The sequence below is a fragment of the Camelus dromedarius genome, chromosome 36 (genome assembly GCF_036321535.1).
Source record: "Camelus dromedarius isolate mCamDro1 chromosome 36, mCamDro1.pat, whole genome shotgun sequence".
Taxonomy (NCBI): domain Eukaryota; kingdom Metazoa; phylum Chordata; class Mammalia; order Artiodactyla; family Camelidae; genus Camelus; species Camelus dromedarius.
The window spans coordinates 12,173,618-12,245,706 of record NC_087471.1 but is presented as its reverse complement, the minus strand read 5'-3'; the positions used below and the strand labels follow the sequence as shown (position 1 = coordinate 12,245,706).

Sequence of the window (72,089 nt, the reverse complement as noted above, 5' to 3'; positions counted from 1 at the left end):
GCTCGCTCCGTGACGGGGAAATTCTTCCATGGCACGAGCTATTTTTAACTTGAAAAAAAAATAACTGTTTCTGTGAATTTTGTGCCACTGAACCTGCTTTCTCCTACTTAATCGTGTAAGATTTTTTTGAAAGGATATAATACGCTTTTCGCCTTTTGAAGATCTGCTAGGCAGTCGGAGAGGAAACCACGCCAACGTGCACCCCCAGGTCTCTTGACTCCACTCTCAACCTTGGCGGTGTTACACGAGATTGGACAAAATTAGATGGCTTAAATGGCCTTGAATGCGCGTATGCACCCCAGGGGTTGTACGCTGCGAAGTGCAAGGGAAGGACGTCCAGGTCGCGATGGTTGGGAGTGGAGGCCGAGTCCGCCCTCATCACTGACACACGAAGTGAGGCCCACAGCCTCACCCTCACGGCCCTTGTCGGAGACACCCGCACGACTGCATCATGTGGTCACCCACCCTGTGGACGCGAACCTGCCAGTTGCCATCCAGCTTAATACTTCCATCTTTCCTTATTTTGAATGATTCTTTGGCTTTTGATTTTGATACAAGCAAAGCACTACTAACATTTTTTTGTTGCTAATCCCACCAGGAGCATCAGATAATTAGGTGGAGTTATGTCAGAAGAGTCAGGAGTTCCATTCACTAAACAGAAATGCCACATAAAAGTGCAGTAAATATTAGAGGCTGTCTGTGCAGACGATTGGATTGTTAATTTTACAGGTCACTTGCTAGAGCACGAATAGTTGTAATTGGTCTGTGCTACCGAGATAGATTATTATGAGAGTGGGGGAAAAAAACCCCATTAGATCAACTCTAATAAATTCATACGATCACCTGCTACATGAGCCTTGGTTTTCTGTATTTTCCTAGCATTTCAGAAACTTTTGATCAATTATTTACGTGACCTGTAATGAAATTTTCAATATGCGGCGAAGATTCTAGTTGAGCATGAATTTTCAAATTGCCCTGGGTGTATTTATTACTAAGTTGGAAGGAGATTTTTCGGAAGCCAGGATGGAGCATGGCAGAGCCCTTTATAACCTCATTGTTCAGACATTGGGAGCAGGGTTTCCTGCTGCACAAGTGCTGAACTTTCTATCCACCTTGTTACTGTTGCTGGAATCTATTTGCATGTGCTGATGGTCCAGGCACTTCTTTGGAAAAGCCATGTGTTCTGTTCGCAGCTGTAGCATAGATACAACAGGTTCACAGGGAGGCAGAGGGGTCAACGGGGTCAAAGATGCGAGGAAACCCGGCACACAGAGGTTGTAGCAAAGGAAAGTAATTTGATGGAATAAGCTGGATATAGTAGAAAGACGCCATCATCTTAGGAGAATGGTGTTTCTGAGTTTGTCCCAGTGGCTGTCACTTACCCCATGCAGTGTAGCCGTCTAGGCGAAAGGAACTGGCTTGGGGAGGGTGTAGCGTCCCCTACAGAAAGGTTTTGGATGTGTCGTCCAAGAGGGTTTGGAACAATTCCAAGACACAGACATTCAGCGCTGTCACAGGTCGGGGCTCGAGCCACCCTACTGTGCACAGACGGAAGTCTCTGCTCGCTTGGCGGAGTTTTCTTGTCGCTGCATTTTGTGAACCTTGGTGGTTGGGCAGTGGTCAGAATCAGGCCTCAGCGAGATCAGTGGTCTGAGTGGATCCCAGAACAAAGATGTTGGGGGCGTGCTGGGGGCAGACGAGACACCCTCTGACATCACCAGGAGTATTTGGAGATGAGGAAAGGTTGGTGTCCTGCTTGAGCAGATGGGGGACGCCACGCAGAGCATCCTGGCATTGGGGGTGTTTGTAGATATCCAGTTTCTTACCTGAGCACAGGGGAGCATGTCGGGTGACCAGTCCAAGGAGGCCAGCGTGGATGGATGAGACCAGTTCCCTTGGTCTTCGCTTGAGATGCTCCGGTGCAGGTCGTGTTGTTGACATTCATAAAGATGAAGTTGTATCTTCTCCAGCTGATCCATCTGTGAAACTGTTTAATCTTTAAAATGTAGTGGGGACGCAAAGCAGCTGGAGTATTAGAATATTTTCCCCCTTTACTGGGAGTTGAATTTAAAAGACAGCTTTCTGATGGAAAGAAACATGGAGGCCCGTGAAAGATCTTTCTTAGTATTTAATTTCAAATGTTCTCTATGAATCACTCACAATGTCTCCGTTTTTTTTTTTTTAAATTGGGACATATGTCAGGTGAATTATTATATATTTGAAAAAGCAAATGAAAGATGGGGAAGGGTTGTGGCGAGCTATTGAAATGGCTTAGAGAAAATCTGCTAGGCTTGCCGATCTCCGAGCCAGAGCCCCAGGGTGCTTTCAGCTACTTGTTGACTTGCTTCTGTTCAGTAATTTTCTGGTCTTGATTATAAATGCCAGGCTTTTCCCCTGAACCTCCTGAGTTATTCCAAAACTTCTTTGCTAATTAACGTCAGACTCTGTGTTAACAGGAACAGTGCGAGGTGTGTTTCTTTTATCTAAAAAAAGGACAGATTGCAATTATAAAGCAGTTTCAGACTTCTGTTTTACCAGTTTATAGAACAAGTTTTAATAATTTAAGAATATATACAAATGTACACATATATTAATATGTTGGGATCAATTAATGTTTTCTGAAATCCACTTCAAAGTATCTAGTTGAATGTAAACATTGAGGATAAAACAAAAAACCGCATACAGCAAAAATGAGAAGAGGAACTTGAGAAGGTAGGATTGCCTGACCTATAGGAATTTAATAAGATTACACCAAATTTATCTAAAAAATAACTCAGGGATGAACTCAGGAATGACTCAATGAGTAAAGATAAAAAAGAACAGTAACCAAGCTTTTGAAAATCATCTTGTAAAATGCATCTACTTTAAATATAAATACATTTTTTAAAAAGGCAAAGTGTTTCCTCTTTACCAGACAGGAAATAAGAATCAGGTGGATGCCAATGTATTTGGTGCATTAAAATGTCTACGTGTAAGACAGATTTTAGCAATGAGAGGTGTTAGGGACATTAGGGACATAGGGTGATAAGAGGAACGAGGGAAAATCTAAGTGGACAGAATGAGAAAAATCTGAGATTGCTGCTGGGATTTCACGCTTGCCTTCCAGCTTTGAAATTGGATCCTGGAAGAGCTCAGTGTATTGGGACTCAGCTCAGTCACTGATGGGTCAGTGGTTTACCCGTTAACACATTTCGCAGGTGTCCGTCACGCAGCGCCCTCAGATTTGGTCCATCGTAGATGCGTGTAGAGAATCAGAAGCACTTTTGACTGAGCATCCTTGTGAGGCTGAAACCTGCTGCCTCACAGGACCGACCTTTCCTCCGCGTTCTACTCTGGGTATAGGCAGTTGTTTTAATTATCCTGTGTTTTATTTCCTACGTGAAAACATTCGATAGCATGAGTCAAGCTGCTTTGATTAATACGCTCATGGTGCCCAAGTAAACGACGGGGGTTTCCAGGGTGAGAGGCAGCCCTTCCAGCCTTGCTGATGCTATGATGACTTCAGTAAGAACCGCATTCACTGAGCTTGCGCCCTGGGCCTGGTGTCGTGGTGGGACGAACCAGGTCCTCAGGAAACCTGGGGACGGAAGGGTTAGCGGGACTAGCCCGACATCACTTCGCCAGTGACGGTGGGGAGCCAGGCTTTGCTCCTGGGCAGCATGGATCCAAAGTCCATCCTCCATCCACCGGTGCCTCATTTCTGTAGCCACCCGTGCGGTGGCCTGTAGGCACGCAAAACAGCTGTTTTCTGTGTGTGTGTGTGTGTGTGTCTTTCGTGGATTATGGGTTAGATTACTTAAGGAAAACAAAAAGAACCTCCCATCACGAGAGAAATATACCCTGCACGTGGCCCACAGCCAGCCAGTAATAAGCGTACGCTCCCTATTTTCCCCCTTCCTTTCAGTCTCTGTCTTTTGCTGGTCAGCTTAAAGAAGGGATCACATCTGATGCTGACTCCACCCCCCTAATTTGTGGCCTGGTTTGTGGGCACCTTCCAGGTCCATAACCACTGCACTGCTGCAGTCTTTGTGGCTGGACCCTGGCTCTTTGGAGAAGCAGTCCTGCCTGTTTGGTTTGTTTGTTTTAGTTGAAATATAGTTGACTAACAATGTTGTGCCAGTTCCTGGTGCACAGCGTGGTGATTCAGGCAGACACATATATGTGTATTTCTTTTCATATTCTCTATCCTTACAGGGTATTACAAGCTATTGAATACACGTCCTTGTGCTGCACCGCAAATCCCTGTTGCTTGCCTCTTTTGTACGCAGCAGCGTGTCTCTGCAAGTCCCAGGCTCCTAATTTGTTGCTCCTCCCCGGCCCCCTTTCCCCTTTGGTAACGGTAAGTTTCTTTTCTGTGTCTGTGAGTCTGTTTCTGATCTGAAAACAATGTGACAATGAATATATGCATGTTCATGTTTAATTGAAAAATTGTGCTCTACACTGGAATTTGACACATTGTAAAATGACTATAACTCAATAAAATGATAAAAAAAAAAAGAACTTCACGTGGAACAGTGTGTACTAAATATATAAATGTAGCAATGCATTTTGCCATTATGAATAATAAATTCTGTTTTCAACCTGAAAACAAAAAAGAAGTTTATTTGTATCTTTTTTTTTTAGATTCCACATGTAAGTGATTCCCTTTGTGGCTCACTTCACTGACTCTGATCCCCTCCAGGTCCACCCAAGCTGCCGCAGATGGCGTTACTTCATTCTTTTCAGTCCTACCTGTTTAACTGCAGGGGCACAACAGGTGCTAGATACGTCTTCCTGACACCCCCGTTTTCATGGATCCTGGCTCGTGGGGACCTTGCTCCCAGGCTGTTCCCGCGGGGCCAGTGCTCCGTTTCCTGGCGGTGGCTCTCACAGACTGGTGGGGAGCGAGCCCCCGGCCTCAGTGCTGACAGAAGCAGTTCCTGGAGGGGACAGTCCTTGTTTGTTTCTTGCTATTTGTCTGAAGGGTCCCTCCTCATTTGCTGCCACCATCATGACCCTCGTCTGCTCGACCACGTCCCAGGCCACCCGGGTGCTCAGGGCTGCTGTTTGCCGGTGGCTGCTCCCCGGTCCTCACTCACCGTCTGGGATGCTCTCATCAGGTTCTGTCTCCTCGTGACGTCGCCTCCGCGTACGCGCCTCTCGGGCTGCTTTTGTGCGTCCACTTCAAAGGTGTATCTTTTCAAGCCCCCTTGTCCTCAGGCTTCCTTTGTGTTTGATTCTTCCCTGGTCTCCCCTTCCTCTTAGCCACACCCCACTCTCCCTCCTCACTGGCCGCCGCCCTGCTGACAGGCAGGGCTAACATACCCGCGGGCTTCCGGGAAAACCAATGAAATAACAAAAGACAAGTCATTGAAGTTTTCTTTCTTGTATTAAAACAAAAATGTGTGCAAGCACATTTTTAAACCTGAGCCCCAGGAAGTTAGCAAATAGGACAAAACTGAGCACAGCGTGGAGAACTCGACTGGTGAGCAAGCTTCCGGAACTTCTGAAAGGCAGGATTCAGGGCTACACATGTCAGTTTTGATTTCTAGTCCAGAAGTGAATTAGCATTTCTATAGCCCGCTTTCACATTTCCTATCTGATTAAACGTAATCTGGCATCATATACATGTATACATGTATTTATAACCATGCGTGACAATTCAGGATAAATTATGTGACTTTAAAATTGTCAGAAGTTATTGCTGTCTGTGTCCTAGTGTCTCTAAAAGGATGATTTGGGGAGGCTGGAAGGTAAGCTGCAGGGGGTAAATTTTAGGGAAGAAAGACTATTTATTTCACAGCGATGAAATAAATCTAGCCACATGACACTTGGTGTTTAGGAATGGGAGGGGAGTTTGAGGACGGCGAACATGAGGGCCACAGGGCTTTGCAGACAGCACTGTGAAACAAACGGAGAGAAACACACTTTCTGCGCCTTGAGTCACCGGCTGTATTCTGCCGGGAACGCAGCACGGTTGACAGGCAGTTGCATGTGGATGGGGCTTGGGTGCCAGGGCAGAGCTGTGGCCACTCTGCAGGGCCGCATCACCGAGCGTCACTGGGAAATACTGACTAGGTGCCCGGTGCTCCGGGCATTCTAGGTGCCGCCGTGGACCTAGACATGCGGTGGGGTGATGGTGGGGAGCATGGGCGTGGGAGTCGAATTCAGGCTTCAGGTTCTCTGTCATTTCCTTAAGCTCTGTGATCGTGAACAACTGGCTTTGCCTCTCTGAGCCTTGTGTTGAAAATCTCTTCTTTGGATGGTCTCTTCTCCCTCACGCCCCAGGAGCCTACCTGCCCCCGCGCCCGCCTCTGGCTGCCTGGAGCCCTGTCTGGCAGGGGCTCCTTCCTCGAGCACAGCGCCTTCGCTCCAGCACCGGCAGGTGGGCAAGTGCCCCCCACCGTCCTCGTCACCACTCTGAGAGCATTCGCCCATCCTTCTCCCGAAAATCCCGCTGGCTTGAATTTGTTGCCAGATGACCAGAACGACCATCGCCCTGCTCAGCGCACCATCCAGATCACCCTCCTCCGTTCCTTGAAGTTGCTGCTCCGGACTCACCCTCTCAGGACACCGCCCGCACACGTTAAAACCGGTGATTTCAGCGGCTGCAGTGATGACCCTTTCAGTGCTCCGGCTTCAGTTTCCGGGTCCATCTCGTTTACTGTCTGGCCCCATCTGCTCACTTACGTAGTCACACCCTAGCTTCTGCTGCCTGTTACAGCACCCATCCCACCAACCACCTCTGACTATTAAAATTTAAAAAAATTAGGAATTCAGTCCCTCAGTTGCACTGGCCACGTTTCAGATGGTTCATAGGCACAGGTGGCCCGTGGGCTGCTGTCTTCGACAGCTCAGAACATCTCCATCATGGCAGAAAGTTGTACCAGAACCTGGTGTCTCCTGGACCCCTTCAGTACCTGAAACTGAAGGCCCTCCTTCATCCTGGGTGTGTGCCTCCCACTGTCTGACAGTTAACCTTCCACCTTTCCAACTGGATCTTCAACACCTCATGGACGACGGCTTGACAATTCTTAATCCCTGAATCCCTTGCTTCTTAATCCCTTCCATGCTCTTACTGGTCTCCAACCAGCTTGAATGTTAGGACCAAATTTCATAATCCCTGTCTTGCCTCCCCACTCCACTCCCTGGCCCTCCCTCATTTCTTTATATTCTCTTGGCTAAAATCCAGTCTTGGCTCAGTCAGACTACCCGCCCAGTTGTCTGTACGCCGGGAGCTGAAGCCTGTTCCAGCACGCAGCCTGACCCATTGCGCACCCATGACCTCTCATTTCAAGGCGGAAGTAGACCTGGTTTTGAGATTTGATATCTATTCATTGATCTTCTAGTTCACTTATACCTTCTTCTGCACTTTTCAAATTGCTGTTAAGCTCAGTCAATAAAATTTCACTTAAATATTGTACCTTTCTATTTTTAAATTTCCATTTGGTTCAGAGTAGGTGTGCTGTTTCTCCGCGGTGCTGTCGCACCTGCTCCTCCCTCACGCCCATGTTTCCCCCAGGCCCGCGGTTTATTTGTGATCGCTCCTTTAAAGCCGTCATCGTCCAATCTCAATATCCAAGCCGTCGCGGAGCCTGTTTGAATTGTATCCCTTTGTCCCCTTGAATGCACTGAGTTTTCTGGGTTGTTTGCACTCAGAGTAGTTGTAACTCTGTGCTAGATGTGGCGAATGGTACATTGCAGAGAATCTACATTATCTCCTATATTTGCTACGTTTATAGGTTGTTGATTTTTGTTCTGGGTGGCAGTGGAGTTCCTTGCAACCTTTTTTGAACCTGACAGACTTGCTTTGTTTGTGCTGGTTCTGCTTTCTGTTGTTTTTAACCCCATTTACCTTCTCAATATCGGTGAGGCTGCCGTGTTGTTTTGGGGCTTAGCCTCCAATAAAGGAAACCAAGGAAACCCCTTGTCTTAAGACTTGCGATACTTTGCAGCTCTCTACCCAATGCCTGATGTAGATTTGTACGGTTTGTGTTAATTTTTCTCCAGTGTTAAAATTGTTTAGAACAGGGGGCCAAGTCTAGTATCAGTAACTCTGTCACGGATAAAAGCAGAATTCTGTCCCACCTTGTTTTCCATTTTATAGTGCCTTATTTTGAAAATACAAAAACAAAACACACACACACACACACACACACACACACAGACGTGAACATGAAATGTAGTGTACAACTTACTGTTTAATAAAAAAGAAACTCCAATGAAACTTCTACATGGATCAAGAAATAGAACATTTCACTGCTGCAGAAACGTGTCCCCAAAGCTGACATTCACAGTGTAAACCCCACTCCTCCTCCCTGAACGTAACCGCTCTCTGATGGTAGCGCCATCACTCCGTTTGCTTTCTTTACATTTCCACTGCCTCCGTGGACGTGGCTGAAGGCTGAGGTCCAGGTTGCCTGTTGGTGCGTTGTATAAAGGGAATAACCCACGTGGTAAGTGAAGGTGCTTCTGTGACTGGCTTCCTTATGTTTAAGGAGATTTATCCAAGTCCCTGGATGTAACTGTTCTACATTCACGTTTATCTGTTTCTCTCTTTACCTCACTCCAGCCAGTCTTTTCCACACCATTTCACCTAAACTTTTCTTAGGTCACCTCTGACCTTCATCAAGGTTGGACCACTTCTTAATTTTTTTTAACATTTTTTTTTATTGAGTAATAGTCATTTTACAATGTTGTGTCAAATGGACCACTTCTTAATTTGAGGCACTAGATCCTCAACATCCCATCCCTCCTCCTCCTTTCCTCCACCTGCAGCTTATCCATCCCACTCACAGACGGGTCCTCAGGCCTGGAGCATCGCAGCAACTAAGGGAGTATGTGTACAGGTCATTACTTTTTGTGGGAACGATGGCATAAATATGTATATGTACACGTATGAGGGTAGTGTATGTATTTATACAGATATTCTGGGACACGTAGGAGCTTCCATTGAACCACTTAAAATGCATGTCAAAGAAACTAAATAAAGGTTTAGCTGTTGTCTTTAAAGTGGATTCTGGGGGAAAAAGGATGTTAAAAGTATCCGTCTCTCCTCTACAGAAGTTAACCAGAAAGGCAATCTCTGGTCATCCGCTCAGCAAAAATTCACTTTAGACATGAAAGGATGAAAGACTTCAGGGATGTGGGTATTTTTAAACATGTTCACAATTCTGGAACTTCTTATATCTTTTATTGTCGTAGGAAATTGATCATCTGGGAGAGTCGTTAAATGAAATAAAATTCTTTTCTTTTATTGCTAGGAAAGATCTACTTCTTTAATTTCCTCGAATGTTAAACTATCTTTGAAGTCTTACATACTAAAACATATTTTTTGAATTATCCAGAAGGGCCCTGTTCTTACTCTCACTTTAGCTATTAGTCCGGAAATTGCCACCATTCTGGGATCCCGGTGACATTTCTGTATTACAGCCAAACCCAAGAGCCAACTTACTTATTAGTGGCAAGTGCATGAAGAGATCATAAAGTGAGAGACTTTTACAGGAGGCTTGGGATCGGTGCTCAGAGTTACCACTTAGACGCAGGAGCTACATTCTAAATCTCAAAGCTACTCTCATCTCTGAATGTTAGGTAGAATGACCACTTTTTCTTGAATCACCTAGATAAATTTTCTTTTCTAAAAAGTACACTGACTACATTAACTATCCTGGTAACTGTTTTAAAAACCCTTAATTTTGTTAGATGAATCAAGAGGAAACCTTCCCTACTTCGGGCAGTTTGGCCCTGTGCAGTTATAGACTGCAGAGTGTGTATCAAATTTTTTAAAAAGTCACTAGGATTTCCTCTTCTCTGACCCATTAATTAAGATGAGTATGTTTTCCAAGGCTGACAAACGCTGTAAATGTGAAGGGAGGCAGACTCCACATGGGGTACCTGTGATGGCTCTGCTTGTGCTGTGTGAAGTGTGCTGTGGAACCATGCGTTCCCAGCCCGTGTCAGCATTCAGTGCCTTCTAGACAATATAATGCTCTAGTTCTGTTAATGTATCAGGGTGTGCTTTGCAGTCATTGGGCAGACAAAAAATACGGAGTGAGATGGTGTGTTTCCATTGCCCACTTCACATGCCTCTATTTTTATCAGCTCAAATCAACTTGAAGGCATGACAACCCAGCATCCATCTCAGAGGGGACATAGGAACTACTGACCGATGCAGCCAGTGCATAGGAAGGCAGACTTGAACAACTTGCCAGTCTAAGAGCACTGCTGAAAAGACAGGTGCTTCCTTAAGAATGAGCTGATAAGGGGGGAAGGTATAGCTCGGTGGTAGTGCATGTGCTTAGCATGCATGAGGTCCTGTGTTCAATCTCCAGTGCTTCCATTAAAATAAATACATAAACCTAATTACCTATCCCCCCCAGCAAAAAAAAAAAAAAAAAAAGACAGGAAAAAAAAAAAAACAAAAAAGAAAGCATTAAAAATATTTTAAAATAAGCTGATATTCCAAGGGCAGAAAAAGTCATTCAATTATAAAGGGTGACCAAAGCCTGAATGCATGTTAAGTAGGAAGAAACTTAAAACCCCTTTGCTTTCAACAGTCCCTTGTGCCAGTCTTGCACTCTGGCAATTCTCCGTGTGTGTGTGTGTGTGTGTGTGTGCATCAGGAATTAAGGTAACTGTGGACTTTCAGTCTGTGCTCAGAGACGTGCTCGTCACGCGTAAGGAGGGTGACTGGGCAGATGAAGCAGTCAGTTTCATCGTTTCCCATGGCTTTACGAGGGGTCTTGTCTTCCAAGAGGCTTCATGAAGCTGAGGATTAAAAAGTTTCAAAAGTTAAGGATGAGAGTGACAGATGGTTACTTGCCTGAAATCTACTCTCTGCCTCTTCATTAGTTAAGGAATCCTCACTTCCCTCCCAGGGGTCATGTTCCCATCCTTGCATCAAGGTGTGGCCCCTGACTTTTGATCAATAAGACGTCAACAGATTTAATCAACATGGAGAGTCGTATTGGAGTCTAGGCACACTCTTCAGAGTCAGATGGCGTATTCAGGGTTTTCCTCCTTGGTGATCTCATCCCTTTCCCCTTTCTTATTGCCTGCAGTACGGATGTGATGTCCGGAGCCCCAGCAGCCATTGTGAAAACAGAAGCATGGAAACCACCTGCAGAGAGATGTGGGAGGTGTGTGGGAGGAGCCCAAGACCTGCTCAGAACTGTCAGTAAATCTCTGTACTTTTTTAAAAATGTGAGGCAGTAACATAACTCATTGATTTGGGGAGGTTTCTTCTTTCTGTGTTGCAACAGAGAAAACCTTAATGACAAATGCAGGGAGAACTGGTCAGAGTGGGTGATGTGGCATTCATGACCCATGTTTATATGGTAATTTTGACACTCCTTTCAGTATTACGACAGAGTTCAGCAGTCCTGATGTCATAGTTTCTCAAGTGATGATTCAGAACATACGTACTCTCACACGAGCCCGCGTGCTGGCCTAGCACTGTGGCTTTAGGCTGTGTGTGCGCACGGGCTGGGGGCGGGAGCGGGAGTGAGAGCAGGGGGATGTGTGCTGTTCTCATTATTCCGTAGATCTGTCACTGTTCATCGTCAAACTGCATTTTTGGGAAATATTTTATTCTAAAATTAAAAACCTACAGTATTTTTTCCCAGCGTCAGTGAAGAAACTATAGTTGGATTTGCAGGGTTTAGACACTGGCTTTCTCTTAGACACGTTCAAGAATCATTCCTCTCACTTGAAAGAGAGTCTGAGCTACAAAATGAAATTGGCTTCATACTTTTCTCTTGCCGTTCGTGATTCACTCTGCACTTTACCCGGATGGGTGCACGTGCAGAGGTTTGGGGAACTTCTCCATAACTGCTTTTGTCATGGGGGCCACGCCTATCTGTAACGTCTATATTATGTACACGTGTGTATATGCATATATGCATGTATGCAGATATGTACCTGTATTATGACATAGTGATGCTTAAAACATGGCCAGATTGCACAAATATGTATATATAAATATATATAAATCCGCCGTATCCAGTGGCATGTTCCTGCCTCTCCAGACATTTTCTGTCTTCTTACCAACCCTCACCTTCACCTTAGTGATGCTCTGTTGTCTCTCAAAGGAAGCTTGACTTCATGGTGTTGGCTGTAACTGAAGAGAAGGAAACCAGGCTATTTCATTTCCCCATGCTGGATTTTTTTATTGGGAAGTATTTGAGTACTGATTTAATCTCCTTACTTTAAATTGGATTTGTTTAGAGATTTTTGTCTTCCCGATTCAACCTGGTAAATTATACATTTCTAGGAATTTATCCATTTCTTCTCAGTTGTCCAGTTTATTAGCTTATAATTGTTCATAGTGGTCTTTTATGAAGGATTACAAAGGTATTCCTGTGGCATCAGTTAATGTCTCCTCATTTATTTCTGATTTTATTTGAGTCCTTTTTTTCTCAGTGAGTCTGGCTGAAGTTTTGTCTGTTGTGTTTACCATTTTAAAAAAGCAGCTCTTAGTTTTATTCCTTTTTAAAATCATCTTTCTAGTCTATGTTTCATTTATCTCCACTCCGATCTGCTATTTCCTTCCTTCTGCTAACTTTGGCCTTCGTTTGTTTTCTTTCATTGTTGCTGTTTGGTTTTTTCTAGTACCTCCAGATACAAAGTTAGGCTGTTTATTTGAGCTCCTTCTTGTTTCTTGAGGCAGGCATTGCTCACTGTGCACTTCATCGTAGGCCTGCTTTTTTGCATCCCATGTTTTGGTAATTTTGTATGTTGTATCTTTATTTTTACTTGTCTCAATATATTTTTTGATTTCTTTTTTGGTTTCATCTTTGGCTCTTTGATTGTTCAGGTCCATGTTGTTCAATCTCTACATGTTTGTGGAACTTCCCAGTGTTCCCTTTGTAGGAGTCTTGTCTAATTTTAATAGATGCAGAATGTTTTATGATGTGGATGTACTGTCTTTATGAACCACTTACAAGTAGAAATTCTCTTTGTTGCTATTAAGAATGACTTAGTAAACATCCTAGTTAATATATTATTTCATAATAATTACTTTTTAAGGAGTAAGTCCCTAGGAATATGGGAGAGCATCTTTCTATATCTATCTGTCTATCTATCTATCATCTATTTATTTAAGATATGTTGCCAGAGTTCTTTTCAAGAAGTCTTTGACATTCCCGGGCATAAAATGATATTTTATTATTATTTTTTTAAGGAATTTTAAATTGACGTATAGTTAGTTTACAATATTGTGTTAGTTTCCGGTGTACTGCAAAATGATTCAGGAATATAGAATATACATTATTTTTCAGATTTTTTCCATTATAGGATATTACAAGATACTGAATGTAGTTCCCCATGCTCTACAGTAGGACCTTGTTGTTTATTTAATATATATAGTAGTGTGTATCTGTTAATCCCAATCTTCTAATTTATTCCTCCCTCTTCTTCCCCTTTGGTAACTATAAGTTTGTTTTCTGTCTGTGACTCTGTTTTGTAAATTAGTTCATTTGTGTCATTTATTAGATTGCACATATAAGTGATATCGTATGATATTTGTCTTTCTTTGATTTACTTCAATTAGTATGATCATCTCTAGGTCCATCCATGTTGCTGCAAATGGCATTATTTCATTCTTTTTTATGGCCAAGTAATATTCCATTGTATATTATTTATACATATTATATATATATTATTTATATATATTATAGATGTGTGTGTATGTAGTGTATGTATATATATATACACATAGATCTTCTTTATCCAGTCATCTGTCAGTGCACATTTAGGCTGTTCCCATGTCTTGGCTGTTGTAAATAGTGCTGCTGTGAACACTGGGGTGCATGTATCTTTTCAAATGATCGTTTTCTCTGGATCTATGCCCAGGAGTGGGATTACTGGGTCATAATGGTAACTCTGTTTCTAGTGGCCTGTGGAAATGTTCAACATTTTACTTTCTGAGACAGATTAACTTAAAAAAAAAAAAGAAAATTAGGTTTTAAAACCTAGAAATCTCTTTCTGTCTTTTATTCAGCGCACTTTCAGCACTCTGCACTCCTAGGCAACGTGAGGTCGCAGCGAAAGCACTGACCCAGGTGACGGGAAATGGGTTTTCTATGCCCACCTCTGTCCCCAGCTTGTTTTCTCGACCCTGGGCGGTCTCTGTTTATCTGTTTCTCACTTTATTCAAAGTTAGGGCATACTGGTTGCCTGAAGGCTTCCCTGCCCTGTCTGGTTCTGACGTCCAGCGTGGAGGCTGAGAAGGGGTGGCATGTGGCGGGGCTCACTCTCTGTGCAGGATACTGCAAATCCAGGGCTCAGTGCTCCGACTGGTAAAACTATGAGACTGTGGTCAGCTCAGCACCCCAACTGCTCTGTGATAAATGGGGAGAAGTGGGTTTTTAGGGAGTGCAGTGGTTTTCAGGGGGTGCAGTGGCACCAAACAGACTCTGGTTGTACATCTTTGAAAATATGCCCCACAAGTAGATTGATAACATCATCTCATTGAACCATGTTTTCAATTACCCCCCAAAAAAATTCTAACTATATTGTCATATAAATTGTTGTGAATAAATTCCTTAGAGAAATCTAACTAGATTGTAGGGTTTTATGGAAAATGATGTTTATCTTTTCTCCAGATTAAACTTTTAATTTAATTGTTCACATTTTCTAATTTTCTTAAAATATATTCATTTTTTAAGTGATAATTGACCTTAAGACTTCAGCTGCTTATTGGATTTTTTTTTTCTTAAGTATTCTTTAATTACTTACGGGGCATTTCTAACACATGGATTCGAGTGTAGAAAAAAATGCTGTCAATAAATTTTTGTGAAATTGACAAACAGTAAACATAGGAATATTTTAATGTTGAAAATTCTCCAAACATCTATAATACAGAGTATTCCTGTTCAGTTCTTTCCTGTGGGTGACTCCATATAATTTTATAACACAGATTATCATGAGAGAGACAAGAAAGCCTATGTCCTGTTCCCTTGACAGGAATTTTTTTTCAAAGTAATTATTTTAAATAAGTGGTTTTTGAAAATAAAAGCAGTTGCACGTTTGCTGTGTCTTGGTGACTGTGCACGCTGAGTGCCCACCTTCTCCCATCTTAGGCTGCACCTGCAGGGGTGACACCACCATCCTTTCCTGTTCAAGATAGAACTGAGCCCTGCATGACAAGCTGGTTAACATTCGATGGGGTGGATCACAGATCTCAGCCGGGAAGGAGAACGGTTGCTTCCTGATCGCGTCTCACCTTCCTTCCCCACAAATCTCACGAATGTGAGTCATGGGTCTGTGTTTCCCATCCTCATAGTTTGACCTTAATTTCAAAGTGGTATATGGAAACGTGTGGTCAATAATTTCACAGAAAATTGCATATTTTAATTTATTGCTACTGGAAAAGTAAAGGACATTGTAAATCACTTACTGTGCAAGCTATTAAGAAGAAAGGAGCTATTTTCTAGGTCAAATATTGGTAATATTACCATGTAAAATATAGCCTAGGTAGTAAATTAAGGTCTTTATAAATCAATAATTTAAGCATATTTTATAGGTTTTCTTGATCAATAGATAATGATTTATGTAAGTATTTGAATTTAATTCAGTGTTCTATATTTGTACTAGCATAAAAGCATTTCAGTAAGTTATGATTTTCTGTAAACAATTATACCCTTACTTGACAACATTACTTATTAAAAAGATAATCCACCATTCTAAATAGTAGTTAATATTTGATACATTGTTTAAAACTTAGTGGCATTTTAATCTTCAGCAATGATTTAGGGTTAACTGTAACTTGCTGAAAATTTAAAATTTAATTGACATCATTACAAAGTATGGAGTTAAGGAAATTTGTAATATTGTTAAAATGCTATATATAGTATTAGTGCTGTGAATAGGACTACCATAAAATTAAGTTAAGCATCTTAAAAAACTTTTAGAATTAAAAAAATCCATCAAATATCAATATCATTTATTAAACTCTTCCTCATTCTCTTAAGACTTAGATTTATATATGTTCAATATACATGTTATGTATTGAATATATATGCAGATATATTTAATAACTAAGCATTAAATAAAATTAAGATGACAAAATTGAAATAAAAGTCTAGAATTATCAATGACATATTTAAGTCAGTGGTCCTATGCATTCCTATCTTTGAAGCATATTTACTTTTAAGCTTCCTGGGCCCAAAGCAAAAAGAAACAGAACCAGGCTAATTTCAATTTTGATAATATATATACAGACATGTTATATATATATTTCATAGGAAAAGTAAAATTCTGACTGCACTTAGTTCCAGAACAGTTTCCTTTGTGGAACATAAGATAGTGGACACTTGAATGATACAACGGTCAGTGCCTTCTAAGCACCCGTAATAAAAAACGTATCAGAATTCATTAAGTTCTTTATTATTGTATCCTTCAGCAAAACATGAGGTTCTTAGAGTTAAGTATAATTCAATAGAAGGCATTTCTGCTGATTCTCAAGACAGTGCTGTCTAGTTAAATTAAACAAATGCAGCTGTGGCTCTGCCCGTCACAGCGCGTTGGCTTCTCCTGACTTTGTAGGTTGCCAGACAAATCAGTTGTGTGCACATTCCACACGTAAGACAGTTTATTGGATGTGAACTTACTCAAGCAATCTTTTTACACAAGCCGGTTTACTTAAAAAGTCCTCCTTTTGCTTCTTTTGGCTGTATTGATTTTTTAAAAATTGATTTCCTATTATTTTCAGTTTCATCAATTTCTGTTCTAATTTGTATTAGTTCTTCTTTTTCTCCTTACTTTTGATTTATTTAATTTGATCCATTTCTCTAATTTCTTCATGTAGAAGCTTAGATTATTGATTTCTAGACCTATTTTCTTTTCTAATATATGTATTCAATGCTATAAATTTCCCTGTAAGCACTGTTTTTGCTGAATCCCATAAAAATCTGATAAGCTATGTTTTCATTTTCATTTAGGTAAATATAACTGTTTAATTTCTATTGAGATTTCTTCTTTGTCCCATAGTGTTTTTTTTTAATTGAAGTATAGGTGATTTATAATACTAGTTTCAGGTGTACAGCATCAGAATTCAAAATTTCAATAGATTATACTCAATTTAAAATTATTATAAGATATTGGCTGTGTTCACTGTGGTGCACAATATATCCTTGCTGCTTATTTTATGCATAGTAGTCTACACCTCGTAATCCCCTACCCCTGTCTTGACCCTTAAATTTTCCTCTCCTTACTGGTAACAACTAGTATGTTTTTCTGTAACTGTGAGTCTGGTTTTCTTTTGTTATGTTCATTGGTTTTATTTTAGATTCTCCATATAAGAGACAATATACAGGATCTCTTTCTCTGTGACCTAGTTCACTTAGCATAATACCCTCCAAGTCCATCCACACTGCTGCAAATGGCAACATTTCACTCTCTTTTATGGCTGAGTAATATTCCATTGTGTGTGTGAGTTTGTGTCTGTGTGTGTGTATCGCGTCTATTTAATACAATCCTCTGTTAATAGACGCTGGGGTTGCTTCCACATCTTGGCTGTTGTGAATAGGCTGCTGTGAACACTGTGGTGCATGTATCTTTTGGGGTTAGTATTTTCATTTTTTTCTGGGTGTGCACCCAGGAGTGGAATTGCTGGGTCATATGGTAGTTCTGTTTTTAGTTTTTTGAGGAACCTCCATAGTTTTCCATACTGGCTGGAGAAGTTTACATTCCCACCAACACTGTATGAGTGTTCCCTGTTCTCCACGTCCTCACCACCATTTATTTGTGGTCTTTTTGATGATGGCCATTCCAACAGGTGTGAGGTGGTATCTCACTGTGGGTTTGATTCACATTTCCCTAAGGACGAGTGATGATGAGAATCTCTTCATGTACCTGTTGACCATCTGTATGTTTTCTTTGGAAAAAATGTCTATTCAGATCTTCTATCCAATTTTTAATTGGATTGTTTTGTTTTTGCTGTTGAGTTATAAGAGTTCTTTATATATTTTAGATATTAACCCCTTATCAGATACATGATTTGCAAATATTTTCTCCCATTCAGTAGGTTAACTTTTAATTTTTTTGATGGTTTCCTTTGCTCTGCATAATGTTTGATGTAGTCCCACTGGTTTTTTATTTTGTTGCCTTTGCTTTTGGTGTCAGGTTCAGAAAATCACTGCCATGACCTATTTCAAGGAGCTTAGGGTGTGTGTCTTCTTCTTGGATTTTTATGGTTTCAGGGCTTATATTCAAGTATTTAATGCATTTTGAATTAATTTCTGTGTAAAGTGTAAATAGGGGTCCAGTTTCATCGTTTTGCATGTGGATGTCCAGTTTCCCCAACATCATCTATTAAGAGACTTTTCTTTCCCTGTTGTGTATTTATTCCTGGCTCTTTTGTTATAGATTAGCTGACCATATATGCATGGATTTATTTCTGGGCTCTGTATTCTTTTCCACTGATCTATGTGACTGTATTTATACCCAAAGCACAGTATTTTGATTACTACAGCTTTGTAATACAGTTTGAAATCAGAAAGCAACATACATTGCTTTTAACTTACAATTTTGTAAAATGACAATTCAAAATTTTAATTATGTTTAAACCAGTTTCTGTTTTCTTATATATTAGAAATAGAAGACACAACAAAATATAAAAGAATGAACTCAGATTCAAATTTGAAATTGTTTTCAAAATATGTATATTACTCAGCGCCTCTGTGGACATTCTTTGTAACCAGTAATTTAAGACATTTGCCAAGGGTTATAGTCATTAAATAACTCACATGTAATTTTAATTTAATTGATAAGAAATGGAAAAATGATAAACCCCATGGTATAATCTTGAAATAATAACAAATATAAAACTTCTTTAAAAGGTTTTTTCTCATATGCCTGAAATAAATTATTCTGTTTCTTAGATTACACTTTAATAACATAATCATTCTGATTATTGAATGTCTACTTAAAACTTTTAACATGTAGATATCTAAAACTACTATAAATGTTAAATAATTTATAGAAGTTTTGCTTGTATCACAAAATAATCAGTTACAGGGTTAAATTTTTCTTTCTTGCAGTGTTTTTAAATAACTAATTTATTGCAATATTTTTAAAGGTCATAATAATTTCTTTCCAACCCAAGTCATTTTGTGGTGTGTATTCATCTCAGCACTTAAGGAATTATACCTGGAACTTCTATTTACATATAAATAAGTATAATAATTCTTTGCAAGATACATTACAACTTTTCAGACTTAAATAGTAATTATTTGACTTTCTTTAAAGTCCTGAAAATAAGGCTGCTCACCATTTTGCAGTAAATAGAAATAATTTTCAAAAAAAATCCTAAAGGCTTCAGAAGTGTTAAGTACTTTACTGTGCTGCATTGCCAGCAAATTCAGGAACTTCCTGCATAACTGTGAACAGATACAAATAGCGTATTCAACATAGTCTATTCACAGAAGGGAAGCTAAGCTAAATGCCACGTATCTATTCTTTTATTCTCATTTGTATTTTCTTACCATTATTCCTTGCGCATTTAATTTTCAAAATCTTTCCTCCAAATGATAATAATAGTGATATCTCCCTGTGGCTGTGATTTGTGCTTTTCTGTGATGTGCTGCGCTGAGCATCATTTCACGTGCCTGTCGGCCACCTGTGTGTCTCCGGGAAAATGTCCATTTAGGTCTTTTGCTTATTTTTTAATCAGGTTTTTTGTTTTTGATGTTGAATTGTATAGCTGTTCATATATTTTTAATATTAACCCTTTGGCAGATACTTGCAAACAGCTTCTCCCACTCAGTAGGTTGTCTGTGCTTTTCGGTGATGGATGTCTTCACTGTACAGAGGCTTCTAAGATTAATTCTGTCCCATTTATTTATTTTTGCTTTTGTTTCCTTTGCCTTAGTAGACATCCAAAAAAAAATCATTGCAGTTTATGTCAAGGAGTGCTTTACCTGTGTTTTCTTGAAGGAATTTTTTGGTTTTCATTCTTATTAAGTCTTTGCTGCATTTTGAGTTTATTTTTGTACGTAGTGTGAGAAAATGTTCTAATTTGACTCCTTAAATGTAGCTGTCCAGCTCTCCCAGCGCCACCTGTTGAAGAGACTGTCTTTTCTCCGTTGTATTCTTGCCTCCTTTGTTGTAGATTAATGGACCATAAGTGTGTGGGTTTATTTCTGGGCTCTCTGTTCTGCCATGATCTCATATGGAACTTGCAGGGTTCTCCTGTGCTGCTCGGAAACCGTACACCTGAGACAGCAGAGCGACTGCACGGTGCTGAGGTGACAGCACGCAGGAGGGACAGGGAGGGGCAGCGTTTCCCCGTCTCTGAAGCACAAGCCTGTTCTTACTCTGCAGTGATAGAAAAAAGTGACTCAATTACCTAAAAAAAAAATTCATTAAGCTGCCATCACATACCAAACTACTCCCAAAACCGAGGGGATTAAAACAATCATTTTAATTGCGTACAGTTCTGTGGGTCAGGAGCGCAGTCAGTGCTCGGCTGGGTGGCGTCTTTCCTCCCCAAGACATCAGCGGACAGGACTCCTGGCCTGGAGGAGCCACTTCCAAGACGGCCCCTCCCCTGACCGGCAGGTGTGTGCTGCCCGCCTGCTGGGGCTTCCCCAGGGCCATCAGCCAAGGGGTCTTTCACGCGCACCCCCTCGCTGTCCCCGACTTACCCCCGGGCGCAGGTCCAAGAAGCTGCGGGTCTTCTGAAGCAGCCTCAGAAGTCTGGAGAAAGTCACTTCGGCCACGTTCTTTGTTTGAAGCAATCGCTGACATCAGCCTAGACTCAAGGGGAGGGAGCATTATCTCTTCAAGTAGTCAGGAATTTGAGCCATCAGTAATCGACTAGAAAAACTTGGGTTCTGTCTATTTTCTAGCTCTGTTCTCCAGCATTTACCTGAAAGTTCTAAAGTACACTTCACCATCTGATATACATTTAGCTCAGAATTAAACTGCCAGTAATATTTCGTGCCTAAATGTGGAAAAAAATCCATTTAGAATAACTTTAATTTTTCAGCAACAAAACATTGGAAAGGCTATGTTTCCTGTTATATTAATAAGGCTCACAATTGGTAAGAAAGTTTCCTATGCTTTTTATGTGTTTTAACTCATCTAGTCAGTCATCCAAACAACTCTGCATGCAAGACAACAGTATCATCTCAGCTTTAAAGAAGACGGAAGTGAGACACAGATTAAATCATTCACTCAAGACCCCACGGAGAATGCAGCAGTCAGGCTTCCGCAATGGGCAGCCTGCTCCAATACACTGAGTACTTAACCTCTCACATTTCTGTTGGAAATATTTAACTAAAATAGCCACAATAAAAAAAAAATTAAGTGCAATTTCAAACCTCACTTCAAAAGATTAACTTTGCATTCAGATAAAGACCTAATTTGTGATTTAATCTAGCTGTCACTGGAGAAGGCATCACTTGTATTAATTCTGTATATTCTAAAACAGTCAACTAGTGATAACAATGCTGTCATCTCTACGAGCTAAAGCAGCTGGTATTTATTTCTTTGGAAAATACAACTTCCAAGTATTTGTCTTCTAGTAGCTTCCTTAGCATCACCAACCTTTTATTTTGGCATTATTACCATTAACTGTCATTAAAAAAATACATGAATTTGAAAAGCCTTACCTCACAGATTGAGAATTATTGACTCTGTTGAGAATATTTTGAAATATTTTCAGTAGCATTAACAACATTTACTGGCACATTTAAGAAACATTTTGTTTTATACATTTGATACAGATGATACTATATGCCAGAATAAGTGTTTATCTATCTATAGTGTATATATTACTCTTATATAATAAGTATAATCTATGTATAAATAGTATATTATTTAATATTATATATCTATATAGTTATATGTATGTATTATAGATTTTAAGTTGTAAACATTCACTTAAGGGTTGTGTGTATATGTGTGTATGTATGTATGTATATATATTACATATATATATGTAATACCTTAAGATGTTTGCAATTTGGAAGAAGTGATCAGACAAGACATAGGTGAAAGATACAAATCACTCTGCATGGGTGGGTCAAGTACACTTTCAACTATTACAACAAGAATATGGGCACAGATTATTTGAAGAAATAAAGATGAAACAAATTACAGAAAACCTTACACCTACTTGTTATTTTATTTTTTATTGTCAGTTACAATGTATCAATTACCATAGAAAGCATGTTTCAGTCATCTATATACATACATACATTCATTTTCATATTTTTTCACCATGTTACTACAAGATGTTGAGTATAGTTCCCTGTGCTGTACAGAAGAAATGTTGTTTATTTGCTATTTTTCTTAAAGTGAGATTTTATTTTCTCCTAATTCCAGGGAAAAATTTTAAAGTAACTATGTTTATGCTGTGGAACACATTTTTTAAAATAAATTTCTTAGCAGGAAATAAAGGCAAAACACCTGTCACAGAATGTAAAGGACAGGATGGCGTGCTAGAGGGTGACATTCTGATAGAAACCTGAGCGGATTTCTCAGCCGTATGTCATAGTAGGTAAACAGGGAGCATGTGTTTGTGGCATTAGTGACTGGAATGTAGGAGGAATATTCTTTTTTGCGGTGTGTGGAGTTAAAAGTATTTTATTCCATGGATGTCAAACCGGCTTTCACGTCTGACCCTTCTAAGACGCTGAGGTTAACGGATGCATCTAGACAGTTGACAGTGTTTTACAAGGACTGAGGCATCCTCAGCCGAGAGCCTGAGATTCATTTTCAGTATTACACCACTTTGCCTGGACAAATAGTTTTTTTAATATTTTTTTTTAAAATTTGTAAGTTCTGAGTTCTAAAAGTAACAGAAATTACAGCATTATTTTTCCTGGAGTGACAAATAACAAAAGATACATTGTTTTGCAGCTGATTAAGTTCTGAGTTTTATCAAACAAAAAAATCGATCAAGTAAGCAACAGGAACTTAGCTGCTTAAGGCGTGATTCAGTTTGCGAATCTGGTGGAGTGCTTACTGCCTACTGCTGTCTTTCACAGTATCCTCTGACGTCTGCAGCTTCTGTTCAGATATTACACAATATTCTATAAAACGGCAGTATTACCTGTTATGATAAGTACATACAAGAGTAAGTAAAACAGGTCATAGAAGGGCGGGGGGGGGATGGGTGACTTAGCCTTGGTATTCTTGGTGATGACCTACAACTCATCCGGGCTGTTCCCGCTTTGTCAAGGGGAGTCACTGAGGCCACATCTCCGATTGTGACAGTCAGACTTCACTGCATCTTTGTTTTCCGGCCTGAGCTCACAGAGCAAACTGCACCACTGATGTGATGTGTAGCTGGGAGATTCACCGGACGAGCTGGGTGGTGACAGGCTACAGCGTGTGGATTGCCGGCCGTGTCCCTCTGTGGAGTTGACAGGTGTATTGGCATCATCTTGTTTAATGTTCACAGAACTCCATAGACAGGCATCTACTTTAAGCTTATACCTATGGGAGCTCACGGTCTCATGTACTTCAGAGGCCGTGGATCTGAATGCTGGACTGATTCCAATACCCTGCTCTTAACTCTAATATCCATTTGTTGATGGAGATGCTGCTTTTCGAGGAAAACGCATCTCGAGTTGGACCCAGTAGCTGGAGTTCTCTGCCGTTTGATTTCTTTGTGGTTTGGGAAAGACAATTTCTGAGGCTGTTTAGAGACCGTCTCTTACCATCATCTTGAGAAATCATATGACAGAGAGATGATAAAAAGTTAGATAAGAGATCAAAAGAGAAAAAGGAAAATGAAAGTATCATATGTGTGTGTCTTGGGTTGAACTATGTGCCCCCCAGTGTATCTGTACCAGGAACCTCAGAATGTGAGCTTTGTTGGAAATGTGGTCTTTGCAGATGTAACTAGTCAAGGGTCTCAAGAGGAAATTATCCTGGGTCCTAGGTCCAGTGACTGGTGGTGCCTACAAGGGAAAGGGCGGGGGGAGTTGCACACTGAGACACAGGGAAGGAAGGGACACAGAGAGGGAGGCAGAGATTGGAGTTATGCTGCCAGAAATGGAAATATGCCAGGAGGCACTATTAAAACTTGTAAGGAAATTAAAAACAGGTACACAGGGAAAAATAAGAGAGGTGTTTTTCACTTTCTGCTGCCTTGCTTTTAACAGGAACATTCCTCTAAGTGCCGGGAAACAGCTTTCCTCTCCACCAAGACAGCTTTTAATCAGAACAGCTATCATTTGGATTTATCTGTTTCTCAATGTCTAAAATGGACAAGTATGAGGTACAATTTTGAGGAAGCATAACCAGGACTTCATGATGGACTGGATGTAGGGGATGAAGGAGAGGGAAGACTTGGAGATTATACGAATACTTTCCGACCTGACCAGCGAGGTGGGTGGTGGTGCCATTTACTCAGCTAAGAAAATTGATAGGAAAACACATTTGAGGTAGGAAATAATGATTATTTTAAAAATATGCTGCTTTTTGTGTGTGTAATAGATACAAATAGCATTTTGGTTATTAACTATAATCTACATGAATGTCCTTTCCTTGGGAAATAAGTCATCTGATTGGTATTTTAAATAACTGAATCACTGGGCCCATCCTGGACAGGTGAAAGGAGAGGAGGAAGGAGCAAAAAGCCTCCAGAACTTAGAGATCAGAAGTAGGAAAATGACTCCTACTGTGCAATTAGTAGGAGAGTAAGGAGTCACAGGGTCTAAGAAGAGGGAGCATTTCAAGGACAAGTGAGTGCACGACTTTGGGGAACAGAGAACAGAGTGTGGAGATCAGGTTTCTCAAGTGCCTGTTAAGAATCAGAGCCCTGGGGACCCTCAGCAACATCCCAGGGGTAGTCCCAGGGGTGTGGTGGGACGGAAAACCACGTACTGGATTTAAGCATAAAAATGTGTTAAACTGGAAGCTATTTGGAAATAATTGTTTTGTTGTTAAAATATAAAAAACCGGAACCTGGAACAACAGGTGTGTCAAGGGAGAGTGTACGTCCCAGCAGAGAACTTGTTTGTAAGCCGATGCCTTAGAGAGTGAGAGAGAGTGACAGTGCAGCGTGGAGATGTGTAACTCGCGGTGTGAAAGTCCCCGAGTCCACGGTGCAGACGGAGAAACTTGCACGTGACAAGGGGAGAACCACACGCCAGCTTCAGTTCTCCTTGTGATTCATTGAAATTTTCCGAAAAGAAGACGGGTGTACTTGCACATATTTTGATGGAACGTAACAGAATTAGGATGTGAAGGTTTTGAATTTCCTAGAAAATGAAAGGCAAGCTCAGAGGCTAGAAGTGGTACACGGAAAGAAGGGTGGTAAGTGAGAGCGTACGAGCGGATGTCCAAGCCTTGCCGGGTAAGGCTGAGTACACGTGGAAACTGGTGGTCGCGAACACAGAGTGAGGCTGTGTGGTCCAGCATGAGATTTCTTCCAGGAGGATTTTCTGCACATGTGCAGACATGGAGGAGTTTGATTGTTAAGATCCACCAGGAATGGAGCATTTCCACATGACTGCGAAAGGAGGTTACTGAATTTGGGGATGAACCTGAGGGTCTCAGTGATGATGACCTGTTAGTATAGTCATGCTTACATAAGTAAGATGTAGGTTATATTTAAAGGTTTTGCGGCTTAACGTTGGTTTTGAAGGGAATGCGACTTCTGCTGGTAAGAGCTATGCTGTAACATGGGAATAGGGTAACCGGAAGGAATGAGGCAAAGGGTCACTAGAGATTTACAGGTCAAGGGTGTTAGAGGTCGGTGGCCTGGATGGGCTGTGATTAACCAATCATATGTAAGTTGAAGTCACCAAGAACAGAAGTGTTATTTATGCTAAATCTTTCCAGGATCATGCAGGAAGAGACCAGATAGCTGTGAATGACTCTCCCTCCTAGCAAAAACAAAACAAAAAAACAGGGTGGAAAAGCAGAATGTCATGAATTTAACTGAATGAAGATCTTTTATAAGTGGAAGGAAACAAGTGGTTTGCATACAGCACTGAATTATGAGAATAACCCCGTATTCCCACCTCGTGGCTCTTTTGTACATGGCGTGAGACTAAATCGACAACCTCAACTTCAGAAAAGACTATTCTCTGTGCCATTAAGGTAGTGGAGATATTGAAATATTCCTGAAGAAGAGGAAGATACAGTAAAGTGATTTATTCAAAGCCAAAAACTCCCTGGGGCGTAGTGATGTAAGTTTGGAAGGAAGTGGAGTCGGGTGGGAATGAGATGAGGTATTTAGAAGGAGAGGCAAGGAGATAATGTGTAACTGTGGAGGCCTAGACTCCTGGTGGAATTGAGAAAAACAGGTGAGAAGTTATTATTCCTTCAGTGAATGTTCATGCAGTAACTTCGATGGGCATTTATCATCATAGAGCAAAGTGGAGCAGCCCTTCCTCTGATGGCACCGGCCTTCTAATGGGCAGAAGCAGAGCGCAAACAAGTTCAGAGGGTAGGCGGTAACAGCTCCGGACAAAAACGAAGCATGATGAGGGATGTGCAGTGCTACCTTACATCAGGGGACACTCGGTAAATCGGTACTTGAACAGGGGACAGTGTGTCAGGTTTGTGTAGGACACGGAGTGGGGGTAGTTGAGAGCTCGAAGGTGGAGGACCTACAAGCTACGGTGAGGACTATAACTCTTACTCGGAGTGAGTGGGAACCCACTGGAGGACTTTGAGCAAAAGGGGCGTTTTATCAGAAAGGCGTTTTAGACGTGGCCTTCTGACTGCCCCGCGGAGAACTGACTTTAATTGGACAGAGGAGACCCAGGAAGATCGATGTACAGGTTATTGGGGTAATTCACACAAAAGTCAATGTTTGGACCAGCATGATGGTGGAATAGGTGGTAAGAAATGGTTGATTTCTTCATGTATTTTGGAGGTAGACCCACTGTCATTTGGTGCTGTACTGCAAGTGAGGCAGAAGAAAGAAAATAATCAAATAACAAGGTTTTCTTGTTAAAAAGCCACAATGATGGAAGTGACAGAGAAGAGCAGGTCTGCGGGTTTTGGACACCCCCCCCCCCCGGAGCTGTCCAGGCGGCTGCCACGTGGACAGGTGCACACTGGAGTTAGGACCTGAAAGCACGTGGCACGTAGTGGTACTTAAATCCATGAGCCGGCGGGGAGCACGTGGAGAGTGAGGAGAGGGGTTCAGAGACTAGAGCCTCGGAGCCTCCCTCTGGCAGAGACGGGAAGTGAGGCGGAAACAACACAGCGGTTGGCAAGGTGGGGTTAAGATGAAAGAACTGAGAGGTACGGAAAGACACGTCAGCGCTCCCGTCCTTCTTGTGTCATCCCTTCCTTTCCCGCCCGCTTCCTTCTTATTCTTAGCCCGTTTCTTTTTGAAAGAACACGACTGGGATTTTGAGATTCTAGTAATCCCTGTCTCATTTAACATGGTTGGTTCTGAAAACCTCTCTCCTTAAACATCTGTCCCGCATGTGTTAATAAAGATCAGACTCTGGCCTTTGCAATTATTTATCCGTACTTCGGTATGGCCTCTCAAAGTAGCTAATGCAGTTGTGTTAAATGGGATTAATTTTTCATGTGGCAGAAACTTGGAATTAGAGGAAAATCCTGAAAAGGATAAATTTAAGATGGCACTATTGCATACTTTTGAATGATTAAAGGTGGATAATAGTTTGCATTTACCAAAGAGAATTGTTCTAACTGGGTATTTTTAGAAGAGAAAAAAATCCACAATCTGCCAAAAATATGAGTTGACTCAGCTTACATAATTCTGAGTTGCTGTTAAAAATTTCTGAAGCTCCATTGAGCTAGAAGCACTGTATTTGAAATAGTGGAGGAATCTAGTTCTAGGCTTTTCCATCTTTATATGTGATCCATTTTTTTTTTTCCTTTTGGGCTAAGGTAACAGAGATTGAAGTTAATTTTGGAAGAAATACTCTGATTTACTCATTATTCTTCCAAGCTCACAAGGGAACATGTGACAAAATTTAGTAAAATATTGCCACCTGAGAGCTAAATACATTCTACATAAATAGGAATGTAACGCTGGAAATCTGTGTATTAGAAATAATAGCGTCTCAGGGAAATTCAGAAGCCCTTGGCTACGTGTTGAGTTAGGATATCTCAGGGCTATGGTGCTGCCTGGCTGCTGAGTGTGAATGACAGATGTGTTTCCGCTCAAATTTTACTTTAAAAAAAAAATCTCAGCTTGTTCCTCTAACTATAGATGCCAATGGTTTGTAAAATAAACAATTTAAATTCAGAGCCTTACAATTTTTTAAATTAACTGTAATATGATTAAAATGTTCATAGATCACTTCACACACACTGACTATAGATTCAGGCTTGCATATGAAACATGCATTGATATACTGTGAATATATACATAACGTAAGTGTGTTGCAGTCTGTACTTAAACTCTTGTGTGCACTGCTGCCTGGGTGCTGTATATGCTGTAAATCGTATCTGTAGAAGAACTTTTAAAATTCGACTTGCTAGCCTACTCCTAGCTTTTTGAATTTGTGTAAATCACTTTATTTTTGGAGGCTCCATTTCCTTATCTGTGAAATATAATTACGACTAAAAGTACTCTTCTGCATATTTAAAACAACTGTTGTAAAGCTGAAACTTGGTTTTTAATGTACTACTGAATATGTTTACATATGAAATTAATTCAGAGTAAAGGTCTAGAATATATTATCAGAATAGTAATTTCTGAATAGCTCCAAGAAGAAAAACTTATTCAATAGCTACTGAATATTGAGCCTACTACTGGGTTTACTAGGTATCGGGGACTCAGTGGAAGAATATTCTGATATCAGGAAATTTACATTCTGATGAATTGGGAAAAGGAGAGTTGAGAGATTATCGATCATCTTCCAATAGACTGTGTATTCCACATTATGTGAAGAAAACATTTTAACAAGGGAATAAAAATGGGGTCCCTGCAGGGTTGTGGTTTTTAAAGTGATCAGCATCACTGGAAAGATAACGTTGGAATAATGACTTAACCTGAAGTAGAAAACGGTAAGGACATTTGGAAGAAGAACGTTCAGAGGAAGCAAACTTCAGTGCCAAAGCGTGAGATCATCGTGCAAGCCTCTGGGAAATTTAAAAACATTTTTTAACTGAACGAAAATTACAATACAGAATATAAAATTTTTGGAAATGCAGCTCAAGAAGTGCTAGGAGGGAGATGTACAGCATTGAATATTTATTTAAAGAGAGTGAAAGTCTCAAGTCACTAATCTAAGCTTCTGCCTTAAGAAACTACAGAAAGAAAAACAAACCCAAAACAAGCAGAATAAAATAATTTAGACAAAAGAAGAAATGAATGAAATGGAAAACCAAAACACATTAGGGAATAATCCGTGAAAGTGAAATCTATTTTGTGAAGTCAGTAAAATGGATCATCTCTAACCAAATCGAAACAATGAGATAATTTAACAGTATCAGTAGTGATTAGAGAACATTATCACTGACTCTTCAGACGTTAAAGGCTAAAGATGAATACCGAGTAAATTCTGTGCCCAGAATTTTGTATCTTTCAAGGAATTCTTTTTCACCTAATTTGCCAAACTATAAAATTCACTCAAAAATAAATAGTACTTACCTGTTACAGATTTAAATTATTCTTCTGTGAAAGAAATTTTAAGTCCAGATGGTTTCATTACTGAAATCTACCAAATATTTTTAAAAGAAATAGACCAGTTATTCAAATATAAATGCTATACCAAATTGGTATATTTCTCTTCAGAAAATAGAAGACAGGGACACTTCCCGAGTGTTTCTGGAGGCCAGAACCATCCTAACACTTCGTGATCAAGTAGGATTTATTCCACGGACATCAGGAAGCTTCAAGGTCCACAAATCAATCAATATGATACATCTTATTAGCAAAATGAAGGATAAAAATCATATGCTCATCTCAGTAAACACAGAAAAGTATTTGACAAAATCACACATTCATTCATAATAAAACCTCTCAGGTACAGAAGAAATGTACCTTGACGTAATAAAGACTACATATGACAAACCCATGGCTAACATCATATTCAACAGGGAACATTTTTTCCTCTAAGATCAGGAACAAGACGAGGATGCCCGTTCTTACCACTCACATTCACCCCGGTCCTGAATGCCCTCGTCATGGCAACTAGCAAGGAAAAGAAATAAAAGGCATCCAAATTGGAAAGAAAAAAGTGACTTTTCTGATTTGCAGATGGCATGATATTATATATAGAAAACCCTAAGAATGCCAACAAAAACTGTTAGTACTAATAACTTATGAAGTTGCATAACACAACATCAATATACACACATATGTTGCAATTCTACGCATGAATAACTGTCAGGGAAATTTAAAAAATGATCCCATTTAATTGCATCGAGAAGAATAAAGTATTGCAGATTAATTTAACCAAGGAGGTAAATGTTTTGTATACTGAAAACTACACACATTAAAGAAATTAAAGAAGACACAAATAAATGGAAAAATATTCTGTGTTCATGGATTGGGGGATTTAATACTGTTAAAATGTCCATACTACTTAAAGCAGTCTGCAGATTTAATGCAACCCATCTTTCAGACGCCAGGAACTCCAAGGGAAAAAAACACAAGGTGTAAGATCCTTGACCTCAGTCTTGGTAGTGATTTTTACACTTCACACCAAAAGCAAAGGCAATAAACAAACAAACAAACAAACAAACAGAGTAAGACCTTGAACTAAAAAGCTTCTGCACAGCAAAGGAAACCAACAAAATTTTAAAAATCCTGTGGGATCAGAAAATACTTGCAAACCATATAGCTGATATGGGGTTAGGAGACTATATATATATATATATATATATATATATATACTAAATCAGTAATACAGGCAAAGAAAGACAGATACTGTATGACCTCACCTATAGATGGAATCTGCAATCACTGAGCTTAGAGAAACAGGACAGAGCGGTAGCTGTCGGAGGAGGGGGTGGAGGAAACAGGTGAAGGTGGTCACTGGTACAGACTTCCAGTTTTAAGATAAATAAGCTTTGGGCATGTAATATACAGTTTGGTGAATCTAATGAATAATATTGTATTGCGTATTTGAAAATTACTATAGAATAGGTCTTAAAAATTCTCATCACACAAAATTTGTAAGCATGTGAGGTGCTGGATGGTAGCTAAGCTTATTCTAGTAATTGTCCCACAGTGTGTGTGTTGATATCAAATCAGTGTGTCGTACACCTGAGGCATATACAACCTTTCACATCACTATCTCAATAAAACTGAGGAAATAAAGAAAAACCAACAAAACAGAAATCAGCATTTTACAGAAAAGGAAAATTGAAAGGCTAATAATGATTTGAATAGTGCTTCAAAATAGACATATTAAAACCACCATGTATATCATTTTATTGGCTGCATGGCCAGGAGCTGTAGTTGGCCTCTCGGCTCTGAGAGCTGTCTCTGCCGAGAAGCTGAAACTTTCGACCTGTAATTAAGAGGAAATACATCCCGCCACTAACCTGGATGATCCTGGAGGCAGACCTTTCCCCACCCGAGTCCCCAGTGCGACTGCAGCCCGGTTCACCCCTGAAGCGGAGGCACCAGCTGGACGGTGTGCCAAGACTTGTGACCCACATGGACTGTGAGCTAATGAATGAGTGCTGGTTTGAGCCACTAAACCTGTGGTCACTTGTTATGCGTGAACAGAAAAGGAATTTAACCTTTGATCTCTGTTTCTTCAAGTGTACAATGGAGACAATAATGATTGAATTCACCCTAGGGTTTTGGAAATTAAATGTATATTCATTTGTATTATATTTTAAAATTGTCATTTTATTTTTTCTAGGTCTGAATTTCTTTTATGAGTCCTCATTCCTTTGGGTGTTTGGGATGTGAATCCATTTACTTCTCCATGTTCCTCTGGGATTCTGGCTTTGTATCATTCCTGGGAGATGGGGGTTGGCAACAGAATTTTTCTGTGATTACTCATTCCACAAAATAATGCTCTTCGGTGCTTTGCCAGACGTAATTCTAACCAGATTTCAGGATTACGTAAAATATATAAACGATACAGATGAAGAATTTTTTTTTTATTCTTCAATACTAAAGAGCACCTCTTTTAGGAGGCAAGTGAATGGTTCTTGCTAAAGCTATTTTAAATTTCTTGTGTAGTGTTTTAATGATGACCATGGACATATTTAATTCAAGGTACACTATGATTTTCAAAGATAACAGACACTCTACATTCAACTAGGCATAAAGATGATTTTAAAAGTTGAGTGTTTACTTTCTACCTAAAATACGTATTGCAGTTTTGACAAATGCAACTTAAATTGATTTTGTGAGCTCATTGTAAAATGCTAATTACATTCTGTTACTTATGAACTGAAAAATTAAAATGAAAGGTGAATTCATATCTGAAAAACATGATTCTTATACTCCAGACAGTTGTGCCCTTTTCTTCCTGACGAAGATGCCTTCGATTCAGAAATTTATATACTGCTAATAATATGCCACGTGTTGGTTGTCTAGAAAAACACACAGAAATGCTGAGAGCAGGAGAAGAAATTCAAACCATCCTGCAAGCTAATCAGATCCTTAAACAAGGACAAGAAAAAAGCACAAAAATAATTCTGATAAAGTACAGTTAACTCATCACCTTTTGTGGAAATATTTTTCCATTTTGAATAGATAAATGGTCCTCCCTCATATTTCAAGTTACAATTTGAGGAGAACTAATTTTTCAGAAATCTTGGGAGTCTTGATTATTCTGGAAGCAAATAAACAAGGATAATTATAATTTGTGCTAAAAACATAAAAGGGACTGGATTTAAATCAGTCAATGAAAAGTTTCTCTAAGAAGCTAAATCAGGACTTAAAATCATGCAGAGTATTCACAGAAGATGCAGGGGGCTTCCCTGCCTAGATAAATGGAATCCATTAATAAACTGCAAACTTACATATAAACGCACCAACAAGAATGAGTAAAACGTAACACCACGTCAAAGGGACAAGAAAAACCACACACTTAGACACATCTGGAATCACAGAAAAATCAAAGAGAAAAATAGAAAAAGATTTAAACAATTACCTTCAAATGACTGACAACGCAGCCAGAAGACAGTAAAACGTCTTCAATCTACTGAAAAAAAAAAAAAAATTTGCCCAGTTAGTACTCGGTAACCAGGGACGCTATTTGTCAAGTTCGGAGGGAAAACGGCGCTGAGATGAATAAACACTAGGCGTTCACTGCAGGAGACCCCCACTAGGGGGAGCCCCTGGGGAGTGCGCCTGCAGCAGGAAGTGACTGCGGGGAGGTGTCCTCACAGGAAGGAAAGAAGAACAAAAAACTGAAATAAAACGAAACTAAAAAAGATAAATGAAAACTCAGTGTGTGTGTGTGAAATAATGATGGTGATTCTTCCCACCCACAGGGATGAGAAAGTGAGAGCAACAAGTTCGTTTGTAGCTGAAGATCCTAAATTCCACGGTGGACAGACATGCCTCCGGAGTAGCTTTTACTTCTTTCTGTCTTTTCTTTGATGAGCTTGTGAAGTTACGCAATTAAATAGTTAGAAATCGGAAAACTATAAAGACTGTCACCACCATTGAGAAGTGAGGGTGGTCCTCGGACTCCGTGAGTGACTGCTGACTGTGGTTCACTGTCCTTTTTTTTTTTATGACTTCAGATAGTTTAGTGCCAACGTGCATCACACATGTCATCAGTGGACAAGGCTGAGTGGTCACCATGAGCTCAGCTCTCATGACCATCCTGGTCACAGGACCACAACCTCGGCTCTCTCACGGCTGTGCTGGTCGCCTGGCCCACGACCTCGGCTCTCTCACAGCTGTGCTGGTCGCCTGGCCCACGACCTCGGCTCTCTCACAGCTGTGCTGGTCGCCTGGCCCACGACCTCGGCTCTCTCACGGCCGTGCTGGTCGCCTGGACCATGACCTCGGCACTCTCATGGCCGTCCTAATCACCTGGAGCACTGATGGCTTCAGCAGAGAGCTCAGCGCCTTTGGCAGATGACAGGTGTGACCCACGGTAAGAAAACATGCCAACCCAACACAGACATTCAATTTGTTCATCTGCATTATGTCATAACGGTTTTAAATTTAGGTGTAATTAGTCTTTTAAGAAACAGACTTCTTCCAGCAAATGTAAGCATTTCTCACAAACCATGTGTGTTTCATATGGGCCAGAGGAGCGCATGGGTCCCAGGAAAGGGATTTCTTTACCACTTCAGTAAAAATAACTCATTTCTGAAGAAGACTGAGCACTTTTTAAAATCTTTGAACATGTTTATATGATTAACAAACTGCTCATGCTTGAATCAGAACTGTTAATATCAGCGACGCGCTCCAAATATCCGCCACGGAATTAAACTAACTAATGTCACTTGATTGGTACTTAAACTGTTTGGCTGAATAGTAATATTACAGGCATATATATACATATAGACAAGCTATCATACACAGCTGAATATATTTCTCTTATATTTTATGATGATTAAAATATTTATTAAAAGAGCACCTATATCACATTCCTCCTCCCCGTTACATTTAACTGATACTAAACTCCCTGACTTTTTTGCTCCCTAGAATCCTATGGAAGGAATTTTATAATTTAGCTTTGGTTTCTGAACATACTATAAACTCATAAACACCATGGTCTGGTGCAGTGATTTTGAGCGGACAGGACAGTGCAATAGAGGCAGGAGGAGGGGGCGATACCCTCAGGGAAGAAAGGTGAGGTGGGCGTGTGGTGCCCAAGGTTCCTCACATCCCCCAGACACCATGTCACGTGACTTCGGCATCAGGGGATTTTTCTGTGGTTTGGTAAGTGACACTGGATGGATGGAAAGAGATACAGAATATGATGAGTTGCGCACTGCGAGCCAGTGAAGTACAGGAAGAGAGAGAGGGGGGTGTGGAGTCTGCTGCCACAGCCCACGGTTGAGGGCGTCACTGTTCCGACCTTGGGTCCAGCTCCCCGTGCTCCAGAGCCAGGGCCCTCCAGAGGCAGCGTCGGCACAAACCTTCATTCTGGAGGTCAGTGACTGGGGGAGAAGGCAGACTTATGTCCAAGGCCAACTCCCCACTGCTGATCTGGGGGCAAGAGCTTTTTAAGGGGGTTCCAGGGGGGTGCAGGCAGAGGGAGGGCTACATGCAGAACAGCAGTCAGCGTGGACAGTTGTCCCGACATCAGTCACCCGGTGGGCTGACCCGCGTTACCTTGATTGCTGTGAGCACAGTTCATCTCTGTGCCAGGGTCTCTGAGGCCAGTTCTGGGAGCTGTGGCAGCTTCTGTCCCGGCTCCAGTCTGCTCATCACATAGTTACCTTCTTCCACCTGGCGGGGGTTTCAGTCCCTGCAACACAGCTCACAGGTCATGGCTCGGGACACTGTCCTCAGTCCTTGAGGAGGAGCTCGAGGTCCTTGGCTTTGCTTGACGCCTAAACTACTACCATCGTCCTGTTTGTCACGTTCCCATTGCTTCTGCATGTTCTCACTTCTCGGCTTAAATGTGTTCTTTGGGTAAAACTCTCCTACAGACAAGAGGACACGGAGGGGGACACAGGGAGGGGTCTGTCCCAGGCAGGTCACATGGCGTCCTGCTCCATTAAATTATCAGCTAAGGGAGTCAATGAGCTATTCTGATTGATAGTCAGAGTAGGAACAAGAAAAAGACATCGCAGGCGTGCTCAGCGTTACCACATGGTTGGTACATGCAGGCACTTTTGAAAAGCAATAGCACTGAGTGGCAATTTCTAATGAGAAGTAAAATAAGCGGATAAATCGATGTTCTCAAAAAGCAGGAGAATGGGAAAATTGAGGATCCCTCAGTGAAGCGAAGGACTTAAATATTCATTCAACAGGTGCTGACTGTCTGCTACACACAAGGACTTGTGCTGCATAATGGGGGTGAAAGGAGGGAGTGCTGGGTGCACCTACTGCCTCAGTGGGGTTTAAATTTCATGGGCAAAATCAGCACGAATTAAACGACCCACACGGAGATGTAAAATTACAACCACAATTAAGTTCACAAAGGAGAGGACCATAACTCGAGGAAGCCCACGGCAGGGGCGACCTGATCTCGTCAGGAAGGCTGAGAACAGGTTTTTGAACATGCAGACACTGAATGCACGTGGACAGATTCCAGCAGGGAAAAGCACCACGGCGCTGCTGGGACCTCGAGCGATGCTCACAGCGGGCACAGCGGTGAGGGACACTGAGGGAAGAGCACAGGAAGGCCACTGGTCACATAAAAGTTATATTAAGTAACCATCTGTCAAAGTCTGGCTTTGTTTCATTAAATACGGCCTCCTGCTCGACACTGAGGACCGATGAGCGAGTTAGTGATGGGCCTTACCCTTCTAGCCTTGTTTGACGGTAACACCTTCCCCGATATAAATTTAACCCTTTCCAAATATCGTCTCTAGAATTTCAGGCTGAATGAGGCAAATAAGGAGAGAATTCCTGCTGTAATTTTGTTGTAAGACAACGCGCTTTCCTTCTGCCGAGCGTCTTATGTAAATGACTGCAGTCTTAGACGTTATTTTAACACTTGTGTTTGGGCTCCAGCAGAGAACCGTATTACTTACTGTATTAGCTCATTTACCACCTCCGATGCTGCGTTATGAGATAGTTCTCTGAACACGAGATGGTGAGGTGACTTCTGGTCGTCATGTAAGCACCCCTTAGCCTCACTGCTTACTGTCTATTTCCATAACTGTTACCTATCTGTCGTCATTATTAAAAATTAGGTGAATTTAATCACTGATTAAGATAACCGTTAGGTTCAGATAAGTACTGAAGTCATATTACCATGAAATTTGTAAATTATCTTATAAAAAAATATTCACCCCACCTCTCAGAGGGCTTACTTATGGTAATACAGGTTTGAAATAATCTTGACAATCACATTGGATAATTTATGGACTTTCCTTTCCTTTTTTTTGATATTTTTATAGCATACTCCGGAATCAGCCCCTTCTGCTCTCGAATATTACGCAGACTTTGTAATTGCGGAGAGAAATGTGAGTCCATGGGCGCCGTGCTTGCAGCAGCGGCTGAGTCTCCTCCACATTCGCCACGTTTACGGAGCATGTGCACACACATGTGTTTAGTTTATATTATAGGTAAGATGATTACATCTGTTTAAACTCTATTAGTAAGGTATTTTTAATGTTAGCTTCTGGATGTCTGTTGAAAGAAAACTTGGACTTCTTGAAATGTACTTAACAATTTATCAGATGGTTATAATACCTTCGTGAGTCTCAGCTCATATCTCAGTGTGTGGGAAGAAGCAAGATACTTTCATTACCTGGGCCAATGTGCTGTCTTAATGTTTCAAAAGCATTCTTATTAGTCAGGTGGGAATGTATGTTTAGTACAAAATATGTAAATACAGCACACCATTGTAATATTTTATATGGGCCATTTGAATTATAGCTTTATAGCTGAGTCATGTGTTGATGCCTGGTTTGTGATTATTCAACGATGCAAGCTCACTGAAAGTCATTTAAAGGAAAAATCGCAAAGTAAAAATAAAAAGCTACCCGCTTTCTGATTATTCAGGGCAAGCTTATTAATTTCTTGTGCCATTTCATTAGACATCTCCCTCCCTATACTAACATATAACGTAGCTGGTGAACCACCTACAGTTTGCAGGTGACCAGACTGAATGGTCTTCACTTGTGGTTGTCCATCTGTCCCTCCTACTCCCACTCACGCCCGCTCACCGGCTCTGTTGTCTGCTCCCTGACCAGCACCTCCCCAGGAGGGGGAGGCAGGAATCAGGAGCACCGGAAGGGGTCTTTCCCCTAAAGTATATGGAAGCCCAAGGAAAAAGACATGTGAAAACTGAGAAAAAATGTTACAATAGGTCACAGAAAAAGAATCCTTAAAATTGAGATAAGAATAGAAAATATGTAATGTATCTTGCTTTTCTGTAATATATATTAAAACAAAATTCAAAAATAAAGGAATACAATGTATCCATTAAACCTATTAAAAGGAAAATGAAGAAGTAAAACTGTCATGATTTCAGAAGACATGATACTATGTATAGAAAACCCTACAGACACTGCCAAAAAACTGTTAGAACTAAAATGAATACAGTACGATTGCAGGATACAAAATCAGCATAAAAAACCTGCTGCATTTTGATACACTAATAACTCTCAGAATGAGAAATTAAAACAATCCCATTTACAATGGCATCAAAAATACTTAAGAGGTGACAGATCCGTCCACTGCAAATGATGACATTGATGAAACAAATGAAGAAGATATAAATTCATGGAAAGATTTCTGTGCTCATGAGTTGGAAGAATGCTGTTAAAACTTAACCCCCATGGCCGGTTCAGTGCAGTCCCTATCAAACTTCCCAGGAAATTCCTTACAGAAGTAGAACAAACAAACCTAAACTTTGTAGAAAACCTAAAAAAGACCCTGAATAGCCAAAGAATTCTGAACAAAAAAAAGCTGGAAGCATCACCCTTTCTGACTTCAAACTACATAACAACATAACATTAATGAAAAGAGCGTGGTATTGGCATCAAAAACAGACAGACAATGAATCAGAATAGAGAGCCCCAGAAATACACTTATACATATATGGTTAATTAATTTACAACACAGCAGCCTAGAGTATACAATGGGGAAAGGACAGTCTCTACAGTAATTCAATTAGCCACCCACATGCCAAAGAATGAAACTGGGTTCCTATCTTGTATTAGACACAAAAATTAACTCAAAGTACATTAAAAATCTGTATGCAAGACCTGAAACCATAAAACTTGTAGAAGAAAACACAGGTGGTAAACTCCTTGACATCATTCTTGGTGGTCATTTTTTGGGTTTGACCAAAAGCAAAGGCAACAAAATAAAAAATAAGCAAGAAGGACTACCTCCAGCTAAAAAGTTTCTACACAGCAAAGGAAACAGTCAACACAGTGGAAAGGCAACCTACTGAATGGGAGAAGATGTTTGCAAATCATATACCTGATAAGGGGTTAATATTCAAAATATATAAAGAACTCACATAACTGGATACAAAAAAAAAATCAATCCAATTAAAAAATGGGCAGAGGATTTGAATATTTTCCCAAAGAAGCCAACAGGCATATGAAAAGATGCTCAGTATCACTAATCACCAGGAAAATGCAAATCAAAACCACAGTGAGGTACCACCTCCCACCTGTTAGAAAGGTTATCATCAGAAAGACAACAAGTAACAAGTGTAGGAGAGGATGTGGAGAAAAGGGTCCCTTGTGCACTACTGGGGGGCATGCACATTGGTGCAGCCACTGTGGGAAAGAGTGTGGGGCTTCCTCAGAAAATTAAAGATTCAGCTACCATCTGGCCCAGCAATCCCGTGTCTGGATACTTATTCAAGGAAATGAAAACACTAACTCAAGATACACGCACCCCCACGCTCACTGCAGCATCACTCACAGTGGCCCAGATGTGGAAGCAATCTAAGTGACGCCTACTGATGGATTAGGGGATACATAAAATGAGATGTGTGTGTACATATATACTTATATATGAAAGAACTCACAAAACTATATACAAAAAAACAATCCAGTTAAAAATGGGCAGAGGATTTGAATAGACATTTTTCCAAAGAAGGTATTTTTTTGGATGTCAACCCCTTATCAGATATACAAAGCAATGCATACATGCACATGTATACACACACACACACGCACATGCACACACAGTGGAATACTATTCAGTCATAAAGAAAAAAATCTTGCCATGTGTGACAACATGGATGGACCTGGAGGGCACTATGCGATGTGAAATCAGACAGAGAAAGACAAATACTGTATGATCTCACTTATATGTGGAATCTAAAAAATATATCAGATACAGAGAACTGACAGGTAGTTGCCAGAGGGTCAAAAGGTACAAACTTGTGGGTATAAAATAAGTAAATCACGGGAATGAAACATACATTGTGGGGAATATGGTTAATGATACTGTACTATTATTGTGTTAATAATACTGTAGTGTACCTTCTATTTTAAAGTTGATGAGGAAGTAAACCTTAAAAATTTTCATCACAAAGGAAAAAAATTGTGACTGTACATGTGGATGTTAACTAGTCTTATCATGATCATTTCACAAGATATACGTTTTACACCTGAAATGAATATACTGTTATACGTCAATTATATCTCAGCCTTTAAAAAAGTAAACACCTCAAGCCGTACATGGTGACGGGGACCATGGATGCAACTTACAAGCTGTCTGCAGGGGAGGAGAAGAACATCACATTTTTCTTTTTGTTTCTTTTTTTGTTTGTTTGTTTAAACACAGACCAGTGGTTTTCAGCCCACTATGGTTTTCTCTTCGTTCGTGCAGAGAAAAAACAAAAACAAAGCAGGAAATGACAATAGGCCCTTTCTCCCGAGAAGTGGTAACACCCAGGCCTTGTCCCGTTAGAAACACATTGAAGCCCGAGTGGGTGTGACTGCCGAGACTGCTCGCAAGCGCACCGCCACCGCCTGCTGATTAAGGTATTAAAACGCAGGAGGAAAAAGAAAAATAATTTTAAAAATAACATTAAATTATACTCGATAATGATTGAGGAGCAAAAAGATGAGAATAATTCATTAAACCTTACTAGAATTGTTTGGTATGTTCTATGAATACAGAATTATCAAATGTTCAAACTGTTATTGCGGAGAAAGAGATTGGGGTCCGAGAAAGAGGAACGGAGAAGTGAGCTGACCCCGGTTCCGTTTCCCACCCCTGCAGGAAGCCGGGCTGTTGTCAGAGCAGGCGGCCCGGCGTCCACGCACCCCCTAGCGGCAGGTCCCTCACATTACAAGAGCAGCGCCTGAGTCAGCAACACCCCACCCGGAGCCCTTGCGAACGCCACCTGCTGAATGGTGGGAGGGGCTGCGTGTTTCCTGCATCTGGCCGTGTCCCTGGATGACAACACCTTAGGGCAGCAGGAGTTTTGAAGTCACCTAGTCCATTCATTTATAGCCAGGCAGAACGTATTAATCATGGTTTTCATTTTCTTTATCTTATGATATTGTAACATCTTAAAAAGCTTGCCGGCCAAGGTGAGATTAACCCCCTTTGGGCTAACCAGTGCTCAGGGGTAGCAGAGGGCCCACTGGGAGCACGCCTTTCATTTGCAAACACGCCGATTGTGAGTCTGTACCCCGAACCACTCACATTAACTCTCACACACCAAACCAAGATTGTCCCTGCCCTGAATCATCCCAAGGGCCAAGTTCCAGGCAACCAGACACCTTCCCTACAGCCCATCCCACCAACTACCAAAACTGGCCAGTCCTAAGCTGGCTGCCCTGCTCTGCCCTGCCCTGCCCTGGGGAACCCCAGGAAAGCTCTGGTCCAGGCTCTCCCCTCACTCCTGATCTGCCCGCTGACCAAAACCCTCTGCTGTCCTTAAGGCCGGGTGTGGTGGTGTGTCCTAGCATGCTCCCTTCTCTTGGGAAATGTAAGTAACGAATTATTCTTTTAATGGTAAAAAGAAACACTAAGCTTCCCTGAGATCCTATGTCTCACGCATCACAGAGGCAAAAGTTTCCAAAGCCTGACAGTGTGCTACAAGGAAATCCGCGGGAAAAGGCAGTGTGATAAACTGCTGATGGACAGGGAGCAGCATCTAAGAGGTACGTATTTACTCACCCTTTGGCCCAACAGTCTCGCATTGAAGAACACGCCATAAATGCAGTTTTTATCTGTAGAGATACCTGGCTGAACAACCACAAAACAAAACAGTGTTAGTCACCCTATCTTTATGTGTAACAGTAATTTGGGAAACAATCCAAACTCCCAGGTCACAGGGGTAGAATAGTATGCAGCTATGAAAAAGGATGCGGGTGAGGCCTGTGGAGCAACATGGGGTGATTCTGAGGTTGCGTTCAGGGTCACAGCACAGTGAGACAGAGTGAGACACGACTAAGCATTTCTCTTTATATTCTTCTTTTAAGCGTTGAAGCATGTTGACGTTTAATATATTCAAAAAATAAAGCTAAACAGTTAAAAACCCAGACTGTACAGTCAGATACAACAGAGGACCCGTAATTGTTTATCAGGTTGATACCACGATGCTGTGTGTTACCAAGCTTTGACTGTATTATTACAGAGCTCGAGCCAAAACCCAGACTAACTCTAGAGCATGTTTACAGTTTACTTATTTGCATTCTGAATTCTAAAAAGATTTATTGGATTATGAACATTAGGAGATACAACATGTTAAATGCACGCAAAATGTTATGGTTAAGTGATTTCTAAAATACGTTCAATTTCAGAATCGGTTCTTCTGAGTAACTTGTTCACTGAGATGCTGTCTCTGTTTTGCACGTATCGCTGCGTTGCTGTTGCCCGCTGACACTGCGGTGAACGGCAACTGAGTCAGTGTCTTCAGCGGGGGGAGTCTTAACTGTTCTAGCCCGAGCTCATGCGGTGCATTGGGAACTAAGACACGGGCTGCGTTACACAGGTTTCTTGGATATCTAGTCAATGTGAATTTTAAGCAGCCTCATTTCTTTTTCATATTCCCTTAGCTCTGAAAAAAGTTGTGCTCTCATATGAAGGAAATCTTGCCCCTTTAATGTTCCTTTGAAAAGTTCTGCCACCCAGGGAAGCAGCTCCCCCGGAGAGCGCAGACGCTTTCTCTCCCGCACACGTGGCTCCCCTGAAGGGGCCGTGACACGCACAGCTGGGGCCGGATCTGTGCGTGAAGGCTTTGTTCCTGTCACTGCCTGGCACACGGCATTTGTTCAAGTAAGAAGGCAAGTAAACAAATATGGATTAAAGTAAACCTGCTTACTTTGGCGGAAAAAAATAATTCTCTCCCAGTTTCACTGGACTTCTGCAGGGAGAACATTCTGTGCTTAGGAAAAGCAGAATGAACGCCAAGAGGCAGGAGGTTAGTGGCCGATCAAAGCTGACAATAGCAGAAATGTGCTGGTAACTATTCTAAAGAACACAGCTTCCAGACGGAGCAGAGGAAATTTATTTAGCACACGATTTTTGCCGGTGGTGAGGTTCTCCAGCTGTCTCGAGGGCTGCGCTGCATCCGGGGGCTGTGCCCCGGGCCCCTGTCCTCCCCGGCGCAGGGGCGAGGTGCGCTGTCACAGCCAGTGCAGCCACCTCCTCTCCCTGTGATGTCCGTTTTTTTCAAATTTGTCTGGAATTTACCGGACATATTCAAAATCGAAGTAGCTAACATCTCTCCCGTCCACTCCGGGTGTCGAGACGGAAATAGTGCAACAGAGATTCCTAAGTTTGGAGAAGCATTTCTTTCCCTCTCTGGACAGCAGGGTGCCACCGCCTCACGATACTCACCACCAGCACGCAGAGAAGATTTAAGCTGATTTTGAAGGCTATGAAATACTAATCTCTGTGTGCATTGTGCCTTTTATTTTTATTTGGAATCTCTATATGCTTTATTATGTCAAGTATAAACCTGACAGGGCAGCACGTAGCAGCACCGGTTACACCAGCAGTGGTTCAGCATCATCTCTCCCTTTAACTGTTTAAACACTGGTCCAAAGTCACGTTAACTCTGCCAGCGCACCGGCAACGGCAGCTGCATTCAGAAAGTGGCAGACACAGTCTATCCTGGCCCTCTTGCCACGTTGCAGTCTTGGTGTGGCTTTGTAGTTTTGAGAATGAGTACGTTCTTTTTCCAGAAGAGCACACATTTAGGAATGCTTAGTGTGTTGTCACAGGTTTAAGGTATGTCTTATGCTCGTGTTTAAAGCAATGACTTGCACGGTGACTGAAAACGTATAAGCTGAAAATTTGCTTTCTAGACCACAATTTTTATACAAAATAAGTTATTTACCAAATGTTACATATATATGTTTTCTTGAGCCATTACTTTTTTGGGGAACTAAAAAATTCTTGGCTTCAAGAGAATCTTCTAATGTGTGTTGCTATGTTTAATTTTAGATCGTAAGACTATTTGTTCATCTTGTATGTGCTGTTCTCTTGGCTACTATTCAGTTCTCAATTTTGAACGGCTTCTACACGCAGGGCCCTGGGACAGGCGTGATGATGTACACAAGTGAATGTAAAGCAGAAGGAGATCTGGCAGGACAGACAGACGCCCCCAAAGACAGTTCACACAGATGGAAAACTACAGTGTGACAGCAAATAAAAAAGTTAGTTTGTACTTGATACAAACACGCACGTGACAGGAAGAGTTCTAAGGTGACCCCCCAGATCCCTGCAGCCTGGCGCACGTGGATGGCATAATGTCCTGGGGCTGAAATATGATGCGCTGTACTCACGCAGTTTTTAGTTTTTATTATATACACAGCTGATTTTAAGAATGGGAGATTTTCTTGAATGAATCTGATTTAACCAGGCTGGCCCTTTGACGGCAGAGAGTCTATTCAGGCCCCGGAGCAGGAGGTCAGAGGGATGGTGCCGAAGGGGCCAAGAAGGAAGTCACATCCACGTCATGCACGTCCCGCGGGCCCTGGGCCAGGAATGGCAGCAGCTGGCAGGAGCTGAGAGGACCGCTAGGCTGACAACCGAGAAGGAAATGGTGGCCTCGGACCTACAGCCACAAAGAACTGACTCCTGCAACAACCACGTGAGCTTGGAAAAGAATCTTGAACTTCTTCTTGCAGTGAAAACTGCAAACCAGCTGGTACCATGATTTTCCCTCCAGAGGCTCTGAACAGAAAAATCCAGACACTTTGTGCCCAGACTTCTGACCTGAAGAACTACGAGATAATAAATGTATTTTTTAAGCATCTATTTTTAATATAAAAAGAATCAGTCTGAACTGAAGTATAAAATAACTGAAATGAAAAATACACCAGAAGGAGTTAGCAGCCCACTAGGTGGTACAAAGCACAGTAAGCTGTGAGACAGAGCACTGGGAATGACCCAATCAGAACAGCAAAAAGAAAAATAAATTAAAAAAAATGAGAACAGTTTATGGAACCTCTGAGACAGTATTAAGGGTTTTAACATTTGCATTGTGGGGCCCCAGAAGGGGAAAAGGGAGGAATGGGTTGAAAATGTATTTGATAAAATTATGGCTAAAAACTTTCCAGAGTTGAGGAAGGAAGGATTTCCGAGTGCAGGAAGCACAGAGAGTCCCAAACAAGATGAACCCAAAGAGGCCTACAGCAAGATGTATCATTATTGAAAAGACAAAATTTAAAGAGAATTTTACAAGCAGCAAGAGAAAAACAAAGAGTGACATACCGGGGAGCCCCAGTAATGCTATCAGCTCATCTTTCGGCAGAAACTTTGCCAGCCAGAAGGAGGTGGCACCATATGTTTAAAGTACTGAAACGGAAAGTCCCACAGCCGGGGTTCTCCTACCCAGTAAGATTGTCATTCAGGACTGAAGGCGAGATAAATAACTTCTCAGACATACATGAACCAGAGGAGATCATTAATACTAAACCTACACTAAAAAATGTTCCAAGGTCTTCTTTAAATGGAAAAAAAAGGCTACAACAAGCAGTGACAATCTGTAGGAAAGGTAAATATTGTAAAGTCTGTGGATCAACCCCTAAAATAAGTTAAAATTTTTAAAAATTATAAAATCAACTGCAATAAACACATAAGGGACAGGCAGATGTAAAATATAACATTTAAAAAAAACTGTGGGTGATGGAAATTTTAAGAATGTAGATCTTTGTAGAATGTGTTTGAACTTAAATGACTACCAGCTTGAAACAAGTGGGTACAGTTATAAGTCAACATACATGAACCACACAGTAACCACAAATCAAAAACCTACAAAAGACACAAAAACTGCAGCAAGAGGAACACAAGCTCACCACTGAACACCATCAAACTATGAGGGAAAAAGGGGAAAAACAGAACTACAGAAACAAGCAGAAAACAAGTAACAGAACAGCAGTAACTGCATGCCTGTCAGTTACCACTTAGATGTCAGCGGACTAAATGCTCCACTCAGAAGACAGGGTGGCTGATTAGGTGAGATAGAGCAATCTATTTGTCCCTACAGAAGACTCACTTCAGAGCTAAAGGCACAGATGGAAAGTGAGAGGATGGAAAAGAGATTTCATGCAGATGTAAATGACAAGCAAGCTTGGGTAGCAATACTCATACCAGACAAAGCAGGCTTTGTAAAACAGAGTCTATAACAAAAGACAAAGAAGGGCATTATATAATGAAAAAGGGATCAATACAAAAGAGTTTATAAGACTTGTTAATATATATGCACCTAGTATAGGAGGACCTAAACACGTAAAGCAAACATTAGTTGACATTAACAGAGAAATTGATAATAATACAGTAAAAGGAGAAGATTTTTAACACCCCACTGACATCAATGGACAGGTCACCCAGAGAAAACCAGTAAGGCAACAGTGGCCTTAAATGACACATGAGACCAGTCGGAGTTAACAGCTACAAGACATTCCATCTAAACCCAGCAGAATACCTGTCCTTTTCAAGTGCACATGAGAAGTTCTCCAGGTTAGCTCACGTGCTAGGCCACAAAACAAATCTCAACAAGTGTAAAAGGATAAAAATTAAAGCAAGCATTTTTCTGACTGCAGTGGTATAAATCTAGGAATCAATTACAGGAAGGAAAATGGGAAAAACACAAATACCTGCAGACGACACAACACGCTGCTATGAAACCCAACTGGCCAGTGAAGAAATCAAAGAGGAACTCAGAAAATTCCTTGAGACAAGTACAAATAAAAATGAAACCCTCTAAAATCGATGGAATCTATGCAGCAGAAACAGTTCTAAGAGGGAAGTTTATGGCAACACAGGCCTACCTGAAGAACTAAGAAAAATATCAAATAAGCTAACCTTCCATCTCAAGGAATTAGAAAAAGAAGAATAATCAAAGTCCAAAGTCAGCACAAGGAAGGAAATAATAAAATCAGAGAGGAAACAGAGACCAAAACAAAAAATAGAAAAGATCTATGAAATCAAGAGTTGTTTTTTTTTTAATCATAACATGTTGTTAAGTCTTCAGCCAGGATCACCAAGAAAAAAAGAGGACCACAATAAACACAATGAGGAATGAAAGAGAGATAACCGATATCACCAAATACAAAAAACAAAAGAGAATTCTATGAACAGTTATCTGCCAATGAACTGGACAACCTAAAAAAAAGATAAATTTCTAGAAACATACAATCTCCAAAGACTAATTCTGAAAGAAATACAATATGAACAAACTGATTAATAATAGTGAAATTGAATTTCTAATTAAAAAAACTTCCAGCAAACAAGAGCCCAGGGCTGGACGGCTTCACAGGCAATTCTAACAAACATGTAAAGAAGCTCTAATGCCTGGGTCCTTCTCAAACTATTCGAAAAAGTTGAAGAGGCGGAAACACTCCCAAAGTCATTCTCTGTGGCTACAATTACCCTGATACCAAAACCAGACAAGACAGGAAAAGAAGAAAATTATAGGCCAATATCGCCAATGAATATAGATGCAAAAGTCCTCAAAAAAAAAAAAAAATAAGGAAACTGAATTCAACAATATACAAAAAAAATTACACCCCACGACTAGGTGGGTTTTATTCCAGGGACACAAAGTATTTCAACATCCACCAATCCATGTGCTGCATTAACAAAATGAAGGATTAAAACCATTGGGTCATATCAATAGATGCAGAAAAATTATTTGACAAGATTCAGCACACATTTATGATAAACATTCTCAATGCAGTGGGAGTGAAAGGAAAACTTCAACATAGTAAAGGCCATTCGTGGCAAACCAGTAGCTAACATCACACTCGGTGGGGAAAAGGCACGAAGATTTTCCTCTAAAATCAGGAACAAGACAAAGATGCCCCCTCTCACCACTTCTATTTAACACAGAATTGCAAGTCCTAGCCATGGTTTTCAGACAAGAAAAAAAAAAAAAAGGCATCCAAATTTGAAGGGCAGAAGTAAGACTGCCACTATTTGCAAATGACATGATACTAAATATAGAAGCCTCTAAAATCTTCACCAAAAAACTATCAAAACTAATAAATGGATTCAGTATAGGTACAGGATACAAAATTAAACTACAGAAGTCTGGTGCTTTTTCATACACTAATAATGAACTATAAAAAAAAAAGGCAAGAAAACAATCCCATTTATAATCATATCAAAAAATCTAGGAATAAACTTTACCAGGAGGTGAAATATGCTGAAAATTACACAATGTTGATGAAGGTAACTGAGGATGATACAAAGAAATGAAAAGATACCCCGTGTTCTTGGACTGGAAGAATTAATATTGTCAAAATGTCCACACTACCCAAACCAATCCAGATTTAATGCAATCCCAATGAAAAGCCCATAACATTTTTCACAGAACTAGAATAATTCTAAAATGTGTATGTAACCACAGAAGACCCCATATGGCCAAAGCAATCTTGAAAAGAAGGTACAGGGCTGGAGGCGTCATGCTCCCTGGCTTCAGACGACACTGCAGAGCTGCCGGAATCAAGGCAGCGTGGTACTGGCACAAAAACAGACACGTAGATCAATGGAACAGGAGAGAGAGCCCAGAAATGAACGTATGCACGTATGGCTAATTAGTCTATGATGCAGGAGGCAAGAACATACAATAGAGAAAAGTCAGTCTATTATATAAACAGTGCTGGGGAAACCGGACAGCTATATGGGAAAAGATGAAATTAGAACATTTTTCTCACACCATATACAAAATCAAACTCAAAATGAATCGAAGACCTAAATTCAAGCCTGAAAACCCTGAGGTTTCTAGAATAAAACCTAGGCTGAACATTTTTGACCTAAATCATAGCAATACTTTTTTGGTTCTGTCTCCTAAGGCAAAGGAAACAAAAGCAAAAAATAACCAAATGGGACAAAATTAAACTTAAAAGCCCTCTATAGTGAAGACATCCATTGACATAAGGTACAGACAACCTACCGAATGGGAGAAAATACTCACACATTCTATGACCAATGAGGGGTTAATATCCAAAATATATAAACAGCTCATACAGTCAGCATCAAAAAACAAACAACCTGATTAAAAGGTGAGTGGAAGATCTAAATAGACATTTCCCCAAAGACATACAGATGGCCAATAGGCACATGAAATGGTGCTCAGCACAGCTAATCACAGAAAAATGCAAATCAAAGCCACAGTGAATTATCACCTCATACCTGTCAGAATGGCCATCATCAAAAAGTCTACAAATAACAAATGCTGGAGAGGATGTGGGAAATGGGGAACATTAGTACACTGTTGGTGGGAATATAAACTTGTAGCCACAATGGAAAACAGTTTCTTCAAAAAACTAAAAATAGAACTGTCATGTGATCCAGCAATTCCACTGCTGGTATATCTGAAGAAGATTGAAACACTAACTTGAAAAGATACATGCACCTCGATGTTCATAGCAGCATATTTACAATTGCCAAGATACGGACACAACCTAAGTGTCCATCCACAGATGAATGAATATTCCTCAGCTATTAAAAAAAGAATGAAAATTTGCCATTCACAACAGCACTGATGGACCTGGAGGGACATTATGCTTAGTGAAATTAGCCAGAGAGAGAAAAACATATTGCATATTATCACTTATTTGTTGAATCTCAAAAATAAAACAGATGAATATAACAAAACAGAAACACACTCACAGATAAAGAGAACAAACTAGTGGTTACCAGTGAGGAGAGGCAAGATGTTGGGGGTTACGTGCCACAAACTATTCTATATAAAATAAGTAAGCTACAAGGCTATACTGTACAGCTCAGGGAATATAGCCAACATTTTATTATGACCTTAAATGGAGTATAATCTATAAAAAATACTGAATCACTATGCTGCACACCTGGAACTAATATGACACTGTAAATCAACTATGCTTCAATAAAGAGCTTCCAGAGATAAATACCTGCTTCCATTATTTTTACATTTTGCATGCAAGTAACACACAGGTGCAGTAACAGGAACCTCACACCCACACACCGACAGCAAAGTGCATGGAAACAAGCTCAGGAGTCTTCCGACGTCAATACCCCACTTCCTACTTTCCTCCATGAAGGCGAGCTCTGCTAACAGACGGAAGTCCATCTGTTTTATAAACTCATACACACATTTGTGTACAGATATACATTAAAAATTGACCAGACTGGAAGTTCCTCTGATGTCCCCCGCCCCTGAGGGTGACAGAGGTCTCCCCCGTCTGTGCAGGGGGACCCAGCTCAGCCACCTGGACGGCGGCGCGCTGCTCTGGAACTTCCTGAGCCCAGCCTGCCGTCTGCTCGCCCCTCCTCGCCCACCTCCCAGCGGACGGACGTCCCCTTTGCACAGACTTCTGTTACTAAACACATCTTGGCGGTGAATATCATATAAAGAGATGCAGGGCACATACCAAGGCTGTTCCTTTTGGGTGGAATTGTAGAAGTACACTTGGCCCAAGCACATGCCCACTTAAAACGTCAACAGGTAACCGCCAGGCCGCCGTACAGAACAGTGCACTTGCTTGCACTTCCCGCGGCAGCCGATGCTGTCGCCTCAGAGGCCTTCACCAGCATTGCAGGTTAGTCCTCTCATCTTGCTAATCTGATCGGTGAAAATATTTTAGTTTAATCTGAATATCTCATAGTAAGGAGTCAGTATTTTTTTTTTTTCAAGTGCCTGTTGGCCCTCGAGACTTCCTTTGGATTTGCCTTCTAGCTTTTGGTATCATGTGACAATCAAATGTGTATAATTGTCACATCAAGTCTATGACTCTTTTTATACTTGGCTCCTGTTTCGTGTGTCTCCAGTTCTTAAATGCCATCCACGACGGCCACAAGAAAAGAAAAGAGTGAAAGAGAACATTATCAAGCACCCATGACTGCTCTGCCCTCACGGAAAGCTGACGGCTTTCCGAAGACGGGGGTCGTGTAAATAGTTTAAAGTGCTAAACATTAAAAAAATGTTAAATTATGCTTTAACACATATAAAATAAAATCTACCATCTTTACCATTTTTAAATGTATAGTTCTCTCTCTCTATATATATATATTCGTTGTGCAGCTAATCTCCAGAACTTTCTCATCTTGCAAAACTGCAACTCTAGACCCATTAGGTATTCACTCCCCATTTCCACCTCCCCGCAGGTCCCGGCAGCCACCATTCTACTGTTTAGTTCTCTGAATTTGACCACGCTAGATACCTCATAAAAGTTGAATCATACAGTATTTGTCCTTTGGTGACTGACTTATTTCACTTAGAATAATTTCCTAAAGTCTCAACCATGCGGCAGCATGTACCACATAACTAATATTCCATGTAATGTGTGTAAACCACATTGTGTTTGTCCACTTCCCCTTCCACAGATGTTTTGGTTGCTTCCACCTTTCGGCTACTTGTAGTAATGCTGCTATGAATACGGGCATTTAAATGATGTTTTAAGCTGCTGAGTTTGTGGTATTTCCTTACGTACTTTAGAAAACTAATAAACCTGGTTTTACTCTATTTAATGGTTTCAGCATTAACATAACTACATTTATTAATCAAGATACAAAACAGAGTGTGGAAGTCACCAACGCATATGGTCAAACATGACTTGACCTTTAATCTAAAGATTGGAGCTACACACGAGCCAAAATAATACGGTATTTTTAAGAGCACTGGCAGACACACTCCACAAACCAATTTTACTATTAAAAAAGAAGCACATATGCTCTGAAACCACTTCAACGGCTGCAGACATGCAATTATATTTTTGATGGTACTGAAATCAAGACAGAACAAAACTCCACCTCTACACAGACTCGCTGCTCATCAGAAGAGAAAGGCAGTAATAGACGAACGGCCCAGGTGACTCAGCGTCTCCATCGTTGCGCGTCTGTTGCTTCCAACAGCAGTGCTGTTCTCGTGTTCACGTGAATGATGGTTCCCACACTTTTGTTTTCATTATTAAAGCCGAAGAACATAATCATACAGTTTTAGTGTGCCACACGAGGCTCCCATTAGCCTTCCACCTGGAGAGTTTTGACACCGGAACAACACACAGCCCAGTGCTTTGGGTATCTTCATTTTAAATAAAATGTTAAATATTTCTGACTCAGTAGACATTAGGAGAACCAATAGGAATTTTTAGTTTTTTGATCGTTTTAAACCATTCCAGAACAGTCCTTAAAACTGAGGACGCGTAAGCACCCGTCTGTGAGGTCACTCGCAGCAGCCCTAGCTTTCCCCTCTGCTGCCGGCACCTCGGGGCTCTGTGTTCTGGCATCCACTTACTTTCCCTCCGTGACCTCTTTTCTTATCTCTAATCTCATCGGCTATAAGGAAAAATCACTGGCGTAGAAACAAGGCAATTTGGAGACTCTAAGGAGGACAAGCCCTTGTCCCCGTTTTAAGTTCTGTACCTGCCCTGGACACTGTCCACCAGCCAAGGAAACACTCAGCTTTAATATCTAACTGCTGGTCTCATCGTACCCTCCAGGCTTTGTTAATTTTCTTTGGTTTAAAACAGCACATGAAGTGCCTCATAGCCTCCGCTATTCATTCTAGGAGAAACTCTGTCCGTTCAGCAGAGACTAGAAGACAACACACTATTTCTCATTCTGTGCTGAGAGTCTTGGCTCCCCCGTCCTCTGGGATCCCGTAACAAGACACTCTTTTAAAACGTTCAGCCCTTTATTCTACAAACACGGCAGGGATCTTGAGTAAATATAGATCCCAAGGAAATTAACCTAAGTACAGGAAAAAATGGGCTCAAGTGAAGAAAACTTAGGAGAAAAAGTATTTTTGTATTTCACACTGACTTCCTTTTGTTCGTTCCGTCTTGTCACAAGCTGACAAGGAATGTTAAGTGTATGTTCTGAAGTTAACACGCAACATAACTTGCAAATATAAAGATATAAGCTAGATATACATGTATCTTAAAAGTGGGTCAAAATTGGCTAATGGTGTACGTGAAATATTTAAGAAAATATTATATACGATCAAGGCTGCTGAGATTAATCAGCAGGTGTCTGCTCTGGGCAGTCATCACTCTTTCTGAAATGCCTTTTAGGCATCAGTATCAGTTAAACAGACTTCGTAGGAACCTGGCTGCTGGGGAGAATTTATGGAAATTTTTGCTATCCCATGGTTTTGGAAAGAATTATATTTTATTTCTTCTCTCTGATGAAAATAAACTGGAAATATTCTGCTGAATGCAGTGCATTTTCAGCGGTTCAAAAACATTCAGTGCAATCATGCTTTTTCTGCTCCACTGAAATCATAGATGCTACTAAATTATTCTAATTTTAATATGTAAATTTTACCTGGAAAAGCTTCCATATTATAGAGACTCTACAAAGCCTGGGAGCATCGCGGGGTGCAGGCGGGAAACATGCCATGTGTCAGGGGGCAGCCAGCAACAAGCAGATAGACAGATAAAGAAATACAGTGTGAGGTGGCGGTGAGTGTACTGAAACCACACAGAAAGGCAGCAGACGTGCAGTCACCGCAAGTGTACAGGCAAGGCTCTTTGAGACCAGACGGTCACAAGAGGTCAATGCAAGGGATGGACTTAAGCAGAGGCTCCCATGAATCAAGAGGTGTGGTCCCCGGGAGAATGTTCTAGAGAGATGAAACTGAAAGGTGTCCCCCTTGATGGCCAGGGAGCTCACCACTGACCAAGACCGAGTGGACAAGGGGAGAGACGTAGGTGAGGGCATCAAGAGATGTCCAGACACACGGGTCCCGGGATGGCATTTGATATCTTTCCTGGGAATATTTTGAATGGTTTTGCACAGGAAAGATGACAACCTCATTAGCATTTTGAGACGATCCCTCTGCCCACTACCTGGAGTACTAACTACAGGAGGGGGGACGTGGAAGCAGGGCGATTTCTTAGGAGGCTTTGCAGTGTTTTGGGTGAGATGCCGGTGGCTTAGGCAGACGTGGTGGCAATGCAGATGACGCCGTGCACAGTGCGCCCTGGAGCAGCCAGCAGCCTTGCTGATTATTTCTTGCGACCCACATCAATACAAGAATTTATGGATGATTGTTTTTTGCCTGAGAACTGGTTGAATTTTTTAATTTAAATGGGGGCGTTTAGGAAGAGCACATTCAGCATCAGGGAGAGAACAGGCAAGACGTTCAGATGTAAAATATCAAGCACTTAAGAAGGTCGTGATTATTCCTCAAAAGACTAAAAATAGACTTATCATACGATCCAGCAATCCCACTCCTGGGCGTGTATCCAGAGGGAACCTTAAATCAAAAAGATACATGCACCCCAATGTTCACAGCAGCACTATTTACAACAGCCAAACATGGAAACAACCTAGTGTCCATCAACAGATGACTGGATAAAGAAGCTGTGGTAAATTTATACAGTGGAATGCTACTCAGCCATGAAAAGGAACGAATTAATGCCATTTGCAGCAACATGGGTGGACCTGGAGATCATCATTCCAAGTGAAGTAAGTCAGAAAGAGAAAGTAATTAGAATAGAAATACTGAAACTTTTATTCAGACTGCATATTTTCCTTAGAAAGCATCTGTTTTAATCAGCTTAAGCTACCATAACAAAATACCACAGTTTGGGTGGCTTCAACAGAGATTTACTTTATTGGGGTTCTCGAGGCTGGAAGTTCATGATGAGGGTGTCAGCCTGGTCGGATTCTGGTGAGAACTCTCTACCAAGCTTCCAGGTGGCCAACTTTCCACCATGTCCTCACACAGCAAAGGGAAAGTGCGAGCTCTCTGGTACCACTTCTTCTAAGGGCACTGATCCCAGCACGAAAGCCTTGTCTCCACGACCTCAGCTAAACGTAGTTATCTCCCAAAGGCCCCATCTCCAAATATCATGGAGGTTAGGGCTTCAGCATATGCACCTGAGGGGACACAATTCAGTCCACAGCATCCGGCAACACTTCTGCAAATGTCGTTGTTAAAACCAAACACGAGGAGAGGCAGGCCTGGTTTGACAAGGCCCACTGTCAGCGAGCATCCTAAATCTCACCTATCCATAGTTTCAATGAAAGCAGTATCTCAGATCCGGTGTGAGACGTAGGTTACTGATGATTTACTGAATGCCATTTTACACTGAGTGGGTAAATTATGCTTACATCAAAAGGCGTCAATCACTGAGATCTTAATTTATCATCCCTTTGGGGTCTTATGCAATCTCAAAATTGCAAATACCTCATAACATGGAATCGATTTAGATACCCATTCAAAAAAGAGCATTTAAATTTTATGTAGCATATTCTGTTTGATATATAAAGGAAATTCTGCCTTAAAAAATAAGGATTTGACAACTATTTTCTAAGATGAGACAGTTGGAGAATATTGCTAACTGCTCAACATTAATCTAGAAATTTTGCAAAAACATTGCACGCAGCTGAGTTCAGTATCTCACTGCCTGATGAAAATGACAACTGTTTTGTGCTTTTCAGTAGACAGGGTACGTCTAGATCTTTGTGATGGACGAATTTTACTTTCTGACTTCAGACATGGCTTGATTTCTTGAGCTTTCTGTATTTCTGTTCTAAGACTGAAATTGTGGTCATCAGATTTTTTTTGGTTCCACTCTAAATTGTTAGAAAGAATCTTAAGGTAAGAGGCAGCCTCAGTGACATATTTTGTCTGCTCAGTAGGAAATGGCCTTTTCTGCTACCCTTGACTTTACAGACTCAAACTTAAATGATTCAGAGCACAGCCCCTGTCTGCAGGCATCCTGCACACTTGCAACTCCCAGTGCCTCTGCTAGGTCTGATTTACAGCAAGTTAACTAACCTGTCTCTCGGTTTCCTTATCCATAAAACAAGGTTAGTAACTGAACCTACAAGGTGGGGTGGCTGGAAAGATTAAATGATTTGATATTTGAAAAGTGCTTAGCATCATACCTAGACGACAGTGAAAAAAAAAAAAAAAGCATTTCTTAAATAAAAACGGACATTTTGCCCCAGTCCAAGTTCTTTCCTCCTGTATTGGGTCTGCCTGGTTCCTCAGAACATTCCAGGACTGCTTTGCACTTGAACAGACCGAAACTATTAAACGCCAGCTAAAATACTTTAAGAAGAAAAGACATGAAGAGGAAAAGAATCTGAAAAACTCGGACATAAGATGACAGAACCAAGAAAGAATTATAAATAAGAGAAAAATACTAACTGAGGTTGAATTAAGGACTGCACAGGTGACAGACATAATGCTCTAAGTAGAAGAAGACAAGGAAATTTTTAAAATTCAAAGGAAGTGATCCAATCAATTTGAGAAAAAGGACTATTATTGGAAACAAGAAGAACCATCGTACAGGTAATAGGAGTCTTAAAACGGAAAAGGATAAATTTTAAACTCTCATTCAAAAATATAAGAATTAAAGAAGAACTATGTCTTCTAAGGACACACCATGTGCTTGGAAATATTAAGCCAGAACGATGAGCATGAGAGCACACTCCAGCGCGTTACTCAGCTTAAAAAATACGTATAAATATAATCCCTTTTCAGGCACGTAGGCAAGTAAGTACATGCCTTAAAAGAAAAGGAAACTGGAATCCCATCGGATTTTTAGACAGTGTCATTTCATGTTAGGGAATTTGAACTTTGAGAAAATGCAGTGTGAACCAAGAAGTCTACGTCTAGGAAAAACTGTCGTCAAGCACAGAGGGCACAGGAAAACCGTCTTTGTCGTGCAAGGACTCAGAGCAACAGTTTCCACGAATCTCCCAGAGAATGAGTTTCACGCAACCAAGACAGTAGAATGACACCAACAGAAAGACTGACAGTGAGCATTAAATACAGAGCTATTCCTAAGATAGGATAAAAAGGGGGCCTAGTGAGGGAGTGCAGGATTGGTTACATTCCCACAATGCAGATCTAGTCCCACCATTAAAGCATGAAGTGAGACTGGAGATCAAAGATACACAAAATTTGCCAGTTTTCAGCAATCATAATTGATTGTGATGGTATAAGTATTAATTCTTTTTTGGGGGGAGTCAAATTATTATATGATACACCTTAAATTTACACAATATTCTATGTCAATAAACTGGAGAAAAGTATCATTATTCTGAAATTAATATGTGGGTAACATGGGTTACAGCAAATGAGTGATCATGAGATAGTCTAAATTCTTCATTCCCTGTGTTAGTGAGAACCCAGGGTTACTGAGGAACGGAGGAGACACAATGTGATACACAGATATGTATAAAGCTATGTTAAAAACTATGTAGTTTTGAACTGGAATTGGAAAAATCAATGTGAATTCACATGATACTGTATCTTCAAAAATGTACAGACTTTCTAGTTCTCTCCACTGCAAAAGCAAACAATCCACTTGCAACAAGCATCCTTAAACCCAAATTAACTGTATGTCTGCTAAGCAAATACGGTGAGAATGATGAATATATGTATGTTCATGTATGACTGAAAAATTGTGCTCTACACTGGATTTGACACAACATTGTAAAATTATTATAAATCAATAAAAAATGTTAAAGAAAAAAACAAATACGGTGAGAATGGACATCTTCTGTAAGTATCCCAGAAAATTAATGATAACGAAGTAACAGAGTGTCATCAGTTTACAGTCCCCGCTGAATTCATGGGTCTAAGCGCTGAGCATCCATGGCTGCAGGCCTGTGCCCCCTGATGGGAGAACTCAGTTCCAACTATATTTTCACCAAAGGCGTCAAAATCCCAGTCAACTCAGCCTGTGACCCAGTGGCAAACACACACACGGGGAAATCCACAGGCCAGAGAGCGTCAATTCTTCAACATGTGAACTAGAAGGGAAGATACAAATGGATGCTTTAAAGATACGACTTTAATGGACAAGATGACTCCTTATTGTCACATCTGTATGATAAAATCATAAATACAAGGAAGCCGACTGTCAGGATGACAACTACATTTGCAAGAAAAGGAGGCACGGTTAGGATGAAGTTTTGGGGGGTGTCTGACAAAGATCTTTCCTTGACCTAAGCTGTAATTAAGAGTGTCCTATAATAATTTACTATATGGGAGAGAGAGTTATGAGACTGAAGGCATTAAAAGTAAACTACCTCTTAAATTGGGCATGTGGAAAAACACCCATTGATGAGGGGATAAAGAACAGTAAGTCTTATCAAACATGACTTTAGAGTAATTCTTAGAGATGTATATGCTTATATCTTTGCTATGTATAATGATGTCATTAAAAATACCTTACACTTAAACAGGATCTGGTTTTTAAATATGTATTTCTTTAAAACAAATAATGTAGATTACACTTTCAAAACACTAGAAGGAATAAAATTTAAGTTCATTTAACTTGCTTATACAAAATGAGAAGTTAAAAAAAAAAGGACTTCTGAGTCACTGACCTCCTTGGCAGTGTACAATAACATTGTTAATAATTTAAGAAACTTTGAAAATGACGCATGTGGCCACAAAGGCAAGCAGAGTATTTTTGTCTGCTAGGACAAATTCAAAGGACGAGAAAGTTTATTAGTTTTTAATTCTAGAGGCTGACAGTGGTATGAATCCAGAACGCTGTCAGGAAGCAGTATCTTAGCAGGAGGAGTTACGCATGGCCTTGTGAACGTCACTGCATGTCATGAAGTGAAATGGATCTACTGTATCAAGATGCTGCTTCTGAGACTTTTCGCTATCATGTCGCAGCATGCAATTAATGAATTGTAATTAAACATCTGTGGGGAAAACGGTTTAAAGGTAAACATGGCACTTCCAAGTCACTTACTGGAGACACTAGGGTCACGTGACATTAGCACGGCCCAGGCAGTTTTGTGGGAACGGCTCTGTCCCCCCCAGAGCTGCACTGCGCCCACTGTAGTGGGAGGTTGTTTCTGCAAGTGACCACATTTCTAGGTCCCTCTGCACAAGGAAGCTGGGTGTGGCCACGTTATACGTTTCATTCATTGGATAAAATTTAAAGACTTGTGGCTGAGTTTCCGGTTAGGACTTTTTAAACGTGGGTTTGACATGACCATTTGTCATCTTCCTTCTGCCACTGCACGGAGGGAATTCCTAAGGGCCTACGGAGATGGCAGACAAGAGTCACGAAATAGATGGGTCAGGCTTCTGAATCAAAGTGCACTAAGATGTCTCTTAACAGTGAATTCAGGAGGGACCTTCAATGAAAGAGAAATAAAGTTGCATTGTATCAAAAACAGAAACTTGGAAGGTTTATTGGTGATGGGGCCAGTGTTAAATTTATTGATAGAAAGCCTCACAGATCTCTGTCAACAACTGGTTATTTTATTTGGGCATAACATTAACATCCCTAAAAATCATATTCTCACCTACTGAACAAAGATAAGAACAGTACTTTCTTAGTAAAATTGTGTGAAATATAGAAATATATGTGCATAAAGCATTGTGAGTTCTCGGTATGTAAGTAGCTCTCAACAAACGACAATATCATTAACATTATCTTATGCAGCAAGCCAACATTCCCATAATTTAATTATTTAAAATTTTTCTCATAATCTATTTATTGAAAAAAATGTAAACTTTCACAGAGAGGAAAGTAATTTAATAGAAAACATTGGATTTAGACGTCGCATGCCTCACCTCCTTTAAGAAACAGCAGACTCACAGGCATGACTTTCTATTGTTCTGTGTCCCCTGGAATGCCTAACACAGTGCCCAACAGAGTTGTGCAACAACATAGGAAGCATATGGTAGAGATGTTATCATGACAGTCATCTGCCCAACACAGCGTGAGTACGTTAGGTCAGATTCCTCCACCAGCCAAACTACCGTGTGCCGAAACTCAAATGGCTTCTGCCGCTACGTATCCCAACCCCTCAACTGGCATGTGATGATTCTCAAAAAGTTTTCTACTGTCACAGTATTTTGTGGACTGTTTCCAATTAGTTTCTCCATTCAGCTTGAAAAAAGATAAAATTCAAATGAAGAGCATAGCATTCTCCTTTCTGACCTTGCTTGACAGAGACATCTTCCTACTGTGGATCTGCAAGACTCTGGTGGCCCAGATCTCCCTGGACGTTGCTGCTTCTCAGAGCACTTTATCGCCAATGTAGGCGTGTACAACCGAGAGTGAAGGTAAGTCATACGCTGCTGTGGCTCTGTTTTTTTCCTTTCCCTTTAGTAAGCATTCAGCTTCCTTCCATGTAAGGGCAAATGTATGACCACACTTAAAACTGACATGGCAAGTCCGGAGAACAAATCACACTGCTTTGACCTTACTTCTAAGTGATTCTCCTTCACTTACCAGAATAGCTCATTTTACAGCACAGATTCCCACTCTTTCTAATTCCAGAGTTCATCTACGCACGTAGTGAGTCATATCAGGGTGTGAACTGAAGAGATAAAGAGGTGAGGAGAAGGCAGAGAGGCCATGATACTATTAGACGTCAAAAAGTGCCATATAACTCTGGAATAATAAAACATTTTATAGCTCTCGTGAAGGCATTTCAGGAACACTTTTCAAAAGGAAATTATTAAAAAGCTTTTGAACAATGTGAGCTGGATTCAAAATACATTTTGGAGAAAACCTTTCGTTTAGCAGTAAAAGATTTAGGGAGTTAAAACTGATTACATTATTTCAACTATGTTGTACATTCAATCCCCCCAATTTTTAAATGATTGCTACTAACTTGGGCTCAGGAAGTTTTGACAGCTGAGTGAGTTCCAAGGCTTCTGATTCTTAACTGTTCAATGTGGAATTACAAAGATAACCAACAAAGCATGTTAACAGAAGTAGGAGAGTCAAATGACCAATCACTAGAATTTGTAAGGAATACACCAAAATTTACAGGCCAGTACTGAGGAATTAAAATGTAACGTCAGAGCCTGCTGATCTCGTAACTTTCAAAAACAAGCTAAATTATGTAATATAAACAGCAATGAGTTTGCCACTGAAACCAGCCTGTCTATCTTCCATGCAGGGCACGCAGGACATGACTCATGGGGTGAGGGTGCAGGGAAGCCTCTGGGAAGCTCAGTGGCGATTGTCCTCAAAGGCCAAGAGGGACGACTGCAGGTGCTCCAAGGAACGGGGCTCCCTAGATTTACTTAAGGCATTTGTCACTGAATATTGTATCGGCAGGAGACCATACTTACAATGGACACAGCAAGTCCGGAGAACAAGTCACATCGCCCTGACCTTCAGAGATCTCTGAAAATGGCAGGGAGGGCGCAGTTCTAAGGTAAACAGTAAGCTAGTGCTGACGGACTGGCAAAATAACATTGACAATTGACAGTCAGAGATGTGAAAAACGCTCACAGGCTGTCACAGATAATCGTGGTCTGGAGAGACGTCATCAGGATGGGGACACAGAATGTCCCCGACTTCAGTCTGCCTCACAAGAAGACCAGCGAGCAACCATTCACAGAGACGTCACCTCTGGGAAGCCTGGAGCTCAGGTGAGGCTGACGCTTTCCCCTGGACGGAAGAGACCACGAGAGCCATGTCACGGCCGAGAGAAGGGGCTGCTCTCTGATGGTGGCCCTGCCCCTCCCCAGACCAGCCCAGTCCACACAGAAGAGAACCCCTGGGTCTGTGGTGCCCCCAGTGGGAAGGAGAAAGCCCACATCCTCACCAACACGGCTTTTTTGATAGCTGCCACCCTGACAGGTCTGAAGTGACACTTTGTTGTGGCTTTGATTTGCATTTCCTTGATAATCATCGACGTTGAACGCCTTTGCATATGCCCTTTGGCCACCTGCCTGTCTTCTTTGGAGAAATGTCTACTCAGATCCTCTGCCCATTTTTTAATCAGGTTCTTTTTTCTGCTGTTGGTGTTGAGTTAGATGAGTTCTTCATATATTTGGATTTTAACCCATGCTCATCATGGCATTATTTACAATTGCCAGGATATGAGAGCAACCTCAGTGTCCATAAACAGATGAATGGATAATAAGGATGTGATACACACGCGCGCGCGCACACACACACACACACAGAATATTACTAAGCCATAAAAAAATGAAATTTTGCCATTTTTGACAGCATGGATGGACCTTGAGAGTATTATGCAAAGTGAAATAAGTCAGACAAAGAAAGATAAATACCATATGATTTCATTCCTATGTGAAATACAAGCAACTAATAAAAACAAAATAAATAAACAAATCAAACCCAACAAAAACACATAGATACAGAGAATAGAGTAGTGGTAACCAGAGGGGAAGGGGCAGGGAAGGGGGGAAAATTGGGAAAGGGGATCAACTGTATGGTGATGTGTGGAAAATACATTCTTGGTGTTGAGCACATTGTAGGGGATACAGACGTAGACATGTGATGCTGTGCACATGAAATTTGTGTTATAAATCAGCGTTACTTCAATGACAAGGAACGGAGAGCCCGAGGTGGACTCCTGCCCTCTCAGCGCGTGTGCTGTGGGCTGCCTCCCGGGAAGCACACCTGGTCTCACCCCATGGGGAGGGCGGGGGAGGCTCTGCGGGGCGTGACTGCTGGAGGTCAGACTGCGACAGGGATGTGGGGTGGGGGTTACAGCAACCAAGCTTGATCTCCGCAGACCGAGTTCCTACTCAGGGTGGCGCCCAAGTGGAAATCTCAGCAGTGAGTTTGCCCACCTGCAGAGGCAGGTGCTGGCTCTTCTGACCAGGGGCCTTCGTGTCCAGTTCTGCCTCATTTTAGACTTCAAACGGAAGTCTTCTGGCCTGGGAGCCTGGCCTGCCGGCCTGCCCGGCAGGGAAGCTCCCTCACAGCCCTGCCCCCGGCTGCCTGAGTCCCCGGCCGCACGCGACCGGGAAGCGTGGCCCCGCGCCCGGCAGCCGCACTGCCCGGCGGCGGTCGGGCCGGGAGCCCGGTCAGGGGCTCTGCCCTGAGCGACAGTGGCCTATCTCGCCGGGCAACTTGGTTCTCAGCGAGACCCCAGACAAGGAGCCTGTTGTGCCGCCTTGCCCGGGAAGGAAAGCTACCCCATGGCCCTGCCCGTGCAGAGGGCCTCCCCCAGCCCCACCTGATGGGGACCCCGCCAGAGCACCGGGAGAGCCCCTGGGGGACCGGCCCACCGGGGGCTCCGCCCATCGGCAGAGGCAGGCCGGTCGCCCTGTCTGGCCGGCGGACTTGGGGTATGATGCTGCCGGATTCGACATTCCTGCACGGGAAGACTTGCCAGTCTCGGAGCACGTTCTGTGGCCCCGCTCAGGCAAGGGAGCGAACTTGCAGCCCTGCCCGTAAACAGGAAAGCTAATCGGAGCCCTCGGGAAGCTGCACAGCACATCCGGCAGCCTGGCGTGCGCGGCACGTGGGCTTGGAGCCAGTCAGAGTTGCTACCCGTTTGCACAGCAAAGCCGGTGGTCCCGTCCGGCCCTGGAGCTCAGCCTGCAGTTCTGCCAGATTCAGATGCCTGAACACTGAGCCCCGCGGGCCCTGGACCCGCTCTGCCACCCCGCCAGGCAGCAAGGCTACCTCCTGGCCCCACCTGCTCTTACATACAGTACCCTGCCCAGCCACTTAGGAAGACTTCTCAGAAAATCTGGGCGATGGTAGACCACATCCTACAGTGCACTTGGGCAAGAGCCCAAGCCAGCAGTTCTCAGTCGGTCGTAACACCCTGTCCCCTACTCAGATCTCAGAGCTTGAGCAGTGGCACTGCCCAAAATACACCCTGAGAGCAACGCCACCTTCCCAAGGAGCCCACCAGCTGATCCATCTGGAGCCACAAGCTGAGCTGAGGGCAAAGTATTCTCCACCAAAGCCAGCTCACAAAGCCTGGGAGCAAACCTATGAAGTCTAGAGGAGACTGCCTGCTCCAATGCGCAGATATCAGGGTGCCGGGTCAAGGAGCACAAACACACGTGGTTACCATGATGCCACCAAAGGAGACTAAAAAAGTGCCAACAGCTGACCCTAAAGAAATATGAATTAATAAACTGGCTAACAAGTAACTCAGAACAATATTTTTAAAGAAGTTTAGTGAACCATAGGCAGACACAGACAACTGAATTTAGGAAAACAAAGCATGAACAATACAAGAAGTTCAAAGAAAGAGGAGCCATCAAAATAAAATAAGAACAGATCTTACATCTGTAGAATGCAACGACTGTCCTGAATAATTCAATAGGAAGCTTCGACATTGGGCTCAAACAAAAGAATAAATGAGCTAGAAGACAGGCTATTGGAAATTATCCAGAGACTCACAGAGGAAAAAAAAGTCTATGAGATTTATGGGACAGCATAATATATATAATTTATTACATAAAATTATATTAAAACATATAATTAAAATTTCAGAAGGAAAAGATAAAGACAAAGGGACATAGAATATATTTAAAACAATAATGCTAGAAACATTTCCAAACCTAGAGAGAAAAATGAACCTCCAGATTCATGAAGCCCAAAGAACCCCCAATAGATTGTTGAACCCAAAAAGACTAGACCAAGATGTATTATAATTAAACTGTCAAAAGACAAAGAGAAAAGTTTGAAAGTAGCATGGGACAAGAGACATAAGGCAGATTTTTCAATAGAAATTTTTCAGGCCAGTAGAGAATGGGATGATAAGTTCAAAATACTGAAAGAATAAAACTCAACCAAGAATTCTATACCTAGAGAGCTGTCCTTCAGAAATAAAAGTGAGAGAAAGATTCTCCAAACAAACCAAAGCTGAGGGAGTTCTTCACCACTAGACCTGTCTTATAAGAAATGCTCAATTGAGTTTTTTTAAGCAGAAATAAAAGGACACTAATAGACTTCATAAAAACATATGAATGTAGGTGTAAAACTCACTGTTAAGAGTAAATATATAGTGAAAATCAGATTCCATTATATTGTAATGGTGATGTGCAACTCACAACTCTAGTTTAAAAGTTAAAAAAAACATATTCCAAAGTAACCATAACTAATTTGTTATTAGATACACAATATACAAATATGTTAATTGTAACACCAACAACCTAAAATATAAAAATATGTAGGTTATAACATCAACAACCTAAAATACAAAGTCGGAAATAAAGCTTATGAATGCTATCAAAGTTAAACGTATTTTTAAGAATCTGCTTTAAGCTGATAACAGATATCTTTCATGACAGCCAGGAATGAAAAACTTGTAGTAGCTACACAAAGATGATGACAAAGGATCTAACCATACCTCTACAAGAAGTCCTCAGATCCCAAAAGAAGACAGTAAGAAAGTGCAAGGAACCAGGGATTATAAAACAGTCCGAACATTAACAACAAGGCAATAGTAAGTTATTTTCTATCAATAATTACTCTAATGTAAGTGGATTAAATTCTCCAATGAAAAGACTAATAGTTGGATGGATATGAAAGCAAAATCCAATGACATGCTGCCTACAAGAGGCTCACTTTAGCTTTAAGAACACACATAGCTGAGTAAAGGGGTGGGAAAAGGTGTGAAGCAAATGGCAACCAAAACAAAGTGGGGGTAGCCAGCCGTAGACAACACAGGCTTTAAAAATGGTCAAAAGTGACAAAGACAACAATTATATAATAAAGGGACAGTCTGCTGAGAAGACACGACAACTGTCAGTGTTTATGCACCACACATTGGAGCACTTATATACGTAAATCAAACACAAATAGAACCAAGAGGAAAGATACACAGAAATGCCATCACAGTCAGGGGCTTCAATACTGAACTCCCAACACGGAGGGATCATCCAGAGTTTCGAATAAGAAAACCACCGACGTGAGCAACATTTCAGACAAAATTAGCAGAAGGAAGGGAATAAGATTAAAGTAGAAACAAATGAAATAAAGAACAGAAAAATAGAAAAAAATATAAAACTAAGAGTTGGTTCTTTTAAAAGATAGAATTGGCAAACATTTAGCTAGACTAATTTAAAAAAGACACAAGTCAATTAAATTTTACTTTTAAAAAGAATTTTTTTTAAATGGAGGTACTGGGGATTGAACCCAGGACCCTGTGCATGCTAAGCACGCGCTCCCACTGAGCTAGTGCCTGCCCTCCAGAGCAATCAAGTTTTAAATGAAAGAGGAGACACTACAATTGATACCATAGGAATATAAATAATCGTAAGAGACTATTATGAAAAGCTACACGGCAACAAACTGAACAACCGAGATGAAATGGGTCCATTTTTAGAAACATGCAACATATAAAGAGAGAATCCCGAAGAAATAGAAAACTTGAACAATTACGAGTAAAGAGATTGAATCAGTAATTAATAACCGCCCAACATAGAGAATCCCAGGACGAGACGGCTTCCCTGGTGAATTCTACCAAACATTTACAGAATTCATACCAATCCTTGTCAAACTCATTCAGAAACTCAAAGCGGAGTCAACACCCCTAAACTCATTTCACAGGGCCTCATTGCCCTAATGCCGTGGCCAGATATGGACACTACAGAAAAAGGAAGCTGCAAGCCCATATCCTTGATGAATGTGGATGTAAAATGCTTCAATGCCAGCAGACCGAATTCAGCAGCACAGCAAGAGAACCGTACACCGTGATTGAATAGAATTTATCTGTGGGGTGCAAGAATGTTTCAACATATGCAAATTAATAAATGTGATAAATCACATTAACAGAATAAAAATACAATTGATACGGTCATCTCAGTAGATGCAGAAAGAAGTGTTTAACAAAACTGAGTATCTATTTATGATAATAACGCTCAACAAATTAGGTATAGAGGGAAAGGGTCTCAGTATAGTAAAGCCCTAAGTGACCAGCCCGCAGCTAACGTCACACTCAGTAATGGGAGACTGAAAGCTTCTCTTCCGTCAGGAACAGGACAAGGGCGCCCAGTCTTGCCACTCCTATTCAACACGGTGTTGTGCTTTGTGCTGCCCTCAGACTATCCACAGTAATGGTATTGGCTAGAAATGCCAGGGTCACTCACCTGTGCCCACAGTGAGGCTCCACACCCATGTCCCCTTTCAGAGCCAATGTTGTGTCTTGGGCTGGCCCTTGTGGTTCTGGTTATGGCTGCAACAAGCATCAGGGAAATTTAAAATGAGACCAGGATTACTACTTATGACTCCTGGAGGGTACGTGACACACCCAGGGCCACAGAGCCTGGTCACAAGTAGACACAGAACAGACTCGAGTTCTGCTCTCATTGGTATTGAGGGTGGGGGGCCTAGGGTTTCACACGTTCACTCTTTGTTGGTGAATTTAAAATGTAGGAGTGGGAATTAAAGCACAGGAAGGAAAAAACTGGCTAAACACTCAGTTATCCAAGTCAATAAGAGATCTGTGGGGAAAAAAAGGAAACTTCAGAGGTGGGGTGGCCTGGATCTTTGATCCAGTCATGTGGCTGGCAATGTGCTTCTTCCAGAGAGCTGTCCTTGAGTGAGTGCCTCAGCCAGTCAAAAGCTTAATGTCAGGCGTTTGCATTATAATAAAAAAAACCAACTGTCAGGTGCTTACACAAAGTACTGGAAGCCATAGTCTGAGCAGTCAGGCAGCAATGACAACAAAAGAGTAACAGTCATCAGAACTAGAAGTAAAATTGTCTCTATTTGCAAGGACATGATTTTTCTAAAGATTCTACCCAAAACTATTACATCAAATCAACAAATTCAGTAAAGTTGCAGGATACAAAATTTGACATTGCAAATGTCAGTGGCATTTTATACACTAACAATGAATTATCCGAAAAACAGGATCTGAAATATCTGGAAAAGATCTAATTTACAATAGCATCAAAATAATAAAATAATTTGAAATAAATAAAACTAAAGAGTTAAAAATATGTGCACTGGAAACTGTAAGATATTGATGAAAGAAACTGGAGATGACACAAATCCATGGAAAGCTATCTCATGTTTACAGATTGTTGAAATGGCCACACCACCCAAAGCTATCTGCAGATCCAGTGCAGTCCCTGTCAAGATTCTCACCCATGCCATGTCGTACATAAATAGAAAAAAAAATCCTGAAGTTCTTATGGAAACAAAGAGGCCCCCAGTTAGCCAAAGCTGTCCTGAGAAAGAAGAGCAAAGTTGGAGGCATGACACTTCCTGATTTCAAGCTATATTATAAAAGCATAGTAATCAAAACAGTATGGTACTGGCTTGAAAGACACAGAGACCAATGGAACAGAATATGGAGACCAGAATTAAACCCATGTGTATACTAATATTTGACAAGGGAGCCAAGAGTTATCAGTGAAGAAAAGGGAGGTCTCTTCAAGAGATGGTGAGGAAAACTGGATATTCACATGCAAACGAATGAAACTAGATAAGTAGCTTCCACCACTCACGAAAATTAAATCAAATTGATGAAAGACTTACATATAAAACCTGAAACCATAAAACTCCTAGAAGAAAACCTTGACATGTGTCTTGGGAATGATTTTTTGGATACGACACTTAAAGCGCGAGCAACCAGATTAAGAAAACAAGCAAATGGGACGACATCAAACTAAAAAGCTTCTGCACAGCAAATGAAACCATCAACAAAAGGGAAAAAGAACAAAAACATACCAAATGGGAGAAAATATTTGCAAACCAGGCATGAACCCTGACAAGGGGTTAATAGTGAAAAAAATAATTTGCTCACTGGTTTTCAAGGAGGAAAAGCATCAGAATATTACTGCATAATAAGATTAATCTGAGAGATGAGAAATTAAGAATGCTGCAGAGGCTATACTTTTAGACAGTGTTCCCTGGTAAGATGAGGGGGCACTGGGGCATTGGAGGGTAGACAGTGTGGTATCTGACCCAAGAGAAACTGGTGATTAGGAGGAACTGAATGCGTCTGTAGCAGGTGAGGAAGCCACTCTATGAAATCAGAAAAGCTTCACTTCCTACATGCTGAGATACAATTGGAGCTATTTTCAACCGCAGTGACTTTCACCCAACTGCATAGATAGGTACTTTTTCTACCCTAACTTTAAGGTTATAATTAGTATTAACTGAGAAATGCAGAATCTTCTGGAAGTAAATGAGGTAGCAAGAGATGTGCACTGAAGGATGAGAGGGAGGCAGCAATATTTTAGAAGGAAAATGAAAGCTTGCTTATATGCCTTTCTGTTAAAATGTGGGGAATGAATAACTCAGGCTTGCGTTTAATCTGTCTTAAAGTTGTCGTCTTCTGCCAGCATTCTAGAGAGCCTGATGGTAAGCATGACTCTGTTCAGTTGAAAACATAAGTAGAAATGAAATTCAGTGGTTCCCAGAAAGGGCACACTGAGCTGGAACTAGGGAACGAGGGAAATGAGAGAAGAATTTTGAGAGTTCCAGAGCCATAGATCAACCTGTAAGAAGTCTCTGGAATCCTTAGCTGTATTATTATTTTCAGCAAAAACATAGAAAAAATAACAATTGAATCAAATTATATTTGCAATGTTAGTTATAATTCTTGAAGAGACATATGAAGTTGTTATAGGCCAGTCCTCTAAGGTATATATATAATAATTATTTTCACAATTTGTTTTGTTATCTTCAAATCTTATTAGTGAACAATAATGAAAATAGGAGTAGATTTCATTTAGTTTTTTTTTTTTTTTTTTTTACTTGGGGAGGTAATTAGGTTCATTTATTTTTAGAGGAGGTACTGGGGACTGAACCCAGGACTTCGTGCATGCTAAGCATGCACTCTACCGCTCAGCTATACCCTCCCCCTCATTCATTTAGTTTTGATGTAAATTAATTGTTTTCCCAGAAATAAAATGCTGTTTTAAAAATTTAATGCAAAAATCTTATTCCAGACTATATAAAGAACTCTAGCAAGTCAATAATAAAATGTCAATAATAATAGAAAAAACCTCTAGCATGTCAATAATAGTAAAACTAAATTTGAATTTTGTCATTTATAAAAAACAGGCAAAGGGTTTGGCAGGCAGACATTTTACCAGTGTATAAAAGGGCGACATACACAAACAGATGCTCAGCGTCTTCACTCTTCAGGAAGATGCAGATGAAAACTACAGTGAGATGGACGTCACGCCCACTAGGACGACTGCAGGAATACGTTCATTGTCATCACAAGGATACTCAGTACCAAGTGTCGGCAAGGATATAGACAAACTGAAACCCTTGTACTTTCCTAATGAAAATGTAAAATGATAGAGTCACTTTGGAAATCAATTTGGCAGTTTCTTAAGAAGAATAAACTCACCACACAAACCAGTGATTCCATTTCAGGATATCTACCATGTGAAATGAAAACACATCTTCATCAAGACTTGTAAGCAAATGTTCTCAGTAACATTATTCACAGAAACCACAAACCGGAGACAATCCAAATGGCCAACAGCTTGTGAACTGATCCACAGAATGTGTTCTCCATACAATAGAATACTAATTAGCAATAGAAAAGAACAAAATACTAATACATGTCACACTGTGGATAAACCTCAAAAGCATTATTATAAATGAAAGAAGCCAGGCAGGTTACAGGATTGTATTTATATGAAATGACCAGAAAAGACCAATCTACTGAGTCAAAAATCAGATCAATGATTGCCCAGGGCCAGGCACAGGAGCAGAGATTGACTGCAGATGTGCAAGAGGGAAATTTCTAGGCTGAAAGAAATATTCTGCAACTGAATGGCAGGATGGTTGCACGACTCTATCAATGTAATAAAAAATCATTGACTTATGTACTTAGATGGAATTTGCTGCAAGTAAATTATCGCTCAATGAAGCTTAAAAATCAATACTCAGAGGTAGGGAATAGTGTGCTAAAAATTAATGTACAAAATGAAGTTCCAGAATCATTTTGTAAAAAGAAATATAAAGGATAGAACTCATGTTATAAATCATCCCATGAAAATATATCATGTAACTACAGTACAGACTCTCTTCTGTACCCAACATGAAGGCTTTTAGCCTTGAATGTTTGAAAATTCTGCCCTTCTACAACCAAGCAGTATTTATCTTTTAGGTGAGTAAATCATAGTTGAGAAGGAAAGTGGAATTAATTATTTCCTCACATGCCATTTCATTTCAAAACACACACGACAGCAAGGGTTGCAAGTTCATCATAAGTAAGTTTCACCTTATTTGAGACAACGTAAATCAACAAAATACAACACCAATACTCCATTTAAACATATTCAACCACTTCCTCTACACTGAATGTTACTGATTAAAAAAAGGGATTTCGATTTTAGAGATCTGCTTAAACTGCTCATTTAGGGGTTTGAAAGAGGATCTCCTTAATCAGGACTTGGTCTCTCACTGAAGGAGGGAGCTCATATGTCTTCAAACTGCCTTCTCTGCTTTGAGTGTTTTCTTATGTTCCTTCATCATTTCCTTTAATTTCAAGATATTTTACAGTTTCCTTTTGGGTTGAAAGTATATGTTAAGCTACCGTTCCTACACTGGCTATATAATATGTATATGAGCATCGTGTTGTGTTTGGAAGAAACACGTGTGGTGCTGCACAGTCTCTCAGGTAGAGATGCCTTCACTGCTGACATGATGCTGCAGACAATCTCCTGACAAATGTTAACTGCAGACTCTCTGCTTCCCCGATAATGAGCTCATCACCCATCAGAAGACAAGTGTCCCTTAAACCTAGTAAGTAGGTGCTGCACTAATAGAGGACGATGAATAATTCTTTAGTGTATAAAGCGTGAGTATATGCATTTTTTCCCCTAGTTTTAATTTAATAGAATACATTTCACATTGCTTACTCCATTGCTGGTTAGAAGTGCATTAGGTAAATGACACTCTAATGTGCAACCCTATATTTCAATTTCTGGGTGTCTGAACAAAACTGTCTATTCATATATACACACACGCACGCACACACACATATACATACACTCGATCAAGTAAAGTCAGATTTTGCAGAGACCTCTCCATTAAATATTACCCGAGGAAGCTCTTAGAGAAGGCTTCTAACCATGGCCAAGGTCACTACTGTAAGGTAATCACCATGAATAAATTTGTTAACAAAAAAGTGTGAGGCACCATGAACTGTCCAAACGTCTCTGCTCGCATGAGTAGTGTGGTGAAGTGTCCTAGGTGAGTTCTTTTCTTGCCAGATCTGGAAGTTTTAGATATAAAGATAGAATGAAGAAATTGTTGCTGTGTTAAATACATATTATTAACTGAATGTCAGCAGTGCAAATTTCAGTAATTGGTTCATTACACTTAATTAATTGCCCGATTTTTCTCTGAAAGTTTTAAAATATATCACTTAACCCTAATAATTAACCTATGTATTTTTTTTTGTAAGTTTAAAATTGTGAGAGAGGACGTTTGGTTTGGGTGAGATGGCACACAGACTCCTCTGTCGCTGCTCTTCCTTGCTGAGGACAACTATAAACCCTGCAGCCGGTACAAGAGGAAGAAATGCCTAAGAAAAG

The 72,089-nt window shown here is 40.9% G+C and overlaps 1 long non-coding RNA gene across 1 annotated transcript; it reads right to left on the bottom strand.

Moving 5' to 3' along the window:
- Positions 1–18,611: 18,611 nt before the first annotated feature.
- LOC135320074 (uncharacterized) lies at positions 18,612–31,485 on the bottom strand. Its single transcript, XR_010379235.1, has 3 exons — positions 31,426–31,485; positions 20,625–20,731; positions 18,612–20,295 (listed from the first exon to the last, which is right to left on the bottom strand). It is a non-coding gene; the product is annotated as an uncharacterized LOC135320074 (long non-coding RNA).
- Between the last annotated feature and the right edge of the window lie 40,604 nt (positions 31,486–72,089).